Below are 53,717 nucleotides of genomic sequence, written 5' to 3' on the forward strand. Positions count from 1 at the left end.
AAACGGCAAAAATAAATTATTAATTTTTACAAATATAACAAATAATTAAATTTCTTTTGAAAATGCAAATTTTATTTTTTATTTTTTTATTTTTCTTTTATATGAAAACTAATTATTCAAACATGCATTGTCCATGGAAAAAGGTTCTTTTCCAAGCCGGTGACTTGCTAAAGATTGATAGAGTTGGAACAATATATTAAAAAAGCCTGGTTGATACTTTTAATATTACTCTTTGTATATGGACAACAATAACTAATTAATAATAAAACTTATATGATGGAGTTGGGTGGCATTCTTTTCTTAATCTCTGGGTACCACCTTGTGATGCCTTGTTTTTTTTTATGTTTACATGATAAGAAAGTGAATGAAAGGATAATGGCAAGACAAGCATGCTTTAGGGCAAGAAAAAAAAATTTAAATGTTTGGAATGTTGTAGTGTATGATTTGCTGATGTCCTTCTTACCTTAATTTAAAGCAATCCTTGAAAGAAAGATAAAGAAGACTTGACGTGCAAAATAAAGATATTGAAAGGGTTTAAATAAAAATAAAATGATAAAAAATAAGTTAATTGTATGGGATTTGAAATTCAGGGATTTTAGAAATATATATATATATATATATTTATAAGGGATAACAACATTCCAACCATTCAATTAGTGCCTCATCTCACCCATTTCAACTTTTATCAAAAAATAATTATACCTGTTTTTTTAGTTATCCATAAGTCATTATTTTTCGAAGTGTTTAAAGCTGGTGTCTTTTGTAAAAACTATCAATTTTTACAACTTTACCTTGTTTGTATATTTTATCAAGGGTTGGTGGGAGTTCTCCATCCAACCGAAAACTCAGTTGAAGATCTTTGACAATTTAATTTTTGAAAAAGTGAATAAAACCACGTTAATAAAAAAGGAAGGAATCTTTGATATTTTGAATTGACAAAATAATTATAGAAGGATAAATTTTTTGAGTAACTGTTTTTTAAAAATTTTATCTTTTTTTATCTTTTTTCTCTCTCACCACGGAAAATTACCTAATCATTCGATTCGAGTAGTTTTTGTGAATTCGATTTTTCTTATTTTACATTATGCATTCGTGTATGTACACTGTCATTTCATTTTATATTATACTTTATGGTACTTGTAACCAGCTATGTTTGTAATACATTTTTGATGATTGATCTACTTTTATTAAAAGAAACGTAAGTGATTTGGGAAGTGGTGGGAAGTTAAAATACATAAGTGCCTTGCAATGGTTGTAATCTAACCAACACAAGTGGTCCACTTTCTTAAACAAAAAATTTGAGGGAATTGGTTTGAGGTGAGAAGGAAACGGAGGGGAAATTATAAAACATCAGTGCCTTGTAATGGTTGCAATCTGATAAACTGTTAAATATTGGCTTGATATCCTTGTGATGAAGCCAAAATCTTGATATCTTTTAATCCAACGATCTAGATTGCTCTATTATTTATATAGGGTTATGTTTGTTGGGTGTTGTGTAATGAGAGAAAAGAGAGAAAGATAGAGAATGTGAGTTTTCTTGTATTTGGAGAGTGAAAAGAGTGGTGTAGAGGAGAGCTCTTGTTCTTTCTTGATCTCATTAAAAACAAGTAAGACCCTTGTTTTTGAGGGTAAAGGCTGAGTTCTTAGAGACTAGTAATCCTCTTGTGGTTTTATCTCTTTATTTTTTTATACTTTCTTGTACTTCTTGTTATCACGTGATATAGTGAAACATTGTTCTCAAAGTGGATGTAAAACATTGCTTGCTAGAAACCACGTTAAATTGGTGTCTCTTACTTTTATTCTCGTGAGATTAGTTGTATGTTATCGCTTTGCATTCTCGCATTCGTTTGTGTGATTCTTTAGATATTGTGATATTGCACACCAAGTGTTCGACGAATTGCCACACTAGTTCCGCGCTTCCTCACACGCAACATAAACATAATACTAGTACTAGACAAACTTTTAATAAATCCTGGTCTTTTTTAATTAGTAGATTTTTTTTTCCGTATTTTTAAAGTTGATATGTATAATATAACTATGTTTATTTATGTTAACACTGGTCCATTCGGAATTTTCTTTTTCATTTGTATCCATGTTTTTTTTTTTTAAATATTGGGCATTCTATTATTGATTAATTTATGTTTGAGGAACATAATGAAGAGAGAGTGATAGGAGTTCAGAGAAAAGGGTGGGTTGAGTATACCAAATTAATTAATGAGGTGTTTTGGTCTTTGTTTTGCATCACATTATTATTGAATGTATCCATTTGAACATGCATGCCTTAATAAATATTTTGGTCAAAATTAATAAATCTTTGTTATAATCTATCTGATAAGCTATTGTTTGTTAGTTTGAATATATGCTAGAATTAGATGACAAGTATTTGGAGATAGAGACTTGATTAATCTTCCACCATTGTTGATATATATGGTTAAGAGTTAACATCAACTCTATAACAGAGTTTAGGTTAAACTCACCATATAATTAATAACACAACACTCTCTTTTGATTTCCAACACTAGGCTAAAATTTCTCAGATAAGCATAAAAAAATAAACACAAGTCATTGAGGAAAAGAAGTTCAATTCTATGAATCTGCACATCATTTGTCTCCTCTAATCTTCTCTGTTCTCAATGCATTATATATGTATGAAAACAGACAGTAACAATATATATACTAAAGGGAAAAGAAGAGTATGTAGACAAATAAAAATGTGAAACTTTGCATCAAGAGAAAAGTCTAGAGAAAAAGTTGGATGACTTAGATTTCTCCAAACATGCAACATGAGCATATCTCCCAAACTTATCCTTCTGCCTTGGCCCTCCACTTGTGTCCTTCTTGCACACCCTGCAAGTCTTATCCACCCATCCCTCCTCCACATATTGCCCATCAACTTAACACATCAAACAAATGCACAAACATTAGAACAAACAAATTACAAATTGAGATACCAAAAAAGATATATAAAACAGTAATCAAATTACCATCAACATAGGACTTGAAGAAATCCTTATACGTGCCTCCGATCTTCCTCCTCAATGCTCCATACTAATACATTTAAAACGTAATTGATAAAATAGACTAGCATGTATCAAGATAGCGTATTAGAGTTGGATCGATAGAACATACTTGTTCACGAGACATTTTTCCTCCCGTCTTAGTAGCCTCCCTAGCCTCCTCAAGAAGTTGTGCATCTTGTGAAGACCTTACTTGGGAGAAATCAAGAGCATCAGTGAGGTTGGTAAACAAAGACTGTTTACTCTTCTCTTTAGGCTTTTCTTTTTGGCCATCATTCTTCTCTGCCATGGCCTTAATCCCTCCATATTTAATGGAGTTTCCATTGCCTTTGAGAGCATTGTTAGCAGAAGATTGCACAATGGATGGTGGTATGTAATAATTTTGAGATGAGCTCAGTGAAAGAGTTCTCATGCTCATTTTAGCTAAGTGGCTACAAGCAATTAGATTTCGAACTAGTATGTCCAATAGCTTTGTGGCAAAGACATTCAGAGATTTATGGATAATTGCAAGTATAAGGCTTGTGGTTTGGGAACACTTACGTGGCATTGTGCTTAGCCTATGGAAATTTTGGCCTAGTTTTTGTGGGCTTGAGTTTTGGAATTTAAATTGATTTTATGATTTATGGTTGTGAATTTTTTTCTCAACAGGGGATACACATCTTTGGATGATATTTATGTGTGATGTCCTGATATATATCTCTGGCTTTTTGTAAAGGATTTGTTAACACAAACTTAGTAATTCGGTTTACTTAGCATAATTAAGTAATTTAGATGATTGAGTTAAAATTGTGAATGGTTAGATTCTAATAATAAACAATAGAGATGTATGTATTTTTTTTTATTTTTTTTTTATTTTTTTTAAAAGTGAATAAAAGCAGCGTTCATCGATTAACAAAAGCAAACACTGAGTCTGCTCTCTACTAAAGGTAGAGAGGAGAGCAACAAAACAAAAAAAAGGGGACCACCAAAAGTGGTAAAACCAACACGACCCAAGAGACAAAAGGAGGAAGACCTTTCCTCAAAGACAACATGCCAATCATTACCCCACGCTAAGCTCCTACATCTCCTCGGGTGCCGAGTTCTCCAAACCCTCCTCCACTCGAGGTCCCAAAAACTCCAGACTATGACGAATGCTAGTCATGGAGTCACCCAACTTCTCCTGAACACGCTCCGATATTTCGATCTGATCTCCGGTTGTAAGTTGAATCATCGTACTCTCTCCGGTTGTCTGCCAAGTCATCCATCTATATATATATATATATATTTTACGAATAAACGACAAATGTCACTCATCCATCTTTTATATCCGTCTATTTATCATAATCTTTCTAGTCATTTTGTTTGGCTGTCTAATTACATTTTGTGGTTGTAGTCTTAAAGTTAGGGACTTTAAATTTTTTTTAATATATTTATTAAATTATTTTGATTTGTCAATTGAAAAAAGAGAGAGAGAGAGAGAAATGTATTGAAGCTGCTGTTGGTCATCTGCAAGAAGAGCAAGTCCACACACTGAAAACTTCTAATTATAAACTCTTCATTTTTGGTGACTTGATCAACAGAGTAATACCAGTAGGTTTTGACCTGGCAAACCTTTGAACAAAGTTCTCCTGGTTGGCCACATGATTATTTGAATCCTTTAGTTATGAAGTAGCCTTTGGTAATTATTATTTTTGTCATAAGATTGTTCAAGAAACTTATATATTCAAAATTAAGTTCTTTCCTTTTGAATTTTTTTTTCCTTTTGGTCAGTATTAATGAGCTAATTTCTTTATAACTTGGTTACATATCCTTTGCCCAGAATTATTAATCATACTCTTAATATATACCCCATGCAATTTTATTTGAGATTGTCTAAATTAATATTTTAATTAATAATTTGAATATATAATTAGTGTGAAAACTAAAGTTCTATATATATATATATATATATATATATATATATATTTATGAAATGCGACAAATCTATATCATGGATGTGCACAGATGTGGAAGATATTGAGTAAACTCAAAAAAAACACACGCGCTCTCGCTTTTTATGGAGTTTTAAGTTTAATTTCAAGTCCTTTCTAACACGAATACCTCACACAAAAAATTTAATACCAATAAATCAAAACACCGTTGATATATATATATATATATATATATATATATATATATATATATATATATATATATATATATATTCTAACAATTATTGAGAGCATCAATAAAAATACAAATCGGATATAAACTCAAAACTTTTCAACAAAAATGAGGTCATCATTGAAGCAACGTATCAAAGCTGCAATTAGCTAAAGCAACATGATTCGTCGTCTCCTTCTTTTCAACATTTGAATTGGATTAATGAAGGCTGACATTGAATACAAGAGGCATCTTTAGACTTGTTTTATACTTGTTTATAATTACTTGGTTAATTACTACTTGCTGATGCTATTCTTCTTCAATTCTATGAGATAGGATTAATTCATCTGGAAGACTTCAAGCTAGTAAACTTATTCACTAGCCGCCTCTCATTTTTGAGATCACAAAGCGTGTGGCGGAAGAAATCTGTAGATATATACATGCACCCTAGATTGGATTATTTTATTATTATTATTATTATTATTATATGGGCAAGTTATCCGGTACACCTTTTTATTATTATAGTTTAACCTGCCATATAAAAGTCAAATATGTTATCGCTCTTATACTACAATGGTAATCGAAGTTGAATTTTATGACTTGATATATTATAAACTGTCTTATAATTTAAACATAATTTTAAACCACAAAATATTTAATTTCAAACCAATCATTAGTTTGTTTGGATTACGAAATAGGAATATGAAAGTGAATGGTAATGGTAAAAATAATAGGATAAGTAATAGTAATGGTAATGATAATGGGAATAAAAAATTATTTAGTTGGAAAGAATAAATATTGGGAATGGGAAGAGTGCGATAGAGAATTGTATAAAATTATTTTAATGTCATATAAATAATGTAATGATATGTTAATATGTAAAATAATTAAATATAAATAAATATCTTGTATTTGTAATTATTATAATTAAATATTTAGAATAAATAATTTATATTCACCATTAAACAATTAAACAATTTATTTTAATTATCCTCCTTAATTACTTAAAGGATAGTAAATTTATTCTAATTATTTAAATTAATTATTTTATTTAATGAAAATTTAATGATTAAAAATGCCATTTCACTTTTATTGAATTAAATCTAAGGTGGGCAAAACTATCCTTTCATTTTAATTATTATAATGTAGTATATATATAACTATAATTTATTTTAATTATTATAATATTTAAATGATTATAATTTATTTTAATTATTATAATTAGTTATTTAAATTAATAATTATTATTTAATTAAATCTCAATTAGGGGCAAAAAAATTATTTCGCTATCAATAGTATTTATTTCACTCTATGCCCTCTAATTTTGGGAGTAATCAAATTCTTTCACTATACATCATATAATTACTTATAGTACTCATTACTAAGTTAATAGTAAAATATCCTAACATGGATATTTATTTCTATTAATAATTAATTTCATGCTAATAGTGCCTATTCCCCTGTCCAAACGGTCCCAATGTGTCATAATAGTCTTTACTTTTGAAAAGGTGGATAAACTACTAATATTAGATAAAGCAAAAAGTACAACTACACTAGATGTGGTAAGAACAGAGCAGCTAAGAGACACAACAAAAAGAGATACAACAGGGAGCCAAAGTCCCTAAAAATACAACATCAACAATAACTAGCCCGATCCAAGGTCATAGTCCTTACTCTTTCACAAAGAAGTTCACACAACTTTTTTTTTTTTCTTTTTTTCTTAATAGTTTTATTTGACTATAGTAGCCTTTTTCCAACAAAATCAAAAACAATTTCAAACCTTCAACTACCCCCCAAACAATGATCTCTTTTTCACAAGAGACAGTATTTTATCCTTTTTTTTCTTCTGTGAAAAAATCCAAGAAACTTTAAAACAAGAAACTTTGACCAATCAACTTTTTCAGTTTTCTAATAAAAAGCTTTAGTGCTATTTTTAATTTTTATTTTAAATAATAGATGATAAGCGTCTTTTTTATCTGAATATAAACAGTACTGAACAATATTAAAACTCGGAAATACAGTATATATACAATATGAGAATAATATAAGAATTCCGTGTGAATAATGTATGAACAGTATGGTGAACAGTACTGTCAAGGGAGGGATTTAAACCCATGACCTCTTTTTTATATTTTGGTGTCATACTATTGGGCTATCCAATGGTTGACAAACTCCTTTTAATTAAAAGACTTTATGAAGTTTCAAATAAAGAATATAAAAAAGAGCACTCACAATTAAATCAAGTTCCGCAAAATATATATGAAGCTTCCTTCACTTTGGTCTTCATTGCTAATGAAACTTCCCAAACTTAAAAGTAGTATTCCAAACTTAAATCTCTCACTCACCCACTTGGCTCACAAGAAACCTTTGACCAAGGCAATGAACCAGCTGAGCTAGCTAGCTGTCCACAGTGGAACAACAACGTGTTAGCTCACACATGTACACCGACGACCTAGCAATATTACAATGCATGCATACTAATTTAGTCTTGAAACTTGAAAGTCAAGCAACTCCTCCTTTCATACAGTCTTTATATTTTTCAAAGACCTCTTCTTCATCCTTCTCTCCATAAAACCCATTACCCCCCTTCATCACCTTCTCCTCATTCCTCACTGCATTCTTCCTTAATCTCTCTACTACTTGATAATTAAACTTTTTTCTTTGATTTCTTGCTTGTATATCCATGGCAAACAGATCCATCTTCATGACTTGTTTCATTCTCTTTCTGATGTTTATCTCTTTCCATGTATCCACTGCAAGGCCACTGAATGTTATTGCTGAAGTTACTGTGAAGGATCATGATCAAGATCAAGATCAAGATCAGTCTACCTCTGCAATTTCACAGAGGTGGAAGGAGGATCTCAAGCCACTCTTTTTTAATGTTTTGCCAAGAGGAAACTTTCCACCTTCTGGGCCAAGTAAGGGAACCAATGAGATCCAAACTTAGAGGAAAGTGTTCTTTCTTCCTTTTTTTTTTCTTTGGGATGAATTTTGATTATTGGAGTCTCATCTTTAATTTTGTTTACAAAGAGAAGTTGTATATAAATATATAGATATTATAGCTTGCAGAAAAGCTCAGGTTTATACTGTTTAGAATTCAGTTATGTTATTGTTTTATTGTTTGTAGCTTATAAACTTTGAGATTCTCAGAGAAATAATACTTGGAATTTTGAGTGTGTTTTAAATTATGTGATTTTTGATAAAGTTGTGATGTTGTGTGTGTGGATGGTTTTCATTTCATTTTATTATTTAATTCATGCCTCCCAAAAAAAAAGCCAAAATTTCCGCCAATAATGTTTATTTTCTTCAGAGAAACCTGCATGTGAATGTGAGGAACTCTTTGAAAAATCAAAAATGTCCTCAAAATAATGTTCATAGTCAAAGCTCAACAATTATTCATTTATTTAATTATTTTAAAAAGTCAGTTATTAGTTTTTAAAAGAAAAACAAAACAATATGATAAGAATAAAAAAAAAACATGAAGGGCTTCTTTTTTTTACTACAATAATAATCGAGTAGTTGAAACATTTGATTTTTATATAAAAATACTGTTTTAAAATATAATTGAAGTATAATAATAAATAATATATGTTGTTAAAAAAAAATTTGGCAGCTCTGACCGCAGCCTCTAGGTGATAGCTCTTCTATTAGAACAAGTAGTTAGTAATGCAACTAATGAAGAGGGCCCAAGACGCCCTTAGTCAGATACATGGTCAAACATGCCAACCAATTAACATTTGATATGGTTTGACCATTGATTTAGGACGAAATAATTTAGTGTACCAAAACGCGGACTTAACTTTATGCAATTATTTAATTGCCACTCTGTCAATTATCACAACATCCTTCTTTGATCTTCTTCCTCTTCTGGTGGCTCTATAGTCAATGCAAAATACTTTTTTCAATGCACCAGATTTTCTTTGGAATGTATGGAGTTCATAAAATTGTTTATTAAATTACCAAATTATGCTTTTATACACTTGTTAATAAAATATATAGTTAATAAATGGATGGTTTATCCATTTTATTAAAATATATATATATATATATATATACTTCTTTTGACTTTATTTTAAAAAATATATATTTTGTTTCATATACAAGGGAGACCAAGTAATGAGGAAATATGAAAATTCAATTTTTTTTTTTATTTCTTTAGTTAATTGTATATCGATTTTTCTTAAATAAATTAGGGAAGATAATGTTTTTCCCCTAAAATATCTTTGGCCTTCTCGTCATTAATAGAGATGTATTAGAAAAGATCAAGTTCTTAATAACTGCCATATGACTAGCATTTAAATGATAAAAATGTGATGGTTGGTATGTTGGTTGAAGTTTGAACATAACTCTAGAGATGGCAATTTGTACCCTACCCGACGGGTATACCCGTACCCGTACCCGGTCAAAGAGGGTATTACCCTCTTTGACCCAGAGACGGTACGGATACTGGTATACCCAGTTGGTTTTTAATGAGTGCAGGGTCGGGTAAGGGTATGCCCCTACCCCTACCTGCACTCCTTACTCCTTACCCGTTGAAGAGTGCAGGGTAAAACCCTGCACCTGCATCCTTACTCCTCTCATATATATATATATATATATATATATAATTTTTTTATAAAACTAAACATTTACTCACAATTTACTCAATATCTATTTTCATAGTGATTAATTTGAAAAATAATACTTCAAATTTTCTCTTAATATATTATTTTTAAATTTTATTTAATTTCTATATTTATATTTGATATTATTATCAAAAATTGAATTTTTAGATATATATTAAGAATCATAATTAAATTAAAAAAATAAACAAATATAAAAAAATTATTAGAACATCATGAAAAAAATAAGATACTAATAAAAAAATCAATTGGATATAACCCTATGAGAATTACTTATAATGTTTTTTTATATTCAAAATATTACTAGATATTTATAAAAATTTGAAGTTTATATAAAAATATAAATAGTAGATATATGAAAAAAATTTTTAAACAAAAAAACCAAGATGGTTAAACATGAACAAAACAAAAGGTAGAGTTACCATCTGAGTCCTAAATAGAGCGTCATTTTTATGTGATTATATAATTTAAGATAAGCAAATATATATCAACTTGTAATTTTTGAATTTATGGATGTGTTTAAAAGATTGTAATATAATGTATAATTAATTTATTTTTTTATTATTATTTAAATTTAATTCGATAATTTGAACAATCAGAGTGTAGCTGCACTGCGAGTATCCCAGATCTCGCTGAGTAAGGGTAAGGGTATGATTTTTTTTACCCTGAAGGGTACGGGTAAGGGTACGGGTATGGGGTAGGGGTTACGGGTACGGGTAAGGGTTTTGGCATACCCTACCCATACCCTACCCGTTGCCATCCCTACATAACTCCACTTGCCCACTCTGCTCTCCTTGGATGCTACTGTTTTATATCACCTCATTTAATGCCTTTTTGGTGCATAATTATGTGGCTAATTTGGATGACAGTTGCTTGTTTGTTTACTCTCTTGTTCCTTTTTATGTCACAAATTTTTATTCTTTTTTATTTGTTATTTTTTAACCGGAAGCATTTATTATTTTTTTAAAATATTTTTAACATTTTATTCAATTCTCTTCTTTGAATTAAATATAAAAAAAATATGAAGACATAAATTATGGTTAATTTTGAAAAATAACTATTTTTTAAAATTTTATAAAATAACTAAATTATTTAATATGTGAGGTTCAATTAATTACAACAAATAAAAAACGAGTGAATATATTACAATTTCATGTTAGAAATAATTTAAGAGTAGCGGGGAGCATGCTTGATGATTGCTCCACTGCTACTAGACCTTCATAAGTTTTATTTTGTAATCTTAGATTTGTCTTTCTCTTTTAGTTGTTGTATTAATTTTATTTTCATTTTATTTTAATGAAATATGCCATTTATTTATTTATTTATTTTAAATATTAAGTATCTCAAAAAATTATAAATTCATATAAAATATAATGTGAATGTGCTTATTTATTTTTATTATAATAAACTTTTCATTACACATAAATCCACGTCAAGGTATAAAATGGGCTGTGATAAATCAGATCGGCCCAACAAAAGGTAGAAATTAATATTTATTTGAAAATTAAAATCTCAAAAATTCTAAGTAATAAATAAGTAAAACATGGAAGAAATACACACACATATATATATATATCTTACAATCATCATGGACTAAGAAAATTAAAATTAAAACTAGTGACGCGGTTGTAAATATTAAATAGTATTAATTTTAATGGAGTTGAAATATCTCCAAATTTTAAATATATATATATATATATATATATATAGTTGTGCGCGTGCAATATTTTTATTTTTATTTTTTTCAATTCAAGTGTTTAGATAGACAAGAGAGATATTTTCACATATTTTATTAAAATTTATTTAATAAAATTAGTTTAAATTATATATATATATATATATATATATTGAAAAAGTAGATAAACCACATGCATTAATAAAGATAAAGAGTTTAAGTTATATATTCATTTCTCATGTATATAAAAAATATAATTTCAAATTTTAAATATACCCATTATAAACCTTTTTTTTATATATCTTATTTTTATTTATTTAATAAAATTAATTTAAAAGACGTCCAATTATTCATTTACATAGACACTAATCTAATTTCAAGATTTAATATTATATATATGAGACAAATTTTCTCACATATTTTATTAAAATTATTTAATAAAATTAGTTTACCCTTTTTCAACCTATTCACATCATTACATATTTATTATTATTTTCCCACTTATTTCATTTACAAATAAATAAATATAATTAAGAGAGAGAGAGAGAGAGAGAGAGAGAGAGAGAGAGAGAGAGAGAAGGGAGTGGTTTATTGTAAAAAGCTGATGGACCAAGTTATGGGCCACATGGGCTAGTGGGCCGCATCCTAACAAGGCCTGAGGTCCATGTCGTGCCACGGTGCCTGTGTCTGACCAGGACCATCTCCTGCCGGCTGCCTTTTTTAAAAAATTGAAATCAATGGATTTTGTGTTTTTTTATTTTAAAATAAATAATAAGTAGAAATCCATTTTTGTTATGACTTGAACCATTATTAATGTTGTTATTACTAATCTCTATTGTAATAAACTAATGATTGGTCCCTTGCAACTCTTCACAAGTAATGAGAGTTCGAATTACGAGCTGGAAGTATAAATAGTGGTTATATATGTGTGGGTAGTCCATCTGTGCATGTGCCCCATTCTTACTTGTTTCTCCGAGTTTTGTACATTTCGTTATTAACAGCTTAACTGCTCATTTCGGAATATATATATATAGTTTATTCACTCCTTTAAAAACAAATTAGGTTTATTCACATTTAAAAAAAAATGTCCATTGTGAGATAGTAAGAAGTTAGGCTATAACTAGGGATCATTTAGACAGACCATTGCAGGAGGAAGCAGCTTTGAGCATATTAAGTCCAACATGTAGACTAAGTCACGGTCATCTATGATTTTAGACCAAATTATTATTAACTAATGATTATGATGTACGCTAGTCCTTGACTCCAACATTTAACTATTCAAGCATTCCAATAAATTTGAAATCCTTTCAAAGTTTCGTTCATGAGTTGAATTATTCAGCTAATTAATGTTCTGTCAATACCAGTCTAATATAATGGACAAGGTTCAGGGTTCATACAGGAATCAAATACCTCATAAATCATTAATCTTAAGATTGACAAAGTCTATGCTTGTGAAGATCTTTTGATTATACAAAGAAACTTTGCACATCACTTCTATTGAAGCTCCTTATAAATTAATTGGCTATCCAAGGTTATTTGGTGGATTTAGTCCAGTTTTTTTGTTTTGATGAAGTTACTTGTGAGCTAGTTCATCATCATCTTCTTCTAATACAATTATACAAGTAAAATTATATTTGAAATTGGTCATCTATACACATTTAAAAAGAAAGAAAAAGAATCACTACTGATCTATCCTTTCTAAATTGGAATCATTCAATTTTAGATAAAACAGTTTGTTATCTGTGAAAAAGGAACTGCATATGATACTTGTCAGAGCATACAGAGACTGAGAGTGAGAGGCATTTGTTATTAGCTTCTCATTCTCCAAGTAAACTAAGCTCCATTTCCAAATAAAGCCATCAACACAACTCCATAAATAACATAATTATACATTTGATGAATAAAAGAACCAACTTAATAAGCTTTACAAACAGAGCAAGTGATACATATATAACCAGAGAAGGCCGGAGGATTGACAGGAAATGGGTCAAGTCTTATCAAAGGGCAGTGTCCATTGTGGTTTTACAGCTGGGACAATGGTATGCCATGCAATACATGCACAACCTGGAATAAGACTAGACACTCTTTTTATCTCCTTATCATCCATTGCCCTTTTCTGGCTCGTTGCCGCATCCGCCGCCGCAGTGTACGCTCTCACATTGTTTAAGTTTTGACGTTTTATGTATCTTCGTGATCACAGTCAACCAGTTGTACATATATCAGGTAAAGTTAAAATAAAAAAAAACAGAGTAGATTAACTTTGATGTTATTTTAAAATAATAATAATAATAATAATATAAAGATAAGCATGGATGTAATGATGATGATCAGCAAAATAAATGTGATGAGAATTCCTGTTTTACCAGCCTGATAATGTTCATAAAATACATCAGAAAAGAAAGGAAAATTAAAGAATTAAACAAAACAAACATGACCCCATAAGCAGACAGCATCCTTAGAAATAATGAAGTGTGTATATATATATATATATTACAAGCCAATACCTTTAGTTTAAAAGCATGTTTGCTTAATCATTGTGATAACAACCAGTATACTATAGGTTTAACGCCAGCCAGACTTTCTTATATAAATACAGCCAAAAGCTTCAAGCCACCACCACCTTTTTCTTTATTATAGCCTAGCCTTCACTTTCTCAATTCTCCACCCTCTATTCATTTCCATTAAAACAATGCTTCTCTGCATGCCCTTCATGAACTAGGCTTCTACTTCTCCATTTCCATACGCTGGTAGTGCTTTGTTTTGTTGTTTTTTTTTAAAGATGGGAAACCATAGGTTCAAACTTGCAAACATGATGCCAAATGCCTGGTTCTACAAGCTCAAAGACATGAGCATGATCAAGAGATCAAGTCAGTACAAAGCTCCAAAGCCATTCCCACAACCAACCAATTATAGTACTTTCCAACCATCAAACAACCAAAGCTTGACGCCAAGCAGAGCTTCATACTACTTCTCAACCAAAAGAAGAGACTTAGTAAAACTCCCAAGCTCTCCAATCCATCCCAAAGCTTCAGACACTCACTTCCCACTAGACCCTCCAAGAAAATCCAAGAGAAAAACCAAGAGAAGAACTAGTGTACAACCTCCAACCAGTGTCCTCACTAGTTCCATCTCCAGTACTTGCAGCTGCAGCACAAACTCTCCAACCAGATTTCAAGAGCTCAATCTCAAACCATGCTTAACAAAACCAAAACTTGAAGAAAAGTGCAGCAAATCTCCACGTCCTCCTTCTCGTCTGAAGTTGCATGTGAATTCACCAAGGTTGAGAATTATGAACCGTAAGAACCAGGCAGTGCAACATCAAAGGAAGAGCATCTCTCAGAGCTTTGCAGTTGTGAAGGCTTCTTCAAATCCTCAGAAGGATTTCAGGGACTCAATGGTGGAGATGATCATTGAAAACAATATTCGAGCTTCCAAAGATCTGGAAGACTTGCTTGCCTGTTATCTTTCACTCAACTCCGATGAGTATCATGATGTCATTGTTAAGGTTTTCGAGCAGATATGGTTTGATCTTACTGACATCGGATTGTAAACATAATTAAACATTTTCTTGAACTTATGTTTGTATTAAGATCCTTCTTTATAAATATAAATATATATGTATATGAACTAGCTCTATAAAATGCAACTGAAGCAATGAATGATTTTATGAACAGAGAGTTCATGAGACATGCAATTGAAAAACTCAAAAAAGTGGGAAGAAGAAAAACATGCAGAGCGCGCAACATGTTGCCTGGTTGATTTGAATGACACTGTCAGAAACAAGTCATGTCAAACATGAATGATGTTTTGGTAATGCATGGATGAGTTACTGGTTACTACTATCTGCATGAGCTGGTGGCTGATTCACTCACTGTCACAGTTACCATAAACAGTTAAAAAAAAAGGCTGATTGGCTTTAGAAGAAACTTCAGAGAGAACTTATAAAGAGGGAAACAGAGGAGGTGAGAAATCAAAAATAGAAATGGTAATTAATTGGGACTGTTTGGTCTCTAAATCAATAAACAGTGACACAGAAGCTCTGGGAAATGTCAGGAATCCTGCTCCTGCATTCCATTCAATATGTAAATTTGGAAGTTCTTAAAATGAGAGATGAAAGATTTGTATTATCAAAATTTGGCTTTTGGTCTTTCAGACATCAAATCAGGACATGAGATATTATGCAAATAAACAAATATATATAAAGGTTTGCACTTCATTTCTTGTTTTTGTAGCTTTAATTTTGAGACATCAAATCAGTGAAACAGATCATAATAAAAAAGGGATTCTGAATTAATTGCTAATGGGTTTGTGTTCCCTTGTTTGTGAAAAAAAAAAAAATCTAACAAGCCTCACGGCATTTCCATTTTGACAGACTGTGTAAGGATAGACACTTGTTTTCTCCTCAAAATAATTACTTTTTTTTTATTTATTAATCCCTTTAGCTTTGTAAGAGAAACAATGAAGCATCATCCGCATCATCCATCTCTTGAATGATCCCATGTTTCCTTCTCTTATATTAGTTCTCTCTGTCTTTTTTTTTTATTCCGTATTTCACTTCTGGTAATCCGGGTCATGTTGTTTTGTTGTGATTTCTATTTTTTTTTTATATATTATATCTCGTTTCTTTGCAATGCATTTGTGGTTTATCCAATTTTTTTTTAAAAAAAAAAAAACTAAACCGACATGAATTTTCTTGTGTTCAAACACAGAAAAAAAAAAAAATGCAAATGTTTCTTTGATGATCAATAAAAACAAAAGCAATGGATTGAGTCAATCTGTGAATCTCTACATTGAGAAGCTGAGGCAAAGACAGAAGAGAAGAGAAGAGGGTACAATGTGGGGAGCTGCGAATCTAATGCTGCTGTTTTGCCCGACACTGAGAGATTGCGTGAGGTTGAGCTTTAGACATGAACATGGGATAAAAAAGATTCTTAATCTTTCACAAATGCACCCTATAAAATTTCATATTTATATAGACAATGAAAATTATAAAATTTTATGTAAAGATTCTAAATTATGCTTTTTTATTTATTTTAATGGGTGTTGTTTATTTATTTATTTATTTTAAAACTGCTTGAAAGACAGAACCTACTGGTTCATTTCTTAAAAAAAAAAACAAAAAACAAAAAACTATTGATTAGTGATTGTCTTGGGCCCATTATATTTTTACTCAAGTTTTATCAACATTTATTCTATATTATCACATAAATTATAGGTGGTTAATTTATTGTTATGATGTAAAATTATCCTCATTTATAATGGATTTGTTATATATCAATATACCACTGTCTACTTTGTATTTGTCTCTTTTCTATTTTAATTAATTCTGTACTTAATCCACTTTATAAAAAAATAGATTAAAATTTATTTAATATTTTAATTTGGAAAATAGATTAACCATTTAATAAAAAAATTATTAAAAATTTATATATTTATATATAATTATGAAATTTGATGGGGGTGTAACTAGAAATAATTGCTGGGAAATAGCGACAGAATGGTTAGTTGGTGTCGGCGTGGGGTTAGGTCAAAAATTGTGGCTCAAACGGGCCCATTAACAGAAGCCTACCATTACTCCATACTACAACGCAATTTGCGGGTGGTCATTCTTTATATATATATATATATTTTTTTTTTTATTTTATTTTTATATATTGGTTTTTTAAAAATAAAATTAACACTTTGGTAGTCGGCTAATATCACACCAACTCATGTTTTATTGTTAATTGAAAAAATAAATTTTTTTTTTTCTTTTAGATTGAGGAGAATAAAACATAGAAAGACTAGAAGAACCCGTGATGCCGTATTGAACAGTCATGATTTTTTTAAAAGAAATTGTCGGTTGTTTGTCATTAGCAAGATAATATAAAAGGGTGTATTTTTGTTGGATGTTAGCATTGCATACATAATCTTGTTTTTACATTTGATAACAATGTTTATTTATTTTAAATTTCAATGTCTAAAACTAATTCGGTATTTATAGATAGTAAGATGCGATTAGAATATATAAGGAAAAAAAAGTATTAGATTAATTGGATTTTTTTTTAAGGACAAACATGTGTCAAGAATGTGATTTTACATATATTTTGATGTTCGATCTTAGGTTTTTCTTTAAATAAAGATCCTAAGTAAAGATCTGATATTAATAAACTAAGTAGCCGTTTGGTTCGTGGTTATATGAAAATATTATATGGAATTAATTCCCCACCCCCACCCATCCTCCCGCACCACAAATTTGGCCTCACCATTTTAATCTAATTCTTTTCACTCATTCTTCCAAATTTGAAAAAATACATGAGTATTTTTGAGAATATAAAAAAATTAATATTTTATAATATCAATAATTACTTTCATGAGAAAATTTCATTTTATTTTAAGTTTAAATTTGATGGTTCAGGTGAGGGTGTGATGTATTAAGTTCACTTAAAAACTCACTCAAAGATTAAACACTCACACACAATCAAAACAAGATAAAGGAGACAAGCAAAGTGGTAACCCAGTTTGGCACAACTTTGACTACATCTGGGGGCCAGGCCCAGAGAAACAATCCACTAAAAGAGGTATAGGAACAAAGAGTACAACACTCACTCACTCTCTCAATACAAAGAATATCCTCTCAAGATTGCCCGACGACCACACTCTCAACTCTCACCGAAGAGTCTCTCACTGTTTGGCTCATGCTAAATCTTCGAGCTGGATCTCTTATATAGACGCACCGACGTCCACAAAGTTACCTCTTTTAGAATTCTCCGCGGCTTCCTAACTTGGACACCTTCCAAAGTTAGATGTTGCAACACCCAGTTGCAACAAGGCCCACCTTACTGAAAATGACTGAGTTGTAGCCAGATGCACCTGAATCTGCGACCTTCAACCGCCCGGTTCCTTCAGTCTGCCTCGTAGCAGTTGACTCGACCCGAACTCCTCTTGCTTACAGCTGCTTCCTTCCTCAGGTCACTTTAGTAGGTCTCCCTCTCCCGAGGGACGTGCCCAGCAAAGCACACATGACTATCTCACCAAAGATAGTCACTGAATATCTCCCGATCTTCTTTCTAAACTTGGCCCAAGTTTGGTCTTCCAAATGATCTTCTTTTGGCACACATGAAATATTGTTACTAAACTTGATCTCATCTGCATCCAAGTTTAGCCTTCAATATTTTCAAGCATGATCTCCAATCATCAATGCTTGAATCTCCAAATCTCTAATCATATCCCATGCAATCTTCAAACAGTCTTCACACATGACTAGTCTCCATGAATAATTCCGCCCATAGATAGCGTTTAGATCTTTCTTTAATTAATGATGCTAAATATGGTCTTGATGATCTCCTTGGCTTGTCCTTACCTTATTTAGTTTGTGTCTTCAAATAGCTTCACACCAAACTAAATCTTTGTGTCTTCATACCAAGTTTAACTTGTGTCTTCTAATAGCTTCTTCATAATCTTGAATACTTGCCAATGATAGAATATTCCTCTCTCTTCAATAGATCTTTCTAAAAAGAGCTCCATTAAAGATATGGATTGTTATCCTGGATCTTACTAAAAATAGACAATCATACCTAAAATAAAACTTACCTTTTTTGAAAAGATCCTATAGTCTTAATGCACTAAAAATAGTTTATCATCACATGATTGTATTGAGAGGAATATCTACTAAATAAAATCTTCAACCTTGATCTTCATAAAATCTCCACCTTGATCTTCATCACAAGTCATGACAACATCTTTTGCCACATTATCAGCCTAGTCACTTTTTCTTTTGATGAGTCATCTCTAGCCACGTCATCATTCTATTACCATGTCACACCTTGACTTGTCATATAATACCAATCCACGTCATCAGACTTAACAAAATTTATTTAAAATTTCAGATATAAAGGTATTTTGAAAAAAAAATATGCCAAAAATTAATTTTTGGTATTATATTTATTTTTATTTAAAAATTAATTTTACTTTAAATTTAAATTTTCTTAAAATTTTAGTTATAAAGATATTTTGAAAAATTTAGAGCATTATTGCTGAAATTTTTAAATATATAGTTATTTAAAAAATTGGTGCAAAAAAGAATTTTTGATATTATAATTTAATAAATTATTTATTTAAATAATTTAAATTAAAATTTTCAAAATTTTATATGTATCGGTATTTGAAAAAATTTGACATATTACTGAGGTGATTTGTATGACTAACCAAACATGATAATGATAAATTTACAGTAATATAAATTCTTAACCAAACATAATAACTGATCTTATTAATATGATAATTTTATTACGGTGATAATATATTATTTTTGTGACCCAAATAACACTTAAAAGAGTCTATCCATGTATATTAAAATATATAAACAAAATATTATGGCTCACAACTCAAGTAAAAAACAATGGTAAAAACTTTTTCCTCTGTTTTTCAAGGATATTGATTTCGCAAGGTGATCGCGACCGCACATTCCATCAGATGATGATCAGATGGGTGTGATGGAACATACGTAGAGATAAATCATTTCAATAAAGTGGCGATTGAACGGCTAAGATTGAGACTAGACACAGGACACGGGCAAGGTTTTGTCTTTGTTTAACTACTAGTCTACTCCTGTTTGGATTTGTCCTCTTTCATTCGAGTCAAACATTTAATGGAATGTTGCCCAAAGGCTCTTCATTAATAAATTTAATTAATTTTTAATGTGCCAATGAATTTTGTCCTATTTGAGATATTTTCAATTAAAAATTAATAAATAACCTATTAATAGGTGGGTTGGGTAGTCGTTGAGATTCAAAACGTTACATCAAGTTTTGTTTTGTCTTCGATTATAAAATTGGATTTATTAAAAAAAAAAAATACAATGTATGGGAAAGTGATAATATTCTCTCTTAACAGTAGACTATATGAATAGGATAAACATAGCCCTTGATTTTGAAATTGATTGATTACAACCCTTGATTTTTGTAAATTCTTAGTGGTTTTAAAAATATATTATTAAGTTGGTTAAATATGGAAATTTTATTTTATTTATAAAAATGGATAAATTACGATTAAAACAATACAAAAACAGGAAAAAGAAATTCTAACAAAAAAAATAAAAACAAACAAATGAAGGCAAAAAATAATAATAATAAATCTGTACATCCACCGTTGGTGGATGGGGAAGACTACAAAAATAGCAAGCAGTGTAATAGTATTAACTGGTGAAGTTGATTCATTTTGAAAACTGTCTGGATTTTGAGCCAAAATTTAGTTTGGTCTTACTCAAAAAAATCAATTATTGTTTGGAGAGAAAAAAAAAATCCTAGCCTAACAAATGGAAGATCCCATATCCCTTGTTTTGAACTTTAAAATTTTACAAAGCAAATATATATATGAAAATAATAATAATTACAATAAAAAACAATATGAAATTAAATATAAGAAGAACTATGAAGATTTACCAAGAGATCAAACAATCATTTTCTAAAAGCTTTATTGTATTTTTCCACTTCTATTAGACCCCTTATGAGTCATCTAACTACCTCAATATAAGTCATCTCTTATACTTCTATACTATATACATTATCTGCATCTACATCTGTAATAACTAATAAATGTATTTCTAATTTTTTCTTTTTTGTTGCATATTTTACCCAATTTCTTAAGAAAATTGATGTTAAATATATAAAAATATATTTTTATCAAAACAATCATGATAGTTCTTTTAATTAACTATCAAAGTTAGATAGTTATCATTAAAAAACAGTTTATGAGTTCAAATGACTTACTTTTCACTGGTTGAACTCCTGAAATTTATACAGTTAATAACAAATTTCATGCACACATAAATATGGTATAAATATCAAAATAGTCTCTATATTTTTCGTTTTCCGCCCTTTTAGTACCTCTAATATAAAATCCGCCCTTTTGATTCTTATATTTGCACATTTTCATCCTTTAGTTTTAAAATCCGCCTTTTGGTCTTCATATTTAGACATTTTCATCTTTTTTGTTCTCTCTAATTCATCAATTGTACAGACCAAAAGGGCAGATCCATCAATTAGAGGGACCAAAAAAAATAAATATATAAAAATACGAGGACCAAAAAGACGAATTTTATATTAGAGGGACTAAAATGATAAAAAAACGCAAAATAGAAAAATTATTTTGATATTTTGACCCACAAATATCTACTTATGGTCTATTATAATAATAAATAAATTTAAAACTCCCCACAATTGCAAGGGTATTAAGGATAACAATGAGAAGCTAGAGACCTAAACTAGTAGCTAGCCAATTGCAAGTTGCACACTTTAATCAACAAAACCCTAGATATTTTGCCATCAAAAGGCATTATAATTGAAGAAGATGCTACCCCACCCAACCTTGACATTCAAGCCAACATGTTCATGAGTGCATGTTACACTCAAATATTTTTTTTTTTTTCTGTGCATTTTGGTAATGGTTTTATATAAATGAGGCAGAACACATGCACAAGCTCTGAGTTTGAATTCATATTAATGCACACGAGTGATGGATGGTGGACCATGCACTATAATTTGTGTCGGTGGTACATGTACTCTATCTAGTTCCTATATTTCCACATAAAATCAATGTGTGTATCTTTCATGTGAATCAAGTGTGGGCCAAGTGCCATTACACTGCACCCAACTGGAACATGGCCAATTTAATCGCCTTCAGACTTTTACCAACATGCATGTGTTCCATTCTTATGGTCTAGGATCCTGCTGCTACTTTCACTGGATGTTTTCTTCTCCAGTGTGTTCCATTGTTTTCATTGATTGCTATAGTTTTTACTGCATTTCACTGTGTTTCTTACTGTTTTCGGTTACTATTTTCATTTTTTTAGTAGTTTGGTTTGGATTAGAAAAAATATGGAGAGTAATTAAAGGAATTCAATCAAATGATAATAGTAAAAGGTGATGAGTAGACTGACTTTGATGTAATGATGTGATGATGTTGTTAATTAATTAATTTATTTATTTTATCTAAAGAATATATATATACACACATATTAAAAAAAACATTAAAAAGCGAAGCCTCTCTACCTCTCATTTTAAATAAAAAATTAAACTATTAACTCTATTGTAGAAGATGCAAAACATCTAAAACCACCAGAGTGACTATATTTCAATTTTTTGTCAACCTAACTTGCCATTGATACCCTCCTCTTGTTTTTGGAACTCATTTCTCATATCTCAATTATCTCTCTTTATTTATTTATTTTTAGGGTTGTCTAATTATAACTGAGGGGTTGGATGGCGCCCCTACTCTTGAGGCGACACAAGACGTTGGTGAGGAGTAACCCTGGTGGTTGTCTTAGGGGTTCCGGAGAAGACTCGTTGTTCTTCCTTTTCTTTTCTTTTTCTATTTTTGTTCCACAGCTACTGGACTGGCTTTTGTTACTTGTACTTCTATTTTCTTTGTCATTTTGATGCATGTCATTTATCCACTTCAAAAAAATAAAATAAAATAATTGTGATTGGCGCCCACTCCCTATGTATCTGCTCACTAAGTTTTTGTATTTGATTATTATGTGTAATTTTTTTTCCTTATATAAATAGGTGATAAGCGCCCTATATTTAAAAGAAGATAAGAACATACACAAATATAGAGTTAATACCTCAACAAACACATGAACTCTTACCTTATTTGGGTTCTTTTGATCTCAAGTTTTCTCTAAAACAAATACCCTACACAAAAAACCTAGGCCAAAAAGCCATGAGTATGTAACCTTTCTTTCTAACATACATGGGTGTTCTATTCACTTATATTATTTGATATATATATATATATTAGTTGTTTGGAATTTTTATTTTGTGCCAAACTTAGCTCGAGCACTAGGCCCAAAAGGTCATAATTTCCAAGACTGGGTGTGGCCCAAAACATGGTTCTTCTGAACATGCTTACAACCACAAACGGTTGTTAGCTTTGACGGTCAAACAATGCAAACACTAGGAACAGCAATGGAATCATATAAACTCAGCAATATTACTTTCAAAAATCACCACTCATTCTTATTTCACATTTTTATTTACAGGTATAATCAACAGGATTTACAAGTATAAGTCATTCTTCAAATCAACACCAACTCCCCAAAACACACCATCATCAATCAAGCAACTCACAGAACACTCCATGAATGCAAAAATCAATTGCACTCAAAAACCTCACTATTGGTCCCTTTTCTTTCCCAATTGAAAAGGGTAGGAGAACCTCAAAGGTTACCTCCAACTGAGGCTTGCCAATCCAATCTTCACTGCCCTGCAGTGTTATATCTCTGGAACATATAAATGATCCCAGAGGAAAAAAAAATGGATAGAAGATCATGCTTCTCAAAACACAAAACAATACACACACAATCACAACATTCCTTATCTGGTAATCTCAAGTAAAGAGTAATGCCCAGAGCTTATAGAGGAAAGCAAGAACCAGCAGTATCAACAACTGATCCATTACTGAGATGTTCTTCTCTGTTACTGGACCATACTCTTTGTCTAGAACAAGAGGAGAGCACATGAACTCAAGAGAGAAAGAGCTAATGTCATCATGAAGTGGTTCAACATTAGCACTCTTCAACTCCCCATTGCACCATTCCTGAATCACAGAACTAGTTCTTTAGATGACTAGATTCAACCTAAAAGTTCAAATCAGTAAAAATACTAATTACCTCAAGTTCTTCTCTGATGGTAACAAGAATGGAACCAGCAGGTAAAACAAATGAAGAAGAACCCTTTGGCGAGTGGAAATAGAGTTTATGATCATCGTTTGAGAGATGAAGACTTAGTGCATGAGAGTGATAGTGTTCCTCAATGTCTCTCTGATCTCCTTCAGAGTGATTAAGGTCATGCTTTCTCAAACAGAGGACTGAACCCTTCTTGCTAATGCTTTCAGTGTGTCTCTGCTTTTTAATGTTATCAGCGAGAATTTTGGCAATGCATTCAGCTACTAACTCCAATTTAGAAGCAAACTTTTCCACCATTTCTCTGGTAAATTATATATATATATATATATATATATATATATATAAATCATAAGGAACCAGTATTTCTTGGATATAATAAACTCAGAACAATCAAGTTAAAGACACAACAGCTAATCCACTAGCAACATAAAATGCACTATTTACATACATACCAAGATGGTTTCTTCTCTTGTTTTTTAAGTTCAACCATAAACATGAAATAACTTAATTTGATAAATGTTAGATTTTTTTAGACCATGTAAATAAAAAATTTTAACTAAGTTCATTATTTATTTATTTTTAAAAATAAATAAACCACTGCAATAAAAGGAGAAAAGAAGTACTAAAAAAAAAATACAACTGAAAAACTAGACGACAAAAAATCTAATAGAAGTGGATCAATACAAAATAAAAGGGCGACACAAAAACAACGGAACAAAAAATAAACTACCCTGTCCAGGGTGGAAAAACATATGATGCAGTCCTATCCTGTGTCATGGACTGAAACCTAAGTTCATTAATCACTGGTGTTCAAATTAGGTTGTTTCATCTGTATGCCAACTCAACTTGCTAAATTAAACCGAAATTAAAATGCTTCATTGAAAAAAATTTACTTTCACGTAAACTCATGCAAATAAAAGTATGTGATACATTAGGGAACAAAAAAAAAAAAACTATTTTTTGAGAAATTAAAATCTATAATTTTTCAAGTATTGCAGTCAAACAAAAAGACTCAAAATAACATTAACATTTTATAAATATAAAATATAAAGAAATTATTAAACTGAATCCTAATTGACATAGACAATTAGACATAATAAAAACTAATTATAATTACCTGAATGGCTGATCAGAATCAGGCCAGGCCTTCTCCATGACCGAGCTCATGGGCCGAGCCCAATAAAACGATTGGAACCCATCTCCACGATCACTGATGAATTCCTTCAATGCCTCCCTCTTCTCCTCCCAAAACCCTAGCACCGCGCTCCACGCCTCGATCGCCGCCCTCACCTCCTCCTTCGTAACCCCGCCCTCGATCCTGAACGCGCCAACCGCCATAGCAGCCTCGATCATCCTTTGCACCGCAGTATTGTCGTCGGAGACGAGAGAATCGAACTGAATCTCGGCTGGGATCGGTGGCGGGGACCTCTCAGGGAAGTAGCAGTCCGGGAGGTTGAGTTCAGGGACCTTGAGATTGGTCTCGAGGTATTTGGAGAGGACGACATCGTCAAAGGCCGCAGATCGTTGACCCTTTCCGGTGACGATCGGAGTCGGTGGCGGCGCTCGAGAGATCCAGCTCCCTCTCCGACGTAGCGCCAGCGCCGCCGCCATCGGAGAACTGGAGATCTTTGTTGGAGAGATGAGAGCATGATTATACTTATGAGAACCGTCGGATTGGTGGGCTCAATGAGAACACGGCGTGGATGATATGATGATGAGCTGGGCCCCGTCGGACTTCGTTGGTGCTTTGATGACGTGGCATTGTTCGTGAGAACTCCGGGGAGCCCACGCGGCGTGGTGGGCGTTGATGAACAGGATCGGACGGTTGTGATTGATTCCGACGTCAATGAAGATTGAGCTATGGTTTGATTCCATAAATATTTATGGTCGCATGTGTTCTCTGTTACCATTCACGTGCACACGTGTGTCATGTGCGATCGGGCCCACCTTCTGAACAGTGTAGGGTTTGGGTCAAACCTGCAGCAAGGCACGAGGAACAATGACTATAATAAGACATGATATATTCATCACGAACAATTTTACGAAATTTGAAATTCAATACAAATATTAATTTTAAAATTAGGGTTAATATTTCTAACTCCGGAGTTAGTAAGCTAAATCCAAAATTAGTATTTATATTAAATTTTATAAAAATTATTCTTGCTCAATCATAATAGGCATGGTAGCGCACTCCTGTCAATAGCTGGCTTGCCTGATTTTTTTTCCCATTTTTTATATTATTCTGTTCAATTTCAATGTTTACTTTTAAGTTTTATTTTATTTATATTTGAAATTTTTAAATAATGGACAAGAGTTGGTAGGCCGGTCTGGCGCGACCACCTTTTAGGTAAGACCGAGTACCAACATTGCAATTGGCGTGCCAGTCTGAAATTAAAACAGCAAGATGGTCAGCTTAGTGGGGAAGAGATTTGGAGCCCACGTTGATGTTTGCTTCAATTTAATACCTCTACGGCTCTACCCATGATATGCTGGGGAATTTTCAAATTTCCCTTCAACCAATTATCAAATGCAACAATTGGATGCAAGTTTAGTCAAATTGAAAAAAATTAAGGTGACAAGCACATTGCTAATTAAAATTGATAGATAGTACATGATTTGATATTTATTTATGAAAAGTGGATAAAACCACTTCAAATTAAAACAAAGCGAAGATCATGAAGATACTAACCACTAATGTATAGTAAAAGACAACAACAAAAGAACAAATTTGATATTTATTTATTTCTCTAAAGTTTTTCTGACATATGGAAACTCTTCACTTGGACACAAAATCCACAACCCAAAACTTAAAAATTTTACCAATTCAAAAGCAGCAGTGACAAACATCAAGCAATTCATAACTAACAGTTTATAAGTTGCAGTACAAGCGCATGAAACTTAAAAAAAACATGCCTCAAAGGCATACTCATAATAATATTCACAATTTTACAAACCGTCAACCAGGAAGCCTGCAATGATTTACAGACAAGAGAGTGTTATTAACTAAGCTCTCCCCCATGAATTTCCCTGCTTCTTACCCTCCCTCTTTGGTGACGATGAAGATGATCCTTTCCGAGACCACGGCATCCGAAAGCCGATGTTTTCGACTGCTCCAACCGTCTTGAACAAACGTTTATTCAATTCTTCAACAAGGTTCTTGTGCAGTAATTGGCTACGCATATCAATCATAGATCTGTTTCTCATCATTCGCTTTCTATCAGTCACTGGCTTTTTGCCCTCCTGCAGAAGCTGGCATTGTCTCTGGAATTCAGTCTCACTGGGACTACTTATTTTCTGTTTTTCTTCTGAACAAAACCTATTTTAAAAATAAATAAATAAATAAATAAATACACCGTGTTAATTCACAACAACCATAATAATAAAAATCGCAAAGGTTTTCAAGCCAAACCTGGTTGGCTTATTTTCTTCTCTTTGATTACTACTGTCTAGCTCATCACCGGAGTTATAGCTCACATTTGAATATTTACAAGACTGTCCATCTTCGTCATCATCTGTATAGAGATCATCTGCATACAAAAATAGTCTCAAATCATCTCAAATTAATTAACAAACATAGATATAAGTGTTTGTAGCAGTCTGGAACTCAACTTGATCACAACAAATACCTCTCAACCAGTCTTCTTGGCAATGCTCGCGATGCCGGGAAGACGGACCAGGCTCAAGCATTGAGCAATGGGAAGAAGAAGCAGAAGAAGGAGAGGACATGGAATAGAATGGATGGTTTTCACCTCCATAGCTATAAACATGGTGCTCCTCTTCATTTACAAGAGCTTCTTTCCAATCTGGAGCCAGGTTTGAGATCTCCTTATCAATTATCTCTGCAATTTCTAATGGTTCTCTGTCTTTGATCTCTAATTCTTTCACCATCTCATTGGCCACATCAATTGCAGTATCACTCAGAATGTCAAAAGGAAAATATATATTCCTCACTTTACCTGCTCACCACAATTCAAAATTAGAATTATTCTCAAGTTTCATACATGAACAAACATGAAACATTAGCAAGCATATATACCATCTTTATCTGCAATCTGCACTTTGAGAAAGATGGTATTATCTTCTGGGTTCATTTTCCCGGTGATCATCATATCGGTACGCCTTTTCGGCGAATGAGGAGGAGTACTAGGACCATATGATTTTAGTCCAAATTCATCACCAGAATTCACCTTTAACACTGGCAAAGGCCGAAGTTGATCACCGCATGATAGGAATGGATCAAGTAGTAGCTCACTGGCCGGAGACCTCTTCGATGCAGTCTCAAGGCACCTTCCGATAAAATGCTTGGCCTCTGCATCTTGAATTCTATAGAAAGCATCAGGCAGCTTCCCCTAATTAACATGAATAGATCAATGCATATTAAAAACCATTGTAAATAACTAGTAAAAGATAAAAGATCAACAAATTAACATATATACTCACCGAAGTTACTTTCTTGTAGATTTGAGCAGGATTTGAGCACTCACTATAAGGGTATTCAGAAGTGAGCATCTCCAAAACACACATCCCAAAAGAGTAGATATCTACAAGCTCATTATACTCTTCCTCATAGAGCTCAGGGGCCATGAATTCTGGTGTTCCTGTGTATGTATATACGGCCAATGCATTATACCTCTAAAACCAATGCAGTAGCATATATATATACAGATATGTATATGCACAAATACATAGATGAATAAATAGCATACCTATGACACTGTGAGCAGCCTGTGATCCCCGGAGAACAGCGGCGAGGCCAAGATCACCGATCTTAACTTGTCCAAGATGCCCATTGACAAAAACATTATCACATTTGAGATCTCTGTGAATCACTGGAGGATCATGACCATGAAGATAGACGAGCCCACGGAGAATTTGGCGTGACCAATTCTTTACTGCCCTGATATCAACTCTTCGGTATTTTTGCCGATACCTTAATTAAGACAAGTGATCAATTGATGAACTTAATTCCCCCTCATTGAGATAATTTTAAAAGAAGAAGAGGAAGAAGATGTTAACAACTTACTCTCTTAATGTCCCAGAAGTGAACATTTCAGTGATGAAATTGAAGGTCCGGTTCTCTACATCAATCCATGAAGTGTGGAATTTGATGATTGAATCATGGTGGAGTGTGCTGAGAAGGTGCACCTCTGAGTACATGCGTTGCAATGCATCAGGGGAACGCAGCACATCACATATCTTGGCTTGATTCCATGCAACTTCAATTCCATGCAATTCATCAAAGGCTCTGTATACTGTTTTCATGGCTCCTTTGCCAAGCATCTCATCAAACTGCATGTTTTGCATTTGTTCATGCAAAAAGAAATAGTAAATTAATAGTAAGGAATAAGGATTATTTATATATTTACAATGTCCAAAAAGGAAAAACTACAAATTAATCTCAACCTTTCAATTTCCAACGTTAGTGGTTAACAACTTGTAATGGGACCCAAATAGTGTAGTGCACTTGCATCAACTTTCTTGGCATGCAAAGAAATTTTTCAGGAATTTTTAGCTTAATATGTTTCATAAATCACTCAGGGAAAAAAAAAAGTGATGAAAGAAGTCAATTTATTGTGATCTATCTGTGAATTATTCACCATTTTTACTTTTAAAAAAAGAAAAGTTTCCGGAGTCTCAACCAATCAGATAGTGAGCCTTTTTTTTTTTTTGCAAAATGGAATCTTAAAAAAGAAAATAATGGTGCACCAAATATTGGAAATAAGAACATCTAAAAATTCAGATGCTCACCAACTAGAAGGTACTTGTTCTCAAAGTTTTTCTAGAGAATTGAAAGCATATTCTCTCTACCCATTTAAAAAATCAAATTGAGATAAAACAAGAACAGGAATGAAAAGAAAACTCACAAATCATGGACAAAACATACATAATCAATGAATGTTTACTTTTGATTATAAAAACACATGATGATGTACTGATATACAACACACTTAATATTAATTAAAGCCAAAGGTGCATGTCTGATCATTTGGTAATCCATAGCTGTGATTTAAGCTTTTGACGTAGACTAATCTTATGTGTATAATATAATACTCACTTCTTAGATTTCAATATATATTATACTATATAAATATATATGTATGTATATCATCACATTAACGTGACACTGGCAATATTTAATTAAACAGAAGAAAACCTGCAAATCAAGATCATCAAAACACAAAACAAATTCATCTGTTCACCGAAGCTACAAACTCCTGCAAACCATTAAAAGAAGCTCCAAGTACCAATACAAAGAACAATAAATCAACCACCTTTTCTTTTACAATTTACACCCATCCCAAAAAAAAAAACCCCAATAATTCACATAAGATAACAACATTTGACCAACCATCATAATAAATTAATCAATAAAAACTAGAAAAAAAGAAAGCACAAGAGAGAGGAACTTACACGTCCATATCGGCCGGAAGGGTCTGTCTCAACATAGCCATTTGCCTCGCCGGCAAGTTCCCCCGGCCGCCGCATATCAAACATATATAAATAACTTATATATATATATATATGAAAGAAAGATATAGTATAAGTCAAGTCAAAAGAAGAAGAAGAAGAAGAAGAAGAAGAAGGAAGTGGAGAAAATAATTAAGGTGCAGGGGAGGAAGATTAGGAGAATAATAATAATAATAATAATAACAGTAAACTAATTAATCAGGGGTAGATCCTGGGTTTCCCTTCGTGGTTTTCGTAGGAGAAGACGCCGAAGAGAAGCCAAAAGAGACGGGAGTAGTCTATGGAGAGCAAAACCCATGCCATCTGAATGGCTTCAGCAGGAGAGAAGTCGAAACACATGGGATACATTGATGTGAAAAGAGAAAGGTGATAAGGTACGTGTGGAGAATTTTGTTTGTTGTTTTCTAAGTGGGTTTGGGTTTGTGTTTGTGTTTGTGTTTGTGTTTGGGTTTGTGGGAGGAATAGTCACTGGTGGTGGAGCTAAATGTAATGGATCAATTTTAATGGTATATATATAATTGATTTTCTTTGGAGGACAATTAAGGGGTGTTATGGGAAACTTTTTTTCCTTAATTTTGGAGCTGTTTTACTCTTGTGGGCCTCTGAACTTGAAGAATCTATGTGTTCCCTTTGATAAATCCATTGAATTGAATTGAATTGAATTGAATTGAATGAAACAATGAGAAGAACAAGAAGAAGATGATGAAGAGTTGGAGGAGAAGTGGTATAAGTTTGGAAATCTAAAAGGGTTGTGACTAGCTAGAAATAAATAAAGTTGGAAAGGTGGTTTAACAAGTGTTAATATGGTTGGTAATAGAACTTGGTGGTGCAGAGATCACAAAAGAAAGAGAGAGAGAGAGAGAGAGAGAGAGAGATGTGGAAATTGGAAAGAGGATGAATGAATGGATTGATGGATGGAAAAGAGAGACATAGAAGCTGAGAAGAATAAATTAAGATGGTGGAAATTGAGCACTTGGAAAGATGGGACCCACATGCACAATAGGTGACGAGGATAGAGAGTTTTATTTTTATTTTTTAAGTGGGGGCGGGCCTTCAGCTTGAGATAGGGTCAAAGCCCCATTTGAGATTGCCGTTACTCTTTCTCTTTCCTTTTTCTCTCTCTCTCTAACGGAGTTTTGTGTTTTTTATATATATATATATATATATATATATATATATAATTATAGGAAAAAAGGCAAACGGCATTGAGAGAGTGATGGTTTGTTTTGGTCCAACAAAATTAAAACATTTTTATTTTGATTTATTGTGGCTCTTTTAAGTTGATGTTTATACATTTGTTTGTTTTTGATCCATTTGATTCAAAAGGTTTTTATTTTTTATTTTAAATAAAATAGATTTTTATAAGTCGATTTGATGTTTTTTAATAAGCATATGTGATGTGTTATGCATTTTACATTCGATAAAAAAAATATAATAATAAACAGTAAAACTGTATTTAATTTAGTAGTTAATCTATTAAAAGTAAATGTTTATTTTAAATAGTTTTTTTTTTAAAATTTATCTAGTTTGTAGCTTTTGTAATCGTTTTAGTTATTTATAAATTTTATTTTTAAAAAAACCTTTTTAAATAAATATATATTTTAAAAAAAAACACTCGTTTTTGTTTTATTATATATTACGATTTATGCACTTTATTAATAAAATAAATCATTAACTGTGGAGACGCATTATGCGACCGCTAATGCTGCTTCCTCCCGATGTAACCTACTACTGAGAATGGTTTAACTACATAAAACATTAATTATCTCAATTATTAAATTTTTTTAATAATAATAATAATAATAATAATTTATAACACTTTTTTTTAATTATAGGAAAAGCGTGTATTGCTCCAAAGGAATGGGTCTCCAATTTATTATATTAAATTCATCCACTTTAATCTTATTGGTATACATAATATAAAAATAAATAATAATAATAATAATAATATAATACATGTAACCACAATTAAACTTATACATACAACCCTATTATAGTACTTTTTTATTTTATTTTATTTTTAATAGTTGACCACACGCAGCACCTAATCAAGTTCATCTTGTTACTGACCACTCCAATAAAATAAAATAAAAATAACTATAAATGATAAAATAATAATAATAATAAGTTATGAACAAGGTGTCCATGTTTTAAATGAATTAGTCAAGTGACTAAACATGGCGTACGTGTCATCTGTCTTGATGCGGATGTTATGCCATGCGCCTACCTCAAATCTCAATTATTAAGATTTTGATGTCATTCTTATCCTTGCTAAACAACCTTTCTTTCTTTTTTTAATCAAAATTAAATTTTTAATAGAGATTCCATTCAACAAGCCACAAATAAATATAATTTCCTTAATTATTTATAAAACCTTAACTAGACTGATCTATATATTCTTAAAAACACTTTGCTTGTCAAATAACAGTTGTAATATAATTAATAAAATAAATAAATATAGTTAAAAAAAAAACCTTATTAACTGGAATTGAGCTAAAAAATAACAGCTTGGATTACTTAAATAACATTGATTTTTAACTACAAATTTTTCTATATATAAAAAATGGCCGCTATAAAATATCTAACTGTATAATGAATTTTCTGTACATCATTGGAACTGGTTTGGAGCCATAACACCTAAAAATTGGGTGAATAAAAATAAATAAATACATACATATACTACTTGTTAATGAAAAACTTAAATATCTCGTTGACATTGAGGCCTCATACGCTGAATCATAAACCCTATGAACTTGTCCTTTTGCAATAATTGTATATATCCTTTAAACTTTCTCTCTCTCTCTCTATAAAAGAACAAAATCCTTTTTTCACTATTGGGCAATACGGCCCACTTAAGGCCCGCTGGGAACTATCATGTACGTTTTCGGGCCCACCATGATAGGGAGTGGTAGACACTAGACACTGTATGAGTGAAAGCCTGAAAGCATCGACGGTCCTTATTTTCTTCAATTAAATTTTATTTCTTTAAGATTAAAATATATATTTTATTTTTATTATTAGCAACAAAATCCAGAATTCTCCTATCATAGATTTGGCAATATATATATATATATATATATGTACGCGCGCACACACGGAAGAAATATCAATTGCAGAAGTTCGGATCAAAGAGATATTTGCGATTAAAATATCAACAGTTAACATAAAAAATAAGATAAAACAGAGATAGTGTTATTATACATAAGCACAATGATACTGTTTATAACACAATGCATAATTATTGGATTGAAATTCAACGGTTCAAATAAATGTTCATAAAATAATTAATGCTATATATACATAAATAAAACTATATCTTAATTATTTTATATTTTGTACAGACTACACTTTACTGAGTAGTTTTTCTAATTGACGGATAACCAACAGCATTATTTTGGGATTGTGATGTTTGTTTGAAAAAATGAAACAAATATGCAATTTTAAAAAATATATAATTGGTAAACCTACATTACAAACATAATTGATACAATTCAAAACCAATCAAGTGCTTGGTCATTAAATTAGACATTAATTGCAGTACTTAAACCACGTTCATCTAATTAGTTGACCTCCTCAAGCATGTTTATATTCAAAATTTTTACTTACATTTTCAGATGAGATTGGATTTTTATTTATTAAAAATTAATTGTACTCTATAATCAAAATTCAATTCTATGTGACATTTCGTCTAATTAATAAAAATTTTAAGTGGTTGATAAATTATCATAACTAGTGTATCATTGTACATCATATATTTGATAACTCCTTAATTGGCAATATTTGTTGTTTTTGTTACAAACAAACAAATTAACCTTGGTGTATCACCATGTTCAATATTTATAATTAATCGTTAATCATAGTATTAAAATTGAAATCCTAAAATTATTATACAAACATTTAAAGTAAGACATACTACCTAAGAACCATTTAAATTTATATAGTAAACGAGGATAAAACATTATTCATGAAAAGAAAAAACACAAAAGAGACAAAAATAAAAAATAAAAAATAAAAATAAAAATAAAAACAAAAACAAAAACAAACAAACAAATACATTAACAAAAAAAACTAATAAGCTTCACATAAGTTGCATCAGGAGATCACTTAGTGAGCAATTCGGTCTTTCAATGCGAGAAGTAAAATTACACAATATTAAACTTTTTTTTATCTTTAAAAATAACTTCTTAAAAGTAGTCTATAGAGTTTCTAGTTTTATGGCATCAGGATAATACATTCATGTAATCCCAAATAACACATTGTAACTAGAACACAGCATTTATTGGCTTTATTTTTATTTTAATATTTTGTTCTCGTAATAATAAATCATTAAAATATTTATATAATGGGATATGTTATAAACACTATAAATAGCCATAATGATTACCTTGTTTGTATTACCCAAAATTAGTAAATAATTAAATACATAAAAATGATGAAGTATATATTTAGTTTATTATATATATATATATATATATATATATATAAACCACCCACTCTTCACTTTATGTTCCCCAGAAAAAGATGAAAAATATTAATTCTAATTACAGCATACGTTGGTAGATATAATATATAATATGTAACAAGAACGCTAGCTCACAGATACTTGTACAAGGGAGTACGAACCATGAAACGATTAGATATTAAGACAAGGACATGGCACCTATTGTGTCATAGTTGTATTCTATCTAACTGTTCTTTGATTCCTTTATTATTATTAATTAGTATTATAATGCATATGGATAGTTGATTGTCCTAAATAATTCTCTGGTAGTTCAAAGGTAGTCATAGACTCATAGGATTATTTTTTACTTTTTAGATTCATTATTGTGTTACATTTGTGCTTGGTACTTGGTTTGGGGATACAGCGAAAATAAAGAGAAACTAGTATTTTTTTTTTTTTTAAATGAAAGTGATACGGTGCTATATATGTCAGTGAAATTTGCATGAATTAAAAATTGATCATTCAATCTGTGTGTTTTTACTAGATAACATGAGATTTTAATAACAAATATGCATTTATAACCAGGAATATGTTACAATGATTAATTATGTCCAGTGAGATTTGAACTCAAAATTCTTAATATTTATTATCTATAAGGCGTTTGTTATAAACTAGTAATTTTTTTATAACTAATGTTCCCTGTAACTAATTCTTTTATTTAAAAAAAAAAATTATGATTTCACTGTTTGTAATTACTATTAATTTTAAATCATTTTCAACATGAGAATCAGTCAAGGTCACTTATTATATATATATATATATATAAAATATCTTTTTTTAAAAATATCTGTGTTTCGCTTTGAGTGTACCAAGAGATCTTAATATTAAAAACAACATCAAAATCATTACCAATTGGATATGGGAGAACATTTGGTTGCTGGTTTATCTGCTCTAATGATAATTTAAAATAATTAAAATAAATGAATAAGCCCATCAGTATCAATAGTTCATTCATCAAATAATTTCTATAAAAAACACTGATGTTATACATTATCCAAGCGTCATCATAATGATAATAATATACCTACAATGCTACTAAAAAAAATTATGATTTGATGCAAGCTTTTGACTCACCCGGGTCTCCATTTCCAATCCATGACTTAATAAATAAATGAATCAATAATTGCATTATTTATAATTAAATGAATCAATAATTGAATTATTAAATATGCTTAATCATAGAAATATTATTAATATACTTATAAGACGTGGCCGAGGATTATATCAAACTTAGAGAATATGATACTTTGAATTATAGTTAAAATACATCAATTATTAGCCTTAGTTTTCTTTGTGGTGTCACTGATGATCCAACATCTTTAATTACAAGTATTATTTGATAATAATATTTTGTGTTGTATTAGATTCAACTATCATGCCCATGGTGAAATAATTAAATTATCACATCTCCTTAACTTGCATTAAAAAAAATTATATAGTTTTTAAATATTATATAGATCAACTACTACTATTTTCGGTTAAAGTCTTTGTGGTGTCACTAATGATCTAACATCTTTAATTACAAGTATTATTTAACAATAATATTTTGTGTTGTATTAGATTCAACTCTCATGCCCATGGTGAAATAATTAAATTATTACATCTCCTTAACTTGCATTAAAAAAAATAGTTTTAAAATATTATATAGATCAACTAGTACTATTTTGGGTTAAAGGACAAAGTAAGTACTTGCTTAGATGTAATGTTTATGATAAACAAAACACCACTTCTTACGCCAATGGCCAAAGGCTAAACTAGGTTAGTCTTCGTCTAGGAAAAGTCTTAATGTTATATTCTTTAATATTTTTTTTAAAATTTTTTATGATTAAAAATCACCAACTGAGATTTAACCATACGTATACATAGTTTAGTGCAAATAAAAAAAAATAAAAAAAAATAAATTTCACACCAAGAAGTACAAAGATAGTAGATCATGGCATAAATTTAGCCACATTTGTTCATTAATTAAGTGCTTTTGGCTTTTGCTAACCCACTTACATAAATGTGGTATATATATAGATAATGTATTTCAATCCACTGTTTATGCGGGCTAATATTATTTTTAACATATGTTAATATTCAAAATATTTTTTCCTATATATATATACGGATAGAGCGAATTACAGACTAAAGAAATATATTAAATAAAAATAAAATTTAAAATAAAAAATAAAAATATTAATTTAGCTATAAAAGTATACGTTGCATTGTGTAACATCAACTGTTATATTTAATAAATAGATCAAAACAAACATATATATATATATATATATATATATATATATATATATATATATATATATATATATATATATATATTTGCGTCATATAGATATAGAATTGAATTCATAATTCAAAATAATTAAAAAATAGCAAAATATAGATAATGAACCAAATTAAAAAATTTAAAATATGAAGCAAACTTTTCGATTGTGGCTTCATTATCTTTTTAAATAAAAGGACATTTTTACGTAATTAATTTTCACTGTTTATTTATAAAATTTTCAATTATGAAAGTATTCAAGATATCTTATGGAATCCATCAACTAAAATAATATAATATCACCATTAAAGAAAATATATTATTATATAATTGACTTCTGAATCATATCAACATCTGAATAAAATTAAAAGTAATTAGTATCTAATACATATTAAATTCACAAAGGGTCCAAGATGCTTTAAAATGCGTGTTTTCATTGGGCTCTTCTGGGCCGGTTAGTGGCTATCAGGGCGACATATGTTGGCCCATGTAACTTTCATGGGCTTGTTCAGGCTTTCGACAAGTTTTTTTATCTTTATTTTTTTAAAAAAGAAACAAAATTAATTTTTTGTTTTAAAAACCAGATTTATTAATTCCAAATAATATGATGTTACTTCTCATGTTGTAAGGAATAGAGTTATATCATAGCAAAGTGTGTGTGTGTGTTTTTTTAATTATGTGAACACTTTTAGTTGATCCCTTTTCAAATTTACCAAACAATTAGAGCGTTTATGTTTAACAAATGATGAAAGTTCAATTTATTTTATTTAAAAATCAGTTGATAATATGACTTTGGATATTTTTTAAAATAAAATAAAATTTGGATATCATTTTTTTATTTTCAAATAAGATAATTTGTGGATTTACTGTTTATCTTTATTTTTAGGATAAAGTAATGAATAAGAACAAAGTCAACAATACCCATTCATAGTGTAGTTAATTACCTCATTTTTTTTTGCAACATATATGAAAAATAAGGTATTATCACATTTAATTTACAAAATTAATTAATTATCCTTAGGAGTTAAAAAGGCATGAATTTAGTTGGTAGAGCCCCTATATTTGTGTGGCGCGATCACTTCAGCAATAGCAACCAGCAGGACGCTACTTTCATTGAGTTGGCTCATCTGCTTGAGGAGCCACCCTTTTGCGAGGAGGCGGATATTGTCCAAATTCGAGAAAGTTGGAGGGTTGGTGGACAGGATGTGAGGGACAAAATGAGGTGGTCACTTAATGGTAATGAGGCCTTCTCCGTGAATTTCCTTTACAACTTCTTCAACGACGGAGGTGTGAGATGCGAGATTGCTAATTTCTTTTGGAAAAGTAAATGCCCCAAGAAGATCAACATCTTTAGTTGGCTCGTTTGGAAGAATAAGATTTTGACATTGGAAAATCTGGAGATTAGGCGTTGCAACAGACTCCCTACTGCAACGTGTGTCATGTGTCATGCGGCGGCAGAATCTGTCGATCATCTGTTTCTACATTGTCCTTTCGCTCGTGAGTTTTTTCTGTGGTTTGCTTTGTATTCCGAAACCTCCGGGGGCGATGGATAGTGTGTGGCTGGATTGGTGTGGATCTGTGAGGCCTAACGGTAGGGTAGCAGTGGATTTAGTGATCAAAGCTTTAGTCTGGAATATTTGGCTTGCACGAAATGATAGAATTTTTAATGCTAAAATTCTGCCTACTCATTGCGTTGTTCTAAATATTAATCGTATGCTACTCTCCTGGTTCGATGCGCTTGCAGATAACGCTAACACCTTGTTTGGTTGCAGGTTTTTAGAGGGGTGAGGGGGAGTTAGGAGGTGTGAAAGTTGTTTGGTTGGGGGAGTGAGGAGGAGGAGGAGGAGGAGTTTGGAGGGGTGTTTCACCCCTCCAAACCCCTCATATCCCACCCCTCCAAATCAGGGTCATTTGGAGGGGTGGGATTATTAAAACAAATTTTGATGTTTAAATCTTTATGAAAAGACCAAAGTATCCTTTGTCAATTTGAGAAATTACGATAATATCCTTTTTAAATCTAATTTCATAATAACAATTAAAATAATAATAATAATAATAATAATAATATAAGAATGATAAACAAATATAAAAAATTGAGTTATACAAATAGTATTATTACTAATATTAATCTTAATTTTTATATTAACAAAGTTTGTACAAAATAATCTTTTAGATATGTATAAAAAAGTATTATTATGATCAATTTTATATAAAAGGACAAATAAGTAAAATACACATCAGATCTCTCCTCACTTCTCCTCACCCCTTCTTCTAACCAAACAAAAAAAATAGATTACCCCTCCACACCCCTCCATTGAACCAAACATAAAATTTTTTCAAACCCTCCATACTCCTCCCCTCCTTACTCCCCCTCACACCTCCCTTCCCCCTCCCCCACTGAACCAAACAAAGCCTAAGGCAAGATTGGAGGACACCATGACTACTGTCAAACGAAGCCTGGAGTTCGTTGAGGCGAGGAGTCAGAGGGACAGGGTGGACGCTGTTGCCGAGGAGGCACCCGATCGTAGCACGGAGTAGCTGTCTATGAGTGGGTCGGAGGATGACCGTTTATCCTCAGGGGTTTGTTTTGTTGTTCTCGTATCACTCTTTGTGGTATAAGTAGTTTTGTTGTTGTTCTAGTCGTGTCTCTGTATTGTTTTGTTCTTCAGTTTAATAGTAGTGGTTTATCCACCTTTTCAAAAAAAAAAAAGGGCATGAATTCATAATCAATTAAAAATTTAATTAAATAAAAATTGGATTTATGTTTCGTTACTGATCAACTTTAAAAAGACTATCCAACAAATTTAGTATTATTTTGGCATTTCTAGTTAGAATCTATCCCAATTTGTTTACCTAACATCTTTCTTCTAAGAAACTTAAAACTACGATCCATTGTAAAAATAACAAGATCCTAATAATACTTTCATTTATATATATCTTAAAATTCGCCATCCTAAAATACTATTGTCCACATAATAATGCATTGAATAATGACAATGATTGACCTTCATATTAGTTTTATGAGTCCTATCGGTACCCGAAAATGTGACCAATGTTAGTGACATGATGACTTGTCGATTGGTAATTGGTAGAAAATCGGTTGGTTTAGTTGTTATTAGGTCTCGGGCTTTGGTCGAAGCACCTCATTGAATATATCCGAAATGAGACCAATAATAGAGATGGACAATTTTACACACCTCCCTCTGTTTTTGTCTTTTCTGAAACATCCCTGTTTTATTTGTAATTATTTTTTTTATTAAATTTTATTTGTAATTATTTGGAATGGTTTTTAGCTGACAAGAGAGACGTGTGAAATACCATGATATTCTTTTTTTTTCATAATTTTTATTATTCAAACACATGGGTTTTATAATTGGTTTTGTCGGGGTGTTTAGTGTTATGTGCGTTTTAAAAAATTTTAAAAGTTTGCGTGAAGCATAATACAAATTAAGCATTAAGTACCCAAAAACTAGTATTATTATAAAACCAATTATAATTATTATTTAATAATAAAATAATTTGTTTTCATTACATACCTATTACAAGTATTGTATTATTGATTTTTGGTGATATATTTTATTCTTAGATAATTAGATTGCATTGTATATATCATTATAAATATATATATTATTTTAAAATTATTTAATGTCCAACATGATGAGAAGGTATAAGCAGAGATTGATAGTACTCATATGAATTATTTATTTGTGAAAAAATTAGTATATAAAATATTATATTGGGTCTCATATATAAGTCGCATGTGCCATTTGAATTAAATTGTAATTTATTGATGGACATGATTATAATTATTAAAATTAATAAAAACTAATTTACTATATATATATATATATATATATATAAAGATCGAATATGGGTTTCACCCTACATATTCTATTCTTATCTTATTATTATTTATGCATATGATATGAGGTTAGATTTTAAATAATACAAATATTATTATAAAAACAGGGCTACAAGAAAACGCTAAGGTACATATAATTGCTTGAAATAAGAGAAGTCATCATTTCTTCCAAACTAACAACATCATATTCCAAACCAACAACAATCCTTTATTATATGGTTGGCTTTACATAATCGATTGATGATTAGAGAGAAGTTATTTGATTGGGGGTTGCAAATTCAAATGTCTATGCTTTCTGTAACTTTGTTGTTGAAAAGGTTGAGCATCTATTCTTTGAGTGTGGCATTTCTAAAGCAGTTTGGGTGAGAGTGTTAAGGGCTCTCAGGGTGTATAGAATGCCATTTTGTTGGAGAAGAGAAGTTAGCTGGTTTGCAAGGAAAACCAAAAGGAAATCTTTGTTAGCAAGGATGAGGAGGACAACTTTGGGAAAGAGGAGCGGGGCGAACCCACTAGAGACCCAAGGACGTGCACAAGCCTCGGTGGAACAAGTGGGAACGGGGCCGCGCTCACATGGGCGCTGAAACCACCCGTACACAACCACTATTCACAACTCCCAGAAATGTGCTCTCAGCCGAGAATCGAACTCTCACCACTCGGTGAGAGCTCTATCGGCGACCCGTGTACTAATAGACCCGAAGGTCGTTGGCATGAGGAGGACAACTTTAATTGCTAGTGTCTATTATATTTGGATGGCCAGGAATTGTTTTATTTTTCAGCAAAAACATGTAACTTCTGAAATGATTTTTCAGCAGGTGAGAGAAATTATGATAATGAAGTACATGGGAGAAGCTTCAAAAGATGATGGAAGTGGGGCTAATTTACTGAGAAGCTGGTACTAAATGTGTGTAGTATGTGATCTCTGGAAGTGAGAATGAATTCTATCTTAGAAGTTTTAGTTTAAAGTTGTTGGAAGGATGACTGGGTATTGGGTTCAAGTGGAGGGAAAAGGAAGTGTTTGGTAGGTGTTGATAGTGGCGGGATGAAGGTTTGATTGGCGGGATATGTATCAGGAATACATGCTCTGATTGGTGGATAGATGGGCTGCAGGGCTGGGAGGTGAGTTTAGATGGGCGTTATGGTGTTTTTGATGATGGTTTTGACTGTTTTGGAAGTGAGGTTGCCTGGTGTCATTGTAATATATGAGAAAACCTCCACCTTTGTTTTTTTTGTTAAAAGTTGAGCTAATAAATATTTTACTTTAGTTTGACCAAAAAAAACAACATCATATTGTGAATTTTTACAAGGTAATCTTGATTTATTATTATATATACTTATGTGTTGATGTGATCTATCCTCAATAAAAATCAATTGTTGACTAAATTACTAATTCTAATTCAATCTGGAAAATTTTCCAGAAAGTACAAGCTTTTTCCAAGTATTTCATAATTAAAAATATAATTTTATTATATATATACATAAATCATTGGATGCATACAAGCCACGGAAAGAATCCAAATTTTCTAGAAAGCATAGAAAATTAAATTCAGTGACACCTGCCAATTTTATTTATTTATTTATTAATTTTTTTTTACAAAGTTAATAAGCGATAAAACAAAGAACAAACGGGTACATAATACACTATTTACAGTGGTTGAGAATAATTTCACCACTGCAGAGAAAAACGAAAAGTAATTGTAATACCCTGAACCTTTGGATAATTAATGGAAAAATATATTTAGGGTATTACTACAGTTGCAGTAAGATTTTTGTACAGAGTAATTTTGGTGAGAAACCCAAGTGGAAAGAACAAAGACTTAAATGTAAAAGTTTTTAAAAGATTTTGGGTTAAAGAGTAATAGAAAAAAAGGATTGATATAAAAATGTTTACGAAAACCAAGGACTGAAAGGTAAGATGGAGGGATCTTTTTAAAAATATTGTGTTATAATCAGGGGACCATTGGATAATTTGAAAGGACTTTTTGACAATCTTATTTCATAATTCGAGGACCATTTTAGGGAGTTTTTCGAGGAGCTGTTTTATAGAAATTATCTTTTCGAGGGACTAAAAGTGAATTTCAGGTGAAGAGATTAATTGAGAAAAAAATCTAGAAAGCTTGTGTTGTTAATCTTCTTACCACCAGTTTTCTCTACTGATGACTTAGGAGTTAAAAATGAAGAAATGGTAGAAATTAGAGGTTTTTAAAGAGAAAGATTTGGAGATCGCCGGAGGGAGTTCGCCGGAGTGGTTACTTGCTTGGTAAGGATTTCTTTGGTGTAGTTTTTGTTTAATGTTTGTGTATGTTTGGATGTATATATATATATTGTGGATTTGGTGAATAAAATGATGGATTTGAGTAGAAATAATCATGGTTTGTTGTTGATGGATGATGAATGCTTGAAGTTATTTGGAAAAAACCTTGTATTTGTGATGAATCTAGCTTGAATGGAGGATGAGATTTTTCGGTTTTCTTTATGCAGATTCTTTGTGGCAGAGATTTGGATTTAGTTTAGTTAATTAAATTGATGATTATGATGATTAGGGAGGTTAATGATAATGGTTAGATTGAAATGGGTTGAGTTAGCAAGAGTTGATTTGGTTGGATCAAAGCCAGAGTTGGAATGAATTGGTTGAATTGAATTGATTTGGTTGAGATGGGGTTGATCAAATCAGAGTTGAGATGGTTTAGGGTTTGATTCGAGTTGATTTGGGTTAAGGGTTTTGGACTGAACCAGAGTTGGTTCGATGGATTTTGAATAAGAATTGAGTTGGTTCAAGCTGGTTCAGTTTGATTGAGTTTGGTTCAGTGCAATTAAGCTTGGTTCAGTGCAATTGAGACTTGGTTCAATGGAATTGAGATTGGTTCAGATTGGTTTAGCGTGTTTAGTCTAAATTGAGTTGGTTTAAGTGCAATTGAAAGCCAGTTTGGATTATGCAAGGTCGGATTTTTAACGCGATTGGGTGAGTGGGGCGATAGAGTTGAGTTATTATTTTTGTGCCATGAATTTGAGTTGTGTAGTTGAAAATTTGAGATACGATAAGCTCAGGTGATCTACAGTCTCAACTTCTGATCAGTTCCCGACGCCTGCGTCAATCAGCGGCTGTGCGCTCAATCGGCCGGTCGCGTGAGGCGACCCGGGCTGCGCCCGGGCAGTCGAGGCTGAACAGCTCGGCCGATGGGTCAGCGTGGGCGTCTGACCGTCTGACGGTGTCGGCTGAGTGGGCTGGTCGACGTCGATCGGGCATCTGGGCAGGTCGGTCGTCGACTCGACGTACGTGGTCGGTTCGGCAAGCAGCGGTCCCGGTCATATTCTCCGATCACGTTAGTAAAGCTAGAAAGTCATCTCGGTGGATCGATCAGTGGCGGGTCTCGGAGCTATTTCAGTCGGTCGTCGTCCGTCGGCACGATGATCATGCTGATCCGCTCGTTTCGTCGAGATCCGACTCATCTCCGTCCGGGCGACCCGCAGGCGTCTGCTGGCTTCGTGACGGTAACCATTCTCGCGGTCTCGGCGACTGAGCGCAACTGGTTGGTTTCAGTTCGTTTTGACTGCGGTTGCTGGTCGGAGATGGACGACAGAGCTCGGGTTTCTTCCAGCTGTGCCGATTGCAGGTCGGGAATGCTGCTCAGCTGTCGACTGCTGGCGCGACCAACGTGGCGGTGTCATGGGCATCGGTAATCGCTGGTGATGATCACGGGTCTCTGTCATTGAGATCTCCCTTTCGCTGCGATCGCTGAGACTAGCTGCTCCGCTCACGCGCGGCGAATCTGTAAAGCTCGTTCAAATCTTCGTTTTACACGCCCGAGTTCTCTCAAATATGCTTCATGCTCTTTCTGTATGTGTGCACCTGACAGTGTCAGATATGTTCATGATGATCTTTCAGTATAAAGATTTTTCATGAGAGGCCTTGAAAATATGGTTATATATATGAGAGTTTCGGGTACAGAACTTTTCAGATTATAATTATTGGTAGTTATTGTTGAGTTAGCCCATGGTTACGGACACCTGCCAAATTTAGATAAACGCAAATAATGATTTCAAAGAATTCAAGGGTTTTTTTTGTTTGTAAATACCCAGGATTTTAGGGTGGTCTTTGTAAAAATCCACGCTGGAAATTGGTAAGACCGGCTACCGAGAGAGTGAAAGATCGAGAGAGAGCAAGATCGAGAGAGCGAGAGATGAGGTTCGACGTTGCTGTGCTTCTCTTTCTCTCCGTTACTCCGGCGGTGATCGCCGGAAGGCAAACGCCTCTTTTAGAGGATATCGTTATGCCGACGACTGAGGTCGTGCGCAACCCATTTGACACATCTAACTATGGCAAACTCCAGCTCAATAATGGCCTTGCCTTGTCTCCCCAGATGGGGTTCGCCCTTCTCCCAATCTCAGCTTCACTTTACTTGTGCTTCTTTGGTTTTTCATGGATTTGATTTTTATCTGAATTAGTGACGAGTTTCTAAGTTGATTATTTATTTTTTTTTTTTTTGCAGATGGAACAGCTGGAATTTCTTTGCGTGCAATATAAATGAGGCAGTGATCAAAGAAACTGGTTTGCTGATTTTTTTCTCGCTTGCTTTATTGTTGTTTTTTTTTAAATTTAATATTTGATGTATTTACTAATCATAACAAAATGAGTTTCATGATTCACGAAGAAGTTCCTTCCTGCTCATACTGTTTGATTATATTTCATTTAATTAATTTTGCTATTTTACTGATCTATTTAGCTGGATAGGCATAATATGTATTCATTTGTTTATGCATTGTGTGTTGGGTTCCTGGATAGTGGACTATGTTCAGTGAATTCTTGGAAAAAGATCACATTTTTGAGATATGTCAAATTAACAATCTTATGATATATTTACTTCCAATGGATAGTATAGCACCTCTTGTATGGATTACATACAGCAAGATCTTATGGGTTTTTGAATCCTTTGACCATTTGTGCACTCAAGTGTTATGATGATTCTTTGTCTCTTATTCTTGCGGTTATGATTTAGTCAGGATTTATCTTTTCATCGTGAGTAGTGTTGTTAAAAATTTTAATTTGTTTTCAGTATCACGATCATATGACTGATGTTGCAACATTTTTCTTCTTCTTGACAGCTGACGCACTTGTTTCAACTGGGTTGGCTGACCTTGGTTACAACTACGTTAATATAGGTAGCAACTTGCAGTGGTAGTTTGCTCCATTAGTATGCTGCTTGAAACATTTGTGCTTTATCACATCTTGGGAATCTTTCATTGGCAGATGATTGTTGGTCCTCCTTGTTGCGCAATGCTGAGGTCTGTTTGAACTCAACCATCTAAACTGCTCCCATTATTTTTTGGCACTGTTTAAAATCTAGCCTTAGATTGTTACAAATGACACTTGAAAACCCAACCTTGTCTTTTATTTATTATCAAAATTGATTAATAATGAGCCATATGATCTCCTTTTTTGCCCTAACTATCATTAACATCATCTGATTGATCATCTTATGCATTTAGGCATGGTATTGGTAGCCTCCAACTTTTGATTCAGTAAGTAAACAAAATGAATTTCTCATGTGGGTGTATTTTGTCACATGCAGAATTTATTTGGTTTTTAGCTAGGTGGTAGCGCAGAATTATAGCATTTAGGAGCTGCTTATTATACTCAAAAATTGATCTTTTGAATAGTTATTCGTTCTAAAAATAGTTTCTCTGGCCTTTGTATATAACTCCATAAGTACTTTTTTTCCTCATGATACCTTTTCTTGGTGCACATGATCTCTCTGGTGTCAACACACACACACGACCGCATGCACACGTTCATGTACATAGATTGTGTGTGCTGAATGCTCATTTCTTTTCTGCATAATTATTCCCTTGTTTGTGCAGGGTGAATTGGTACCTGACCCAAAGACTTTCCCTTCAGGCATCAAAGCACTTGCAGACTACATACATAGAAAGGGCCTCAAGATTGGTATCTATTCCGATGCTGGGTGGGATATCAAAAAATTTTATTCTTTTAGGCTAATCACTAACTTCTTGAGCTTCTTGAAATTAAATAGTGAAGAAATATTGTTATGAAACTCCTTGATTGATTAGTGATTTTCACATATCTTGCGCTTCAGTGTCATTGCTCAGTGGTATATTCTACTAATGTTCATTTGGTCAATTTCTCAAATGGAATTTGAAAAATCAGGGCTTTTACATGCCAAGTCCGGCCTGGATCCCTCTTCCATGAAAAAGATGATGCAGGTCTTTTTGCATCTTGGGTAATGATTAAAATATTCAGCATGAGACACTCTAGTAACTCAAATTGTGTCTTCATTTTAATTTATTTCTGATTTTTGTGAAGTTTTTTTTTGTCACTTAAGTAAGAAATATGATTAATTTATAGTTTTCATTTGAAGGATGACATTAATTGCATTATTTTAATCAGGGCATTGACTATTTAAAGTATGACAATTGTTATAATTTGGGGATTCCGCCAAAGGAACGGTATGTTATAACTAATCATGTCTTTATTGTCAAATTCAGATCAAAACTTCTTCTTTCCCTTTTTACCATATGTATCTTCACTCAGGTATCCTCCTATGCGTGATGCACTAAATTCCACTGGGCACGCCATTTTCTATTCACTTTGTGAATGGTTAGTATGGTTCAACATTTTGTCAAATAATATGTTACAATGGACACTTAAAATTCTGATTCTGTTGGCTACAGGGGCCAAGATGATCCAGCTTTATGGGCTGGTAAAATTGGAAATAGTTGGCGTACTACAGATGACATAAGTGACTCATGGGCAAGGTGAGAGAGTTCATGAATTTTTACTGAATTTCGATTTTAGCATTGGTGATAGTAGTTACCTTGTGAATTCTTGATAATCTTCCGATCTTGCAGTATGACTACCATTGCCGATCTCAATGATCAATGGGCATCATATGCTGGTCCTGGTGGATGGAACGGTAGGTGGTTATTCTTGTTTATTATTATTTCTGTTTGTGCTGGTAGTAATATAACATGGGCATGGTGAAATAGCAATGAAATAGGCTTATCTTAGAAGATTAAAGAGGATGAGAAGAGGCTGAGGTCTTGAGGAAGAATAGGTTTAAGACATAGGGAGGGAAAAAAAGGATTATTAGTATGAGAAACAACAAGAAGATTAGATTTGAGCAATAGAGATTTTTCAATTCTTTTCTTCCACTTCCCAATAATAGATATATACACATAAAATTCACTAAGGCCCTATCACTAAACCTAAATTAGCATGTAAGCCTTATCCGCACAATCCCAACTAAATACTATGAATGAGGATGATTTGGCATCATAAAGCTAGCAGAATGGCTTGTATTCCTTTGAACTAATGATGAATTATTTTTTATTATTTCTTCATTTAGACCCAGATATGTTGGAGGTTGGCAATGGGGGTATGACTTATCCAGAGTATCGTGCACATTTCAGCATCTGGGCTTTGATGAAGGTGTTGTTTTTAATTTCTTGGATCTCTTTTCTGAGTATTAATCAAGTATTATATGATGTCTTATATTGGTATTGTTTCTTAATTTGATGAGTATAAGCGCATTGCTAATGGTGGAAACTTCGATTTTTTTGCCTTGATATCATGAAGTTTGGTTTCACCCTTTCCTTTGTCCTCCATTCTGATAGAAAACATCTATTAAGTTGCTAAATTGGAGACATGGCGGCAGCCCTGTTATGTTCCCTGATTACTCATTCATCTATTGTGAGCAATGCACTAGCAGAATGCACTTGTTAATAGACTAGTTCAAACGTTGCCCATTGTAAGTCCATTCTGGAGCATATCTCAAAAAATAAATATAACCTGTAAAATGCAATGTTTTCGATTTGAATGTTAATCAAATCCAAAAGAATCTTCTTAGTTGAACTATCTAACATTATGCACTTGGTTGCATGTGTTCTATAATGCTGTTGGGCATCATGATAATTAAAAAAAGAAAATCAATTTTATGTAGAATACATTTCTTCAAGAGATAAGATAACTTAAGATTTACTATGGACTCTCATACCCGTACAGATAGAAAGTTCAAAGCCCTGGTATTATGCCTATACTCCCTGGTCATGCTGGTTTATCAAAAATTTTGGTGCAGTTATAACTGCACAAAGTTTTCTGCATCCTTTTGGTCACAGGATTGACCTTGTATGTGCTTCAGCTGATTAATTTTATACATTTTCTTGATGTGTGGAATTAATTGAAGATGTGAAGATTACCAATGAAATTTCTGTTGAAAGTAGGACCTGTGAGCTATCTTTTTAATTATTGGTGAATGTCATTGTTAGCAAATTTGTTTCTATAACTCAATTTGCTGTAAGGTAGCTTGTGTCAATCATTTTAGCATCCCTAACAGCACTTTTGAGGTGTAGCATCTGTAATTTGTTTGGTTCCATACAACAATTAGGTCAACAGTAACTTTTTTAGGCTATGGACTGATATCTTGCTAGAACATCAATAATGTAATTCATTTATTTGGTTCTTAATGTCATTTGCAACTTGCATTTGTGTGTAGGCCCCTCTTTTGATTGGTTGTGATGTAAGGCATATGACTGCAGAGACTTTGGAAATTTTGAGCAACAAGGAGGTCATTGCTGTGAACCAAGGTAATTAGATACCCTTGGGGGATTTTATTTTAGCGATCAGGATTTGTTATTGCAGGTTATGCATATGGTAGCTTAAGCTTAGGGCTGCACATAATATTGCACTGCTTGCTGGGAGGATATAAATAATACTTATGAAATCGATTCCACACTAAAATTTATTTGTTTGAGACAGTGGATGAACCACATTTCATTAGAATGACTCCATTCCAACCTTGATTAGATGTGTATGTTCAGCAAACTACCATATTCGCAAGTTAATGACATCCAGAGATAAGCCTATGGGAATCACCACAATTCTATGGGCATATGTGTTAGTAGAATCTCCATTCCCATTTTAGATTATAGGAACTATTTTATAAAAAGATCAGCTTTGTGGGATTTTTCTTTTCTTTTCTTTTTTCCCCTTGAACGTCCAGGAATGTCTTCTGGGCAATTCATTAGTTCTCAAGAAGAGATTCTATGCTTCCATGTTCCCAATAGCTTTTAAATTTCAGGAAGCACAATCTTCATCTTCTACCTTTTTTTTTTTGGGTGGCTCATTCCGGCTCTACTTTTATTTTTTCTGTAGACCCTCTTGGTGTTCAAGGAAGGAAGGTTTCAACTGAAGATAAAGATGGCTGCAGCCAGGTTTTTTCTTTTGCCTTTCCACTGTTTCCCCTGTTAAGCTTTCAATCCTTTGGCATGACTAGCATCCACAGGCAACACCATGCATTGATATATAATTGACTTTTACCCTTCCAACCCCAACTGTTGTCCTTACGGTGTTTCTTATAATCAACTGAACAATGACATCATGCTAAACTTGCATGGAGCTATAACAGCGAGCAAGCACCTTTTTTAATGTTTGACGAGTAAATGGAATCGAGTTTAAGCTTCATAGGTCAACACACAGCATAGTCTATGCGGGTTTACCTTCTTTTCAAGATATATATAAACTTGTATGCCTGCAACTAATTGATTGATCTTGCATAAATCAGGTATGGGCGGGACCTTTATCAAATAACCGACTGGTTGTTGCTTTATGGAATCGATGTTCCAAACCTGTCAAAGTTACAGCGAAATGGAATGATATTGGTCTTGAGTCATCCACCAAAGTTTCCGTAAGAGATCTTTGGAAGGTAAGAATGTTTGAGGTAGATAGATAGATAGGACTACATCTTGCTTGATCAGGACCCTTGCTTTACTGCAAGCCAAAACACCCTTCCGGATAGATTTCCTTACGGCATGTGCATCTTTCCTACAGAAATAATCCATTTACGAGAGAAAGCTAAGAAGAAAGTTAAAACTTTGCATGTGAAGATATAAAGTATTTTCAATTGAAGTTATAATTTTGTTTAAGTACATGGTTTACTAACTTTGGAAAGTTCAAATTACTCATTGAGTTCATTTCTATAGTCATTACACCCTATGGGGTTATGTTTTTTTGCAGCATGAGGATGTATTGGAGAATGTAGCTGGAGATCTTGCTGCCAAAGTTGATGCCCATGACTGCAAGATGTACATCTTAAAGCCTACTGAATATGTGTCTCCAATTTAATGACACTGTTCGGTCATGTCATCACACCCTGCTTCCTTCTTTGTTCCTATGTTTTATTGGTTTGTATCAATATTATCATTATTGGTGTGTGTAGTATTTATCAAGTGCAAGGACTAAGGGTGCGCTTGGTTTGCAGAATAGGAACGGGACCAACGGGTTAATGAGATTGGAACAGTGAAAGTAAAGGGAATGTAAGTAAGGTGATAGGAATGATAATGAAAACTATGTATGTTTGATTTGAAGGATAAATTATTAGGAATAAAAAAAAAAAAGAAATATGATAAAATTATACCTTTTGGAGTAACAAGATTATTTATATAATATATGAAATAGTGAGTTATGTGTAATATCTTTATAAAAACTATATTTTATTCCTAAATTATTTTAAATATTATTATAGATTTTAATTAATATAATTAAATATTTAAAATAAATCTCTCAATTTTAATAATTTATTATTTAATTAATATTTATTGAGAAAATAACTTTTCATTTGTAAAATTTTTGAATATAATAATTATTAATTAAATTTTAAATTGAACTTTTCACTTTAGTAGTTACTTTATTTAAGCGTTATTAATTAACTATGTAAATCATATAATAATTTTGGTATTTTTTATATTTATTTAAGTTGTTATAATTAAAAAAATGAGAGTATTGATGGTATTTTGGATGTGGTAACGGTTATTTTCTTACCAATGGATAGACGATTACCTTATAAGGGTAATGGTAATGGTGACTTATTATATATAGTAAATATGGATATTTATCACTATATATACTAGCTTCTTCTAAAGAGAAAGTTATTACTGTACACACTAAGTTATGGTTTTGTCAGAACATCTTGTAAAACAGGGTTACACTTTGATGAAATGTAAATTTTATTTTTCAACATTTCATCATATTGAAAAGATGATTGAAAATTTTAAGAACATAATTTGCGGATGAGTTTACAAATGGGTTCAAGTTTTAAAATTAAAATTAAAAAAGGTCAAAATATCCTTGAAAAGTCAACAAGCGTCATATCAAAAAGTGCAAAATTTTCTGTAACAGTTACGGATTAACCGAACCCTTTGGATGTGTTCGTTGAAGGAACCAATCGGAGCCACACGATCCTTATCAACAAGGAGGAAATAATACTAAAATATTAACAAGGTGGAGCGATCACGAGGTCCCCTTGCATCCAATCTGACGGTTGTGGTCATCCCACTAGTAACTACCGGACATCATGTGCATGACTAACGTCTCACCCGAGCAACTCTTTTCATCGTTGGATAAAATTACTTACAAACCCCTCAAAAGTTTTACTTCATTACTAAAAATGCTCTTGATAATAGCAAGGTTGTCAGACCCGGACCGGGTAATGACCCAGCTAAGCCCATGGGTCAGGGTCAATGGGTTCAACCGGGGTTGAACCGGGGTCAATAATTAAATATATAAAAAAAATATAATAATTAATAATAAGCAAATATAATATTAAATCCATAATTATATTATAAAAATCTACTCAAATTTGATATTTAAATTGATAAATGACTTTATATACAGTAGAGTTTTCTAATTTTGTCATTTATTTTTACATTTTTTAAATATTTACAAATTTAATATATTAATATATAATTATCGAACTTCTCTTGGTGTTATTTATTTATTTATTTGTTTATTGGTTGATTTTGTTAAAATAAATAAGAAATTTAATTCACTAATTCTTATATCTCAATTTAGTTTTTATTTTGTTTTAAATTTTCTTATATTTTTTATTTAATTAGAATACTTTAATTTTATATTTTTATAATAAAATTACACTAATTTATTGTTTTATTTTCTTAATAAATTGAATTTTTAGAAAGTATTTACATAATACATTAATATATTTTATTTTTAAATGTTAATTTTTGTTGGTATATATATATATATATATATTGTAATTCTATTTATTGATTATAAATTATAAATTAATATCAATAAATATACATGATTTTATGGTTTTTAATGAGAAAATAATAATAAATTATTAAATATTGTAAAAAAAAATTAAAAATTGTGACCCGATTGATCCGGCCGGGTCAACCGGGTTAATACCGGATTTTTTAATACCCAGGTCAATGGGGTATACCCGGGCCGGCCACATGGCCTGTTCCCGATTTTTCTGGTTGAATCGGTCGGGCCGGTCCGGGTCTGATAACATTGGATAATAGAGCTGAAACAGAAAAAATGAATTTTTAAAAATTTTAGATAAACAATACCACTGAAATTGCACCAATAAAAAAAAACAGGGGAATATTTTATACTTACCTAGCATAGCTTACGAGATTTTATGCTAAATTTTAAAAAAATAATGGTAATAAAATTTTAGTGGTGAATAATAATTTAGATTTGGTTAGCA

At 31.9% G+C, this 53,717-nt stretch overlaps 5 protein-coding genes across 7 annotated transcripts; 2 read left to right on the forward strand and 3 right to left on the reverse strand.

Moving 5' to 3' along the window:
- Positions 1 to 2,538: 2,538 nt before the first annotated feature.
- On the reverse strand, positions 2,539 to 3,494 carry LOC120250066. Its single transcript, XM_039258824.1, has 3 exons — positions 3,130 to 3,494; positions 2,985 to 3,048; positions 2,539 to 2,893 (listed from the first exon to the last, which is right to left on the reverse strand). The coding sequence occupies exons 1-3, from the start codon at positions 3,433 to 3,435 to the stop codon at positions 2,727 to 2,729; spliced, it is 537 nt and encodes a 178-aa protein (XP_039114758.1). The 5' UTR covers positions 3,436 to 3,494; the 3' UTR covers positions 2,539 to 2,726.
- Positions 3,495 to 14,043: 10,549 nt separating this feature from the next.
- LOC120283739 (transcription repressor OFP1) lies at positions 14,044 to 15,065 on the forward strand. The gene has a single exon (XM_039290466.1). It carries the CDS (start codon positions 14,215 to 14,217, stop codon positions 14,983 to 14,985), a length of 771 nt encoding a protein of 256 aa, XP_039146400.1. The 5' UTR covers positions 14,044 to 14,214; the 3' UTR covers positions 14,986 to 15,065.
- Positions 15,066 to 23,408: 8,343 nt separating this feature from the next.
- Positions 23,409 to 25,957, reverse strand: LOC120283867. Its single transcript, XM_039290635.1, has 3 exons — positions 25,220 to 25,957; positions 24,088 to 24,403; positions 23,409 to 24,014 (listed from the first exon to the last, which is right to left on the reverse strand). The coding sequence occupies exons 1-3, from the start codon at positions 25,711 to 25,713 to the stop codon at positions 23,805 to 23,807; spliced, it is 1,020 nt and encodes a 339-aa protein (XP_039146569.1). The 5' UTR covers positions 25,714 to 25,957; the 3' UTR covers positions 23,409 to 23,804.
- A 980-nt stretch (positions 25,958 to 26,937) lies between these two features.
- Positions 26,938 to 31,456, reverse strand: LOC120283865 (probable serine/threonine-protein kinase WNK5). Of its 3 annotated transcripts, none has more exons than XM_039290634.1 (8): positions 30,514 to 31,453; positions 29,126 to 29,391; positions 28,809 to 29,032; positions 28,543 to 28,700; positions 28,139 to 28,451; positions 27,729 to 28,058; positions 27,512 to 27,614; positions 26,938 to 27,418 (listed from the first exon to the last, which is right to left on the reverse strand). In XM_039290634.1, exons 1-8 carry the CDS (start codon positions 30,595 to 30,597, stop codon positions 27,106 to 27,108), a joined length of 1,791 nt encoding a protein of 596 aa, XP_039146568.1. In that variant the 5' UTR covers positions 30,598 to 31,453; the 3' UTR covers positions 26,938 to 27,105. The 3 variants fall into 3 exon arrangements, 2 of the variants coding, with proteins under 2 accessions (XP_039146568.1, XP_039146567.1); XM_039290633.1 differs by having other exon boundaries at positions 27,512 to 27,629; positions 30,514 to 31,452; XR_005543393.1 differs by having other exon boundaries at positions 27,338 to 27,418; positions 27,712 to 28,058; positions 30,514 to 31,456.
- A 13,869-nt stretch (positions 31,457 to 45,325) lies between these two features.
- Positions 45,326 to 51,573, forward strand: LOC120250365 (alpha-galactosidase 3). Its single transcript, XM_039259172.1, has 15 exons — positions 45,326 to 45,559; positions 45,684 to 45,742; positions 46,297 to 46,353; positions 46,442 to 46,476; positions 47,053 to 47,156; positions 47,360 to 47,432; positions 47,600 to 47,658; positions 47,744 to 47,809; positions 47,884 to 47,967; positions 48,061 to 48,125; positions 48,558 to 48,640; positions 49,704 to 49,794; positions 50,363 to 50,421; positions 50,772 to 50,912; positions 51,224 to 51,573. The coding sequence occupies exons 1-15, from the start codon at positions 45,375 to 45,377 to the stop codon at positions 51,329 to 51,331; spliced, it is 1,269 nt and encodes a 422-aa protein (XP_039115106.1). The 5' UTR covers positions 45,326 to 45,374; the 3' UTR covers positions 51,332 to 51,573.
- The last annotated feature ends 2,144 nt before the right edge of the window (positions 51,574 to 53,717 follow it).

The sequence above is a fragment of the Dioscorea cayenensis genome, chromosome 19, assembly GCF_009730915.1.
Source record: "Dioscorea cayenensis subsp. rotundata cultivar TDr96_F1 chromosome 19, TDr96_F1_v2_PseudoChromosome.rev07_lg8_w22 25.fasta, whole genome shotgun sequence".
Lineage (NCBI taxonomy): Eukaryota > Viridiplantae > Streptophyta > Magnoliopsida > Dioscoreales > Dioscoreaceae > Dioscorea > Dioscorea cayenensis.

Bases quoted from the DNA above. Each gene is read 5' to 3' on its own strand.
- LOC120250066 (XM_039258824.1), bottom strand. From the start codon at position 3,435: ATGAGCATGAGAACTCTTTCACTGAGCTCATCTCAAAATTATTACATA. The intron at 3,049-3,129 runs GTATGTTCTATC...TAAATGTATTAG, and splicing joins GAAAAATGTCTCGTGAACAA to TATGGAGCATTGAGGAGGAA. The intron at 2,894-2,984 runs GTAATTTGATTA...TGATGTGTTAAG, and splicing joins CTTCAAGTCCTATGTTGATG to TTGATGGGCAATATGTGGAG.
- LOC120283739 (XM_039290466.1), top strand. From the start codon at position 14,215: ATGGGAAACCATAGGTTCAAACTTGCAAACATGATGCCAAATGCCTGG.
- LOC120283867 (XM_039290635.1), bottom strand. From the start codon at position 25,713: ATGGCGGCGGCGCTGGCGCTACGTCGGAGAGGGAGCTGGATCTCTCGA. The intron at 24,404-25,219 runs GTAATTATAATT...ATAATTTACCAG, and splicing joins GATTCTGATCAGCCATTCAG to AGAAATGGTGGAAAAGTTTG. The intron at 24,015-24,087 runs GTAATTAGTATT...TCTGTGATTCAG, and splicing joins CCATCAGAGAAGAACTTGAG to GAATGGTGCAATGGGGAGTT.
- LOC120283865 (XM_039290633.1), bottom strand. From the start codon at position 30,597: ATGTTTGATATGCGGCGGCCGGGGGAACTTGCCGGCGAGGCAAATGGC. The intron at 28,059-28,138 runs GTATATATGCTT...TGTGGTGAGCAG, and splicing joins GCAGATTGCAGATAAAGATG to GTAAAGTGAGGAATATATAT. The intron at 27,630-27,728 runs GTATTTGTTGTG...TTTTGTATGCAG, and splicing joins CCAAGAAGACTGGTTGAGAG to ATGATCTCTATACAGATGAT.
- LOC120250365 (XM_039259172.1), top strand. From the start codon at position 45,375: ATGAGGTTCGACGTTGCTGTGCTTCTCTTTCTCTCCGTTACTCCGGCG. The intron at 47,433-47,599 runs GTAATGATTAAA...TATTTTAATCAG, and splicing joins CAGGTCTTTTTGCATCTTGG to GGCATTGACTATTTAAAGTA. The intron at 47,968-48,060 runs GTGAGAGAGTTC...CCGATCTTGCAG, and splicing joins ATAAGTGACTCATGGGCAAG to TATGACTACCATTGCCGATC.